Raw genomic sequence first — 61,275 nt, forward strand, 5'->3', positions numbered from 1 at the left:
TGTTGACCTCTGTGCATTTTGTGGGACTGAACGAGAGAAGGTTCTGCCTGTGTTCTTTTGGATGGCTGTACAAATGGAAAATGATGCAGTGATTGGCTTACTGCATGTATTTTAATATTATATATACACACACAATGCTTCCAATTTGTGTATTTATTTATCCCTCCATGTACCCCTTGGTATGATACGTGGGACGAGTTTTAATACTTGACCTTGGCGGATCGAATCCGGATCCGCCAAGGTGACACTGAGCAAAGCTCCTCGAGCACCATCACTAAGGGTGATGGTTAAAAGCAGACAAGAGGACACATTTGATTGTGTCACAGTGTGCTGTGCTGCAGTGTTTCACAATGACAATCACTTCTCTAATATAAAAAAAAAAAAAAAGCACGCAGTCCCATTGCAACAGAGACGACACTGAATCCTGCAGAAGCGGCTCGGTGGTCTGGCAATTTTATTCGAGTTACAGTGAATTTGTGTATTTGTGCGTATGTAACTTTCAACAATAGGTGACATTTACATTTATATTCCAGGTATCCAGTCCATGTGACACGTGACATAAACGAAAGACTCATCCATTTCATCTGAATACGGCAGATCGCAACAGAACGGCCCTTGTAATACTCGGATACAATCAGTAACGTGCCATTCTTGTGATGTTCGGCGTCACCTTGGCACATCCAGTCCTGTTCAGAGTGGCGCTGCAAGGCTGTGACTGTGCAGGAAACCTTGGACTGTACAGATAACAGCACAATAAAGCATCCAACAGACAACATGCGAGAGGGAAGACACACACACACACACACACAAATGCCTAAATACACGTGTCTTCATCATGAACGCGCTGAACAGGAGTGTCAGATCGAGCCCTGGACGATTACCCAGAACGCAGAGCGTCCTTCATTTCTGGCGCGTCCTCACGTCCAACATCGGTCATGGTGACGGACGTGGACCCGGGGAGAGACGAGGCTCAAGCTCGTCTGTGACTGGCCGAACGTTCCCATGGGGAAGAGTTTAGGCGTTGCGCATGGCCAGGGCCAGTTCCAGTTCTTGTCTTCTCTGCTGAACCTGGAACGAAAGCAAGAAGCATATATACATATAAAATATATATAAAAGGGACATTTCATTACTAATATAGTGTTCAAATAAATTATAACTTAATATATCACTTTAAAAAATTTCATGGATACAGTCAGATCAATAAATATTGTGACATTGACACAATTCTAATCTTTTTGCCGCTATACATTAGCACAATGGATTTGAATCAGACAGAACCGACGGGGAAATGCCCCCGCACAAAAAAGTATAAAAAAGTAAAACGTATGAACATAAATACCGTCAAATTAAAAATTGTGCATTTTAAATTCATTGTGGTGGTGTATAGACACAAAAAGATTCGAATTGTGTCGACGTCCCAATATTTATGGACCTGACTGTATATCCTGCAATATTCATAAAAATGTTTTTTTTTTTTTTTTTGTTAAAACCGTGTCCCTTGGCTTTGAGGTCACTTCCACCACGCAGTATAAAACAGTATTCTAGTAAAGCTGTTTTCAGATGTGTATACTTAGTAACCATAGCGACAGCTGGAGAATACACGTAAAAATGACTTGTGTGAGTGTTAATTGGGTGTCACATTTCATTTTTTCTATTTATTGTATTTTGGGTGTAAAAGTGTGTAAATTAGCACACGGCTGTACACCAGCTCGGTATGAAGAGTCTGGGCTTCCTGTGGATATTTAGTAGGACACACGTTCCCTCGGAGAGGAAGGAAGACCCACCTCGCTGTAGAAGTAGCGACCGACCGCTTCCTGCAACCAGGGCTGGCAGTAAAATTCAGACCGCCGCTCCTCTTCTGGGGTCCCCACCACGTCCGTCATCAGCTGGACCCGAGAATAAAGAACACGGGCTTTACAGTTTAACACCAATAAGAGCAGCGAGGCATCAGATCTACGTTCGGTTATTTAAATGCATGTGGAAAAAACAGCATTTTCATGGAAAATGTCTGAATGTGGCTGAGGGAACAGTGGCAGGCCTCAGAAAGCGAAGCGCTGAAAGAAGGGCAGCTTCTGAGGTGAAGATGAGAGAAAAAGCTCAGATCTCGGCCCGTTTGTACCTGACAGCACGAGAGACACGACACCCAGCCGAGAAAGATTTTATTTATTTATTTATTTTTTTGTCTGTTTTTAGCCTCCAAAGCCGACTACGAGAAAGCTGCGCGTCTCTTGAGAATCAAGAACATAGATAAGAAATCAGACAGAGCGTGGGGTGTCTGATAAAACCAAATGATGGTCACAACAAAAACCATCCCATGGATCCACAAAGCAGCAAAGAACAAAAGTTGTGATAAAAAAAAAAAAAAAAAAAAAAAGTCCTATTTTCAACACGCGGCTATTACATTATTTTCTGCGAACAAGTAAAACATAAAATAATCAGGTTTGCAAAACCAGACAGAAGCAAGGATGTGCCTGCTAGTCAGTTGTCTTTTTTGTTAGAAATAATTTCAAACTGTCACCCAGAAGATTAACTTTATAGTGATGTTTTTAAAAACAAAGTTTTAAAAGGGGAGGAGCCTGTAATCATGATTGACAGCTGTCCTACTTCCTCGATCTGGGCAATTAAGCCCCTCCTGTGATTACGTGACACGCTTAGGGTGTGGTGGAGCATTCATCTCCTCCGTTAGTGACCACGCCCACTACCGACACCAACATGCAGGTTATCAGGCGCTTTAATTCCAGCGTTCTGATGGGGGAACTGGTGAATTAGTGAACATTAGTGACCACACCCACTACCAACACCAACATGCAGGTTCTCAGGCGCTTTAATTCCAGCGTTCTGATGGGGGAACTGGTGAATTAGTGAACATTAGTGACCACGCCCACTACCAACACCAACATGCAGGTTATCAGGCGCTTTAATTCCAGCGTTCTGATGGGGGAACTGGTGAATTAGTGAACATTAGTGACCACGCCCACTACCGACACCAACATGCAGGTTATCAGGTGCTTTAATTCCAGCGTTCTGATGAGGGAACTGGTGAATTAGAGAACATTAGTGACCACGCCCACTACCAACATGCAGGTTATCAGGCGCTTTAATTCCAGCGTTCTGATAGGTGAACTGGTGAATGTGACTTTATAGAACATTTTACCTTCAGGTCCCGGTTTTGGGAGAGAATCCAGTCTTCGATGTAGCCTTTAGGATCCCTGGAAAAGCTGAGCATGAAATCCCTCTGGATCTTGAGCTGGTTGATTGACTCAATTGTTTCATGGATCTGCAACAAAAGATCATCTGATCCATAAGTCAGATCTGACGGTTGAGACGTTGGTAGGATTTGGGCAGCAGTGAAGTAAAGTAGATCTCCAGAATGATCTGCAGAATTTTACAGTTTACATAATTTCTTGTTGTGTCAGCAAAACCTGGTCTTCTATTTATTGTGAGCATGTGCACCAATGGTGAATATTAGGCGGCAACATTCAGACAGACTGTAGAAAATTATGGAAATTCGAGACCATTGTTACCCTCCCCAGGTGTGGGTGACAATTAGAATTTGTCTGGAATTCTCACCTTATTGTCCAGAAGGACAATCTCCTGCTGATTGGCCGTTGACAGCAGGAAGCCGCTCATCTGGGCCTTTAATGGGTCGTCCACCTCCACGTCGATGTCGTAACAGGCCGTCTTCTTCTGCTCGTTTGCATCAGCGCTGTTAAGAACAACACCGTTCCTCTACACAGCGCGGAAATGCTGTTTATAAGCTGTTCAGTCACTCGCAGTGACTGTGACCAATCACGACTACCCAGCAGCCCTAATGATGCAGTGATTTCAGCCCCTTCAGGTTCAGGTTAAAAAAGCTGAGACCATTTCACTCTGGCAAGGTAATGAGGCAGGACTCAAGAAAGGCCTTTTAAGGCTTGATGGGGTCTGGTGAACTGACCTGATGATGTGGTTGATCACGATGGGATCAGGCAGCAGCAGCAGGTTGGTGAGTCGTTGAGGAACCTCAGAGAACTTCAGACGTGGGCAATCAAAAATCTGACAGACAAGAGGCCACTGTCATCGTTAGCACAGACCATGTGAACACTATGGTGTACGCGTCATTGAAGAAGCGCGTGGAACCTGAAATCCCATTAAAAATGAACAGAAGGCCCCCCTTCTCCACCAAGGCTGCTGAACCTCCAGCCAACCAAAGGACAACCTCCGGGCCAGAAAACGCAACGCAGGTCTAGAACGAAGATGCGCTTATGTGTTATCTAGCCTGGCTGATTATTGTCAAGTCTTCAGTTTGGTTCAGATCAAAGAAAGAGAAAAGATTTGCACTACAATTCTAGTTAAAAAGGGGGTCGGCCGCGTCCACGCGGTCATTCGAAATGCTGCTTACGACTGGCGTTCACACCTCCAGTTTACATGAATTAAAAAAAGAAAGAAAAAAAAAAAACATTTTAAAGGTGATTTTGGAACCCTCAATTTGATCCATTTCTCTCATGCCATCCAATGAAATCCAAAAAAAAGAGAAAGTGAAGTCGCCTGATCGTTACGCGTAAGAATTCCGACACCGGTGCTCAGTGGCGGTTTTTTATATGGGCGACATGGGCAGTTTCGGCAATTTGGGGAGAAGGCGCGCGAGGGATTCTCTGATTGGCTGGAGCGGCATCCATTAACTACCAGCTCGCTAAATAAAACAGAATAAAAATAAACCAACATTAAAGCACCCGACGTTATGATACAGACTTATCATTTGCACCAATGTGTTTTCAAAATTCGATCACACCCATGTACGCAGGAAGAGAGTGCGAGGGCCCGCTTACTGCTGCTGCTGGGGCGAAAGGGAGCGGGCGGGGCGCTTCCAAATAAGCACATTTCGAAATAAGCACATTCTGAATGCACATTGCATTCAGAATATTGTCGAGCTCATTATGTCACAATTCATTTTTCTGGGTTGTGCAAAACCGCAGGAAAACAAGACAAAAGGAATCTGCGCACTAAAGTGTCTATTAATTTACTAGTAGGTAGCCTGATGGGTAACACACTCGCCTATGAACCAGAAGACCCAGGTTCAAACCCCACTTACTACCATCATGTCCCTGAGCAAGACACTTAACCCTGAGTGTCTCCAGGGGGGGACTGTCCCTGTAACTACTGACTGTAAGGCGCTCTGGATAAGGACGTCTGGTAAATGCTGTAACTGTAAATGATTGATTGACTGATGACAAAAAAAAAGGTCAAAGCCCTGTATATGTTTATCTGGTTATATTCCATATGGTTCTGACAACAGGATTTACAATAAAAATGTGTAAATATTAATATGTTAATATGTAATATGTCTTAATATGTTTTATGTGCTTAAAGCGGTGAGTTTTTTTAGATGATTAGTTATGCCATGGCCTGAAGGTGTCTTCTCTCCACCTTTTTCCATTTTCCACAATGAGAAGGGTCCGGAAGCCTACCTGCTGGAAGTACTTGTCACAGTTGACGTACTCCTTTTCGTGGGAGTCCTGCAGCTTGTTGCTTTTGACGTACTGCCACAGCGCCTGGATGATGCAGGAGCGCGTCTGGGTGTGGATTCCCAGCAGGCGAGCCAAGCGGGGGTCCAACTTAAACTGGGGGGGCTGGGAGAGACGGTTATACACAATTAGACTTTAACGCCGGCTTGGTTACATAGAACAAAACATTTCAAACAGCATAAACATATTCAAAAAGAGCACAAAATGCAGAGCAAAATATTTAGCTGCACAATACACTGGGTTTATCTTAAAGTGAAAGTGAAGTGATTGTGAAACACTGCAGCACAGCACACGGTGCACACAGTGAAATGTGTCCTCTGCATTTAACCATCGCCCTTGGTGAGCAGTGGGCACCATGACAGGCGCCCGGGGAGCAGTGTGTGGAGACGGTTTCACCACATGAAGGACACCTGAGGGAGATGCTCCTGCTCTTATTATTGGTTTATGGAAGCAAAGTACTGCAGGTGGGGCAGTGGTGCCCTAGCGGTTAAGGAAGCGGCCCCGTAATCAGAAGGTTCCCAATCCGCCGAGGCGCCACTGAGGTGCCACTGAGCAAAGCACCGTCCCCACACACTGCTCCCGGGGCACCTGTCATGGTGCCCACTGCTCACTCAGGGTGATGGTTAAATGCAGAGGACGCATTTCACTGTGTGCACTGTGTACTGTGCTGCTGTGTATCACAAGTGACAATCACTTCACTTTATTTTTTTTTATTTAGACACAACTCTCTTATTGTTCAGTTTAGCCGTGTCTTCTGTGGATAGGACTGGGAGCCTCACCTGATGGTCCAACTTGAGGAGCAGGGTGCAGTGGACGTCCACCTCTCCCGGCCTCTTCACCTGGAAGCCGTCTGTCTCCTGCGCGCTGGGGGTCCGATGCCACTGCGTGAGGAAGGTGGGAGTCGCACCATCATCACAGAAATCGCAGCCCAAGGTCTGGTTCCTCATCAGCACTAATCACGGAGAACGTGCACGCGCCGGCGCCTGTCACGCCACCAAACCCTGGCACGTCTCCTGAAGGCCCCTGTCATTCGACAGCCACAATGCAAATTGCTCGTTACGCATCTCCTCTGCCGTACTTGACATTGGACGCGCCGGGAACAATGCGTGAAACTGCTCAGTCCTCTTCCCTTCCTCCCAAAAAACGCGCGGCCGCCAAGGACACGTCGATACGAGACGAGGGAGGGACGGCACGCCGCGGAACGCACGGTTCTTCAGCTTTTGTCGCCAGTCAATGGCACAACAGTGAGGTGCAACAGGCAAGGACTCTCGCCATACAGGCGCCTGCGTCAGGCGGCTCGCGCTCCTCTCGGGACTGCTGTGTCAGGGTCAGAGTCGGCGTTGCCATGGGAACCCGGCGGCGTCACTTCATCCGCGTTGTCGCGTCTGTGATTGGTGGTGGGTTTTTTTTTTTTTTTTTTGTTAGAAGCTGAGCGCATGTCCACAGAGAGAACGTGAACGTGGTCCATGAGCTCGGGGTGCTTCTTAACATAAATATCTTTCCTTTCTCCTCCTTACATTTTTCAAATCTATCACTAGGCACACGTCACAATTGATATCAAACTATGAGGGTGGGGCTTAGAGGGTGGGGCTTTAAATGTACATTTAAAGCATTTCATAAACGCTCTTATCCAGGGTGGCTTGCATGAGTGTTTTAAGGGTGTGTAGGGTGGTAGTAGCCTAGTGCGTAAGACCCAGGTTCAAATCCCACTTACTACCATTGTGTCCCTGAGCAGGACACTTAACCCTGAGTGTCTCCAGGGGGGGGCTGTCCCTGTAACTACTGATTGTAAGTCGCTCTGGATAAGGGCGTCTTGTAAATGTTTTAAAATGTTGAAATCCCTCATTTGGTTCACTAGGACCTGTAAATTCCACTAGTTTAATAACTCAACCGTTTTTAAATAAATCTACATAATAAGTATACATACATGGGAGATCTGAGGTAGGGGGGTGTGACCCTTCCTTGGCTTTGTAGGCCAGCATCAGTATTTTAAATCTGATGCAGCAGTGGAGCAGTGTGGGAGAATTTGAGAAGGTTCTGGATCAGCTGGAGAGGTGGAGGAAGACCAGCCAGGAGTGAGTTACAGAAGACCCAGTTTGGAGATGACCAGAGGTTGGACAAGTATCTGAGTAGCCTGTGTTTAGAAGGATTCGTCCATTATTAAAATGTTGCAGAGCAGAAATCGACATGAGCCAGAGAGTTTGGAAACGAGTGAGACGAGTACGAGAGGGAACTGCAGGTTGAAACTCCATTAACGCTGGTTTCGTTGCTCCAGCGGAGCCTTGTTCCTGCAACTAGTGGCTTAAAGTTGCTATACGTCATGTAAGGAGTAACTGAGAGCCACAATAAGGCCAGGAGGAGGTCAAGAAGCCCAGCGCAGCTCGCACTGGCGTTCCAAGCCTTCCTACGCGTGTGCTGTAAATGCATGGTGCGCTTTAAACTCGGCGCCACGTCGAGTCCATCTTGTATGACGGTGAACTCACCTCCACCAGGTGATTGTCGGGGCCGTAGAGATTCTTGTCCAACTCAATGACCAGGCTTTTGAAGAACGATGAAAACTTCCGTTTCTGCTTTCCAGGCTGGGATGCACGGGGATGCATGAGACATAAAAAGACAAACTTTCTGTTACAATGAGAATGGAGGACACTGCAGCCCAGAGCTCTACACCGTACAACACCGCGCCAAGCACGTTACACAGAACTGCTGAGCAGTTAACATTCCTGCCATCACTCAAGTATCAAAGGAAAAAATTGGTACAAAAATGCAAGGTCACATTCTACATTTTGGACAATAAATTGCACAGTTCTGATGATTTTTGTGATTAACAGCATTAAACGTTAAACAGCAACAGGCGTCAAGCAAACGCCAGTGAGACGCTAATCAAATGCAGCTACAAAGCTCAGTGCGAACTGCGACCCGGAGCTGTCGAAGAACTGTACTCAGATCAGGCCGCCACGGTCACTACTGGCACTACTTTCCCCGAGCAACGTCATTATGAAATGATCCATCACGTTCTGCACTGCGTCCATGCAGAATAGTCCATGTGACTATGACATTCATTTCAACACCCCTTGTACTTACATTATTAGTAAATGCCCAGGAGATTCTTCTGTATTTGCATACATCTATTTTATGCATTTTAATAGTGTACATTAAGACCTATGAACCTATTCATAGGTCTATTTTTTCCCGATTTACTACAGATAATAATTCGCACCACATAACGTAATGAAAGAAATACCAGAAAAGCGCACTGCAAATAAGGAAAATTCACTGAGACGACGGATCAGCAGGAGCTCAAGCAGGAGTCTAGAATATCAGCAGAATCCGAGGCGTGCTGGTCCTGCAAGCATCTCATTGCCTTACATCATCCATCAGCTTTCCCTCCACCCGGAGCTCCCACGATGCAATGCTTCCCTCTGTGTCTTCAGCTTCGGGCTTGGCGGGGTTGAACGTGTTCGAGATGTACAGCCTCAGCTTGCGTTTTTGCTGTGGACGCATCAGATGGACCATCAGAGTATGGACCATCACAACTTCAGCAAATACAACACCTCAGTTAGAACATAACCAGGTAGAAGAAAGACAACCATTTATATTCATTTATATCCATTATAAGACTGCAGTGCAGCCAGAACATTCTTCAATGGTGAGCAGGACATTACGTCAACTATCAGACGCCCTTATCCAGAGCGCCTTACAATCATTACAACTCAGAAGCGAAGCATTGTGGGTTCAAATCCCAAACGGCCAAGGTGCTCCTGAGGTCCCCACATGCTGCCTGTCATGGTGCCCACTGCTCACCAAGGGTGACAGTTAAATACAGAGGACACGTTTCACCATGTCACCACTTGAGTGTCTTGCTCAGGGACAACCTGTGACTTTGTGGTCTTCTGGTTCTCTAGGCTACTACCAAGATCAGGCCATAATAATTCAGGTGGAGGGTTGATGTTCTCTGAATGAAATGGAGGATCTACCTTCATTGGTCTTTTAAGGACTTCCTGAATGTCCACCCTTTTTCTCATGATGGTCTGGTCCAGTTTGCGCTCAAAGGCCAGGAGGTCCATGTAGGCCTGTGACTCTGGGACTAGCTCACGTATCTGAGGAGGGTGGAGAAGAAGTGAGATGGCCTACTGAGCAAAGGCACTTGAAAAAAAAAGGGGTTAAAACACCGTAAGGACGTATTAAACTCTCCGAGCCCGGCGGCTGAGAGACAGAAGCAGCGTTTTCACAGAGTTGCATCACTTCGATCATCTGCAGCACTTAAAGGGACATTCCTGAATTTCTCCATCTGCCCGTCTCTCAGAAAAGAACAGGAAACCCTCTTCTTTAATACAACACGAGTGTTTTAGTGGAAACATAATTCATGCTTTTGAGGGTTGTAAATAGTAACTAAGCTGCACGTTCAACTTGTTGATTTTGGGGTGACGAGAAGACCCGGACCCCCGGACCCCTCACCTTGCCGTGAGCGCACCACATAAATACGCAGAGCAGGGGACTCACCCGCTGAGGGAGAACCTTGTCTGCCATTCTCCTCCTCTTGGTACTGAGGATGGGGAGAACCGAAGAGAGAGGGAGAGAGAGAGAATGCACGTTACTATGGTGACTGACAGGCCACCTGTCCAGACGTTACTCCAGCTGTGTGTGGAAGGGCGTGAGATAGGGGTTCTGACCTCCACCCTCCCCACAGCTGTGGGTAAAACATTGTGCCCTCTGGGACCCGGGCAGGGGCTATGAGAGATGCTTCAGAAGTCTACTCACTTCTATTCCAGGTGCCTCACCTGGAGTGTCATAGAGGAGACGTAGAAGATCATGCACAGCTCCAGGAGGTTCATGTACATGGTGGGAGATGATTACAACAGGATCTTAAAGGAACATGCCTACTCTGGCTGGGCTTCTCTCTGTCTTGTGGGATTCCCAATGGCTTCCTACAAGTTGAAGTAGGGACTTGAAGTAGCTCCAATTAGATATTGGAAATCACACCACAAGGTCAGGACGTGATTTATAGGATCCCAGTTGTGCTTTCGGGACACTACCCAGAATGCCCCAGTGGTCCAGCATCCACTGACGGACATAAATCTGCTGCTCGTGGCTCTCAGCCCAGACTCGTCGCGACCTTCCTCTGTCAGCCTCCGGTGGGTGGCATACAGCAGCGGTGCCAATGCCCACCGCGGATCTGGCAAAAGTCTGGGACCCCGGGGAGAAGGGTGCGCTCGGTCACCAGTAGAGGGCGTTTTTTTGGAAGGTGTTAAAAGGAGCACATGGCAGCAGATGTTAATGACGGAAGTGACCTATTGAGAAGGTTGGCCAAGTAAGCGTCCTTTCAGAAAGGAGGGAGGACTTTGGCAGAAGTTTCGCAAATGACCCCCCCAACCTTCCCCATTTTTCCATCAGTAATATCCAGAGATCACAAGAAGTATATAAACATGACCTGGTCACACGATTCATCTAGCAGTGTGTGGGGACGGTGCTTTGCTCAGTGGCGGATCGGGATTCGAACCGGCAACCTTCTGATTACAGGGCCGCTATATATATATTTGAAAAAGCCCACAGCATGAGTAGCAGCAGCAGCAGGAATCTTTAGAGAAACGAACGAGGGTATTACGGACAGCCCAGCAGAATAAAATGTCCATCGGTAAACCGGTGCTGGTGTCGGCACTGACATTGCTGCCAGATAAGACAGACTGGCACGCCTTGCTCATAAATATGGTACAGTAAGAAGTCACATTAAATACTTATCAGGCTGTCATATATGATCCATTCGTATACTTGATATGTACTTTTAAACACATATTTTTGTATTTTTCTGTATATAAGATTTTGATTAAATTGTTATATACTGTTGTGTTTGACAGATATCATCGACTGGAAATCAAATTCTTTGCATGAGTTTCACTCAGATACTTGACCAATAAACATAATTCTGATTCTATTTGATTCAGTGGTTATTGACCAAAATTAATAAATTATTTAATAATTTACATTTGCAAAAATAAAAAATGTACATTATACTTTTACTTGAATACTTTTTAAACAACAGTACTCCTTTGAACTGAGTATTATTTTGGAGGCGTAACAGTAAAAGTATTTAAACAGCGGTACTTCTCCTCGGAACTGAGTACAATTTTGGAGGCGTAACAGTAAAAGAATTTTAAACAGCGGCACGTCTATTCGGAACAGAGTATTATTTTGGAGGCGTAACAGTAAAAGTATTTTAAACAGCGGTACTTCTCCTCGGAACTGAGTATTATTTTGGAGGCGTAACAGTAAAAGTATTTTAAACAGCGGTACTTCTCCTCGGAACTGAGTATTATTTTGGAGGCGTAACAGTAAAAGTATTTAAACAGCAGCACTTCTCCTCGGAACTGAGTACTATTTTGGAGGCGTAACAGTAAAAGTATTTAAACAGCGGCACTTCTCCTCGGAACTGAGTACTATTTTGGAGGCGTAACAGTAAAAGTATTTAAACAGCGGCACTTCTCCTCGGAACTGAGTACTATTTTGGAGGCGTAACAGTAAAAGTATTTAAACAGCGGTACTTCTCCTTGGAACTGAGTATTATTTTGGAGGCGTAACAGTAAAAGTATTTAAACAGCGGCACTTCTACTCGGAACTGAGTATTATTTTGGAGGCGTAACAGTAAAAGTATTTAAACAGCGGCACTTCTACTCGGAACTGAGTATTATTTTGGAGGCGTAACAGTAAAAGTATTTTAAACAGCGGCGCTTCTACTCAGAACTGAGTATTATTTTTGAGGCGTAACAGTAAAAGTATTTTAAACAGCGGTACTTCTCCTTGGAACTGAGTATTATTTTGGAGGCGTAACAGTAAAAGTATTTAAACAGCGGCACTTCTACTCGGAACTGAGTATTATTTTTGAGGCGTAACAGTAAAAGTATTTAAACAGCGGCACTTCTACTCGGAACTGAGTATTATTTTTGAGGCGTAACAGTAAAAGTATTTTAAACAGCGGTACTTCTCCTTGGAACTGAGTATTATTTTGGAGGCGTAGCAGTAAAAGTATTTAAACAGCGGCACTTCTACTCGGAACTGAGTATTATTTTGGAGGCGTAACAGTAAAAGTATTTAAACAGTGGCACTTCTACTCGGAACTGAGTATTATTTTTGAGGCGTAACAGTAAAAGTATTTAAACAGCGGCACTTCTACTCAGAACTGAGTATTATTTTTGAGGCGTAACAGTAAAAGTATTTTAAACAGCGGTACTTCTACTCGGAACTGAGTATTATTTTGGAGGCGTAACAGTAAAAGTATTTTAAACAGCGGCACGTCTACTCGGAACTGAGTATTATTTTGGAGGCGTAACAGTAAAAGTATTTTAAACAACGGCACTTCTACTCGGAACTGAGTATTATTTTGGAGGCGTAACAGTAAAAGTATTTTAAACAGCGGCACTTCTACTCGGAACTGAGTATTATTTTGGAGGCGTAACAGTAAAAGTATTTTAAACAGCGGCACGTCTACTCGGAACTGAGTATTATTTTGGAGGCGTAACAGTAAAAGTATTTTAAACAGCGGCACGTCTACTCGGAACTGAGTATTATTTTGGAGGCGTAACAGTAAAAGTATTTAAACAGCGGCACTTCTACTCGGAACTGAGTATTATTTTGGAGGCGTAACAGTAAAAGTATTTAAACAGCGGCACTTCTACTCGGAACTGAGTATTATTTTGGAGGCGTAACAGTAAAAGTATTTTAAACAGCGGCACTTCTACTCGGAACTGAGTATTATTTTGGAGGCGTAACAGTAAAAGTATTTTAAACAGCGGCACGTCTACTCGGAACTGAGTATTATTTTGGAGGCGTAACAGTAAAAGTATTTTAAACAGCGGCACGTCTACTCGGAACTGAGTATTATTTTGGAGGCGTAACAGTAAAAGTATTTAAACAGCGGCACTTCTACTCGGAACTGAGTATTATTTTGGAGGCGTAACAGTAAAAGTATTTAAACAGCGGCACTTCTACTCGGAACTGAGTATTATTTTGGAGGCGTAACAATAAAAATAAAAACGTTTCCATTTTGATTCTCACTGGAACATGTTGTCTTTTGTTTTTAGGAAATTCAAATCAGCCATCAGTCATTTTTAAAAGCAGCCATGTAAGCCTTGAAAAATGTCCCCCTGCCTACAGAATCCGATTCGAGATGCGGCATAGAAAGAGGCGGAGACTCACTTCCTGGGGCGTGGCTGCTGGATAGGCTGGGTGGGGGTGGAACGCTTTCGGCAGGGGTCCAGTGCAGAGTTGGGGATACTGGGCCGAACTGCGGCTGAGCCCCCAAACGGAGGTCCTGGTGGCCCCATCGGTGCCCCCTGGTGTGGCATCCGAGCCCCTGAAGTCATTCCAGGACGCTTTGGAGGCAAGAGACCTCTGAATTAAAACGTTTCCATGGATTAAAGAAAAAATTAAAACCTTTACAAAATAAAAAAAATGTGAATGAAGCACCATATCAGTGAAATATCTTAATGGGACTAAACTGAAAAAAGTAAACTTGAAGAAATTGAAGAATCTTTCTTTGATTTATTCATATTAATATACTGGTCACGTGATGAAAATGTGACCCCCAGGTGACCCCAGGTGACACCTGTCCGTCTCAAGGTCGCAGGGCAGCGGCGGCGGAGGAGGTGAAGGAACTTCCTCCACGTTTCCATCCACCAAGGTTCCTCGCAACTTCTCCTGGAAAACTTTCCACGCGGGTGAGACGCGTCCCCGTCATTCCTGCCTCGGATCGGATCGTTTTCTTTGGACATTTGAAAATGAAGGAGGAGACGAGGATGGAGCTGCACACACACACACACACACACACACACACACACACACACACACACACACACGCACGGGAGAAGTGTGGCACTCACCACTCCATGGACCAGGAACTCGAACAGTTTACTCTTGGTGGCTTTCCGAGCGCCTCCAGAAGAATCGTCCATCCCGTCTCCCCCCTCTCTCCAGAAGGCGTGTGGTCTTCAGTCGAACCCCTGGCAGCTCCTTCCTCCTCCTCCTCCTCCTCCTCCTCTCAGACTGGGGGTGCCGCTCTGCGGAAGGGGGGCTCCCGACGCCCGGTTACGGACGCAGAATTCATCATCCTAACATGTCACGTAAAACCAGCGACGGGCTTTACCAGCCCAGACACCCCGACACTGTGAACCCCGGCAGAACGTGTGGGTCTCCCCAGATCATCACGGTCATCACGGGAAATAGTCCGTGCGGAGGAACGTTGGTGGGAGTCTGAGACCCCCTGCGGCCCCCCGTCCCAGTCAGCCCAGAAACTGGGCGCCACCTCCCGGTACCCCATCGGAGCCCTTTAAACGTGGTGCGAAATCCATCCGAATAAAAAGGAGTCGATTATTAATAAAAAGTCAGGGAAGAGCAGCACAGGACTCTAGATAAGACTAATAAAGTGAAATGATGGTAGTGGAAGTAATTCACTCATCTTCATTTAGGGGGAGTTTGTAGTAAAATTCTGAAGTTTAAAACATTCTAATGAACTTTTACTATTTACTGGTGTATAAAGGTGGATTAGACCATGAATTACGCCCCCTTTTCAACATCAGGTGTTATTCGTATGACCTGCAGCATGGAACAGTGATGGGCTCTATACTCATCAACTACGTACGTTACTCCTTCACCTTTACAACTACAACCTGTTCTCACGTAATAAACTCTACTAAAGGAGGTGCTACACCAGGTTCTAATAAAACTACATACTATCTCCTTACTCAATCAGGTACTCAATTACAAGAGAAAGTGCAAGAAGTACTAGTGTCACGAAGGGCAGTAACGGTTGTGCAATTGAATTCTACTTTTTGTCTTTATCTTTTAATTCCATTGATCTTTGTTGGGAAAAAGAGTGAATCAGCACCAAATGTTATCTTGCTGTACTTGTGACTATAAAGACATCTAATAAACCACCACTTTACCACAAGTGGTCCAAAGATACAACAGAAACATAACATGTTCTAAAGTACTACATTTTCCAAACTAACTACAGTATATATTAAACTACACCACTTTACTACAACAGGTACTAAACTAAAACAGGTACAATTTACTACTACTTCCAAACTAACTACAGTATATATTAAACTACACCACTTTACTACAATAGGTACTAAACTAAAACAGGTAGTTTACTACTAATTCCAAACTAACTACAGAAGCTATTCAACTAAATCACTTTACTACAACAGGTACTAAACTAAAACAGGTACAATTTACTACTACTTCCAAACTAACTACAGTATATCTTAAACTACATCACTTTACTACAACAGGTACTAAACTAAAACAGGTAGTTTACTACTACTTCCAAACTAACTACAGAAGCTATTCAACTAAATCACTTTACTACAACAGGTACTAAACTAAAACAGGTACAATTTACTACTACTTCCAAACTAACTACAGTATATCTTAAACTACATCACTTTACTACAACAGGTACTAAACTAAAACAGGTAGTTTACTACTACTTCCAAACTAACTACAGAAGCTATTCAACTAAATCACTTTACTACAACAGGTACTAAACTAAAACAGGTACAATTTACTACAACTTCCAAACTAACTACAGAAGCTATTCAACTAAATCACTTTACTACAACAGGTACTAAACTAAAACAGGTACAATTTACTACTACTTCCAAACTAACTACAGTATATATTAAACTACACCACTTCACTACAACAGGTACTAAACTAAAACAGGTAGTTTACTACTACTTCCAAACTAACTACAGAAGCTATTCAACTAAATCACTTTACTACAACAGGTACTAAACTAAAACAGGTACAATTTACTACTACTTCCAAACTAACTACAGTATATATTAAACTACACCACTTTACTACAACAGGTACTAAACTAAAACAGGTAGTTTACTACTACTTCCAAACTAACTACAGAAGCTATTCAACTAAATCACTTTAGTACAACAGGTACTAAACTAAAACAGGTACAATTTACTACTACTTCCAAACTAACTACAGTGGCTATTCAACTAAATCTCTTCACTCCAACAGGTACTAAAACAGGTACAATTTACTACTACTTCCAAACTAACTACAGTATATCTTAAACTACATCACTTTACTACAACAGGTACTAAACTAAAACAGGTACAATTTACTACAACTTCCAAACTAACTACAGAAGCTATTCAACTAAATCACTTTACTACAACAGGTACTAAACTAAAACAGGTACAATTTACTACTACTTCCAAACTAACTACAGTATATATTAAACTACACCACTTCACTACAACAGGTACTAAACTAAAACAGGTAGTTTACTACTACTTCCAAACTAACTACAGAAGCTATTCAACTAAATCACTTTACTACAACAGGTACTAAACTAAAACAGGTACAATTTACTACTACTTCCAAACTAACTACAGTATATATTAAACTACACCACTTTACTACAACAGGTACTAAACTAAAACAGGTAGTTTACTACTACTTCCAAACTAACTACAGAAGCTATTCAACTAAATCACTTTAGTACAACAGGTACTAAACTAAAACAGGTACAATTTACTACTACTTCCAAACTAACTACAGTGGCTATTCAACTAAATCTCTTCACTCCAACAGGTACTAAAACAGGTACAATTTACTACTACTTCCAAACTAACTACAGTATATCTTAAACTACATCACTTTACTACAACAGGTACTAAACTAAAACAGGTACAATTTACTACTACTTCCAAACTAACTACAGTATATCTTAAACTACATCACTTTACTACAACAGGTACTAAACTAAAACAGGTAGTTTACTACTACTTCCAAACTAACTACAGAAGCTATTCAACTAAATCACTTTACTACAACAGGTACTAAACTAAAACAGGTACAATTTACTACAACTTCCAAACTAACTACAGTATATATTAAACTACACCACTTTACTACAACAGGTACTAAACTAAAACAGGTACAATTTACTACTACTTCCAAACTAACTACAGTATATATTAAACTACACCACTTCACTACAACAGGTACTAAACTAAAACAGGTAGTTTACTACTACTTCCAAACTAACTACAGAAGCTATTCAACTAAATCACTTTAGTACAACAGGTACTAAACTAAAACAGGTACAATTTACTACTACTTCCAAACTAACTACAGTGGCTATTCAACTAAATCTCTTCACTCCAACAGGTACTAAAACAGGTACAATTTACTACTACTTCCAAACTAACTACAGTATATATTAAACTACATCACTTTACTACAACAGGTACTAAACAACAGAAACAAGTACACTTCACTACTACTTCCAAACTAACTACATGGTGTACTTTACTGCCACTTGTTAAACTACACCATTGTGCTACAGCAGGTGGAGAAGGAGGTGAGTATGGACTGCAGTCTTCTCCTCCTCCTGGGGGGCGAGGCTCCTACCTTTCTCTCCCCCACCCTGGGGAGGGGCCGCAGAGTCCGGAAAGTGGACCTGGTAGATTGTACCTACTGATTGTAAGTCGCTCTGGATAAGGGCGTCTGATAAATGCTGTAAATGTGGTGGAGAGCAGGGTTTCTATACGGCCAAATTCATTCAAATGTTACTAGAAGACGGTTTTCCATGAAGCCCAGAAGCAGGGAACCAGGAGCCGGTGTGGATTCAGTGTCCTCTCTAAATCCTACTAAATCCGGTACTTATGTCGTAATAAATGTAAACAGAACTTAAAACAGAGAACAGAGGACAGCGCCGGTAAATAAAAGAATGAATTTAATAAGATCATTATCTTTGTTTCAAAAGTGGTATTTTACACAATTTTATTCTTTACCGTCCCCCACCCATGAGAGGACAACATGCCTGAAGTAGGGACAGTCACGTGACTCTGCACCACGCCCATGCCAGGTTATGGGCGAGCTCCAGATATGAGCTGGAAGTCCATGTACCAAAAGCAAGAGATGGAGGAGGATAGGCACGATGAGCATCTCTCTCTCTACGTTAAAAAAAAAAGAAAAAAGAAGAAGAGACCTAAAATGAGATGTTTCTAGAAGGATATTATGGTGCTGTCTGTGTGGAACATGGCTGCCGAGAAAAACTAAAGCAAAACGCTCGAATGGCCGAAAAGCAAGAGCTGGGCGGAGGACCCCGCTCAGCGGCGGTACACCCCGAAAGCCACGAAGCTGAAGAAGATGGTGATGCCCACGAGCGAGGCGGTGGCCGGCGCGGTGAAGAACTGCCGGTACTGGAACTGGAAGTACCAGAGGACGGAGAGCATGAGCAGAAAGAGCGGCAGCATCAGGCTCCCCACGTTCAGCGCCACGTGCACCTGGTCGGCCGGCCGCGCCCTGGCGGGCGCCGCCCGCGCGGCATGCTGGGAGATGTGGCAGTGAAGGACGCAGTTGTCCGCCAGGTGGAGCGAGGCCAGCGTCTGGGCGTCGTCCTGCAGGAGCTGGCCCTGGTAGATCAGACGCACCTGGTGCTCCTGCCCGGCAAAGTACGTCCTGCGGGTACAAAGAGGGGTGAGAAGATCAACACGTGTCACCAACATCCAACCAAACCCAGACCACTGAGGAGATGGAAGCTTCTGCAGAACATAAACCAGTTCCACTAACTGTACTTCACCTCTTGATGTAGCCAATGGTGTCTTCAGGCATAACGTGGGCGGTCCTTTCTGTGTCGTTGAGGAACTTGAGCCTCAGGACCATGTTCCTCTGGGAGTCATTGGTGGGCTCTGCAGGAGAACCCTGTGCAGCACTTGAGGCACTGGCGGGGATCTGGGCTGAGGGGGTGGAGCCGGTCACCTCCCTGTGCCTCAGACCATCTCCTCCGAGGCCGGCTTCGTCCAGTAGACTTCCATCCTGGCCGCCATCGTGGGTTGTCCGGCCCGCAGCTCCCGTCTCCAGCTGTGGCTCCGCCTTTCGGTCCTCCGCCAGAGGCTGGGCGACGTCATCTGGGGGCGGCGGGACCTCCTGGCCCTCAGCCTGTGCGGAGGGAACGTTTCCCTGGGTGGGGCTGAGGAGGTGCTCTGGGGGCTCGATGGTGTGGGTGGAGGCCCAGGCCAGGACGAGGACGAGCACCAGGAACAACACCCCGAAGAGCAGGGTCACCTCGTCCCCCACGCCCTCGATCAGAGCCATCCTGGGCTGCGTCCCTTAGTAAGGCAACGCTAGACTAGGCACCTGCAGGACAAGGAGACGTGTTTAACCCCACCATGACCTCACCAGGAGACCAGAAACGTCTTTATTTCCACAAAGCAAAACTACCAGAAAAATATATAATCGTGGATTGTGGCACGTCAGAAGAAGGGCACATGACTTTCGATTCAGAGACATATGGATAGACGCCGCATGACGCGCTGCATCGTACGTCAACGTCGCCGCCATATTGCGATAGGCTCTGCTGTGGCGTGAAGCATATACGTGTCTATAGAGAGAAGTGCATAAAAATGCCTCACTCTTGTGCTGCTTGGGGCTGTACAAACCGCTGTACGCTCCAAACCAGATCCAGGGGATTACATTTCATAGGTAAGGCTGGACAATTGGTTTGAATAAATTTGCCCATTATAAAATCCCGTTTTATAAGTCTTAACCTTAGCTAAGCTAGGCTTAGATAGTGAAGCTATGCATTCCCGTGTTCAAGTCAGCCTCCAAACAACGTTTTGGCTAAACGTAGGCATTAACTATTTAGACTGTCCTTAGCTGTTTAGTTAACTTTTCTCAAACTTTGAAGGTTTCCTAAAGAAATTCAGTTTACAAATCTTAACCTTAGCTAAGATAGCAAAGCTATGCATCCCGGTGTTCAAGTCAGCCTCCAAACAACGTTTTGGTTAAACGTAAGAACTATAATACGGGATTTTATAATGGACAAATATAATCAAAACAGTTGTTTAGCCTTACCAGGGTTTGTCGTTCGACAGTAATGTAAAGAGTTTTTTGTGATTTATTTAATTTGGTAGAATATTGTATTTTGAACTGGGCATTTTAGGTTGTTATAAGTAGTTTGTATGTTTCACTTTGAAATGAAACATTTCACTATTAGTAATTTGTATGCGACTTTTCTTTGATATACAAGCAAGTGTCCTTTATCATATCACAATCGCATATTGCAATATTGATCTCAATAATTGCAATATGCAGCCCTAATACGGACGATCAGGAACTCGGGATCACGGAACTGGGGCGCCCCGAAAAGCGCAGATAAGTATGTGCGTAGTGGAAGTATTGCTCCCCTCAAGTTAGGCCTGTGACCTGTGTAGAACATTAGACAACATTTTCTGGCTCAAAGTCCACAGCTAAAACTGGACTGAGCGGGACGCTTGTCAGCATGTTGCAACGTCCACACGTTCTGGACTTGGGTCTCAAAACGGTGCAAAAGCCTAAAGAAACGGGCAAAAACAAGAAATACCGGTCATAACACACCCACTGATGCTGTTGCATCTCCTTGCATATCGCAAAATGTCAAACCTTATAAAAGTGCATCTCAAAATCGAGGACACAGTCAATATTATTTACTTCAAAAAGCTGAAGCTTCACTAAGCTGGAATTGAATGTCTCTGCTTATTATGTCGAGTGGTGTCCAGAGTTGGACGGCCCGGCTGTACTCATTATATATTAAAGTCACCTTTGTTTTTATGTGAAGTGATTGTCACTTGTCATACACAGCAGCACAGCACGTGGTGCACACAGTGAAATTTCTCCTCTGTATTTAACCATCACCCTGAGTGAGCAGTGGGCACCATGACAGGCACCCGGGGAGCAGTGTGTGGGGACGGCGCTTTGCTCAGTGGCACCTTTGCGGCTCAGGACTCGACCAGCAACCTTCTGATCACGGGACCGCTTCTTTAACTGCTAGGCCACCACTGCCCCCTTGATAAAAGCAACTAGAAAACTAGAAATTAATTATTTCCGTTTATTAGAATATATCCACGACCAAATAAAGAAAGGACTCACATCAGAGACAAAAATGTCTAACACATCTTCATTGAGTGAAAGTGAAGCGATTGTCAACGTGACACAGTGAAACCTGTCGTCTGCATTTAACAGTCAGCCTTGGTGAACAGTGGGCAGCCAGTGTGTGGGGACGGTACCTTGGCGGCAACCTCGAACCGGCAAACTCCTGATTATGAGTCCGCTTCCTTAACCGCTAGGACACCGCTATACAGTATATTTTCAAACACGGTATTCTATATATCCTACAGATTTGATCAGACCCGTTTCAAATACAGCCTTTAATACTCTGTCCTCTGCACTACCTCCATTACAGTGCCTTTATAGGGACGGCTGTCCATCTGTCCAGGCTTCCGGATGCAGACATTTCGCATTGAGATCAATACCGTGTCTATATACTGATCTGGGTCTAACTTTTTAAATGAAATTTCCAAAACAAATGACCTTTGCTGCCATATTCCGATTCTTCCAGATGTGCGTGACATCGGCGAGACGGCAGCGAACTGTGTTCTGAGCAGCCAGCGCTGCAGGAATGAGTCTTAAAAATACCGTCAGTGTGCTTCTAACCAGACACGACGCTTCAGAACACCAGAACAGAAGTGTGATTTTCAGGTTTGGTTTTTATTCCCTGATGCTGATGGAAGGTTGCAGGCCCTCCACACACCAGGTTCTAGGCAGAGCTGCTCTGTGCAGAAAGGACTCTTTCCAGGTCGGCAAAAATCTTTCGTGCTGAAAAAAATCCAACCTTTGTACTAAGAACCAGGGAAATGCTGGATGACGATGTTCAGCGGGAACAGAGGTCACCTCCCCAACTAAAAACCACCAATCTAAAATACAGAATCCTAGTAGAATTCTACAGAAACACAAAAAGTTTATGTCTGTGCATTAATTCCTGCTAATGTTCGAAACTCAGATACGGCGTCAATATCCAAGATCGGACTAAAGACACGTCTTTACCAAAGATACCATGATGCTCGTCTCACGTCTAGGCTGTCCTAGATGGTCCACCGGGGACACGGACATCTACCATAACCACTCAGTCCCAGTTTTTCCTTGTCTGCAGAAGGGTCGAGAGTGTTGGGGTGTCAACTGTAGGGCTGCCAAAGCCCATTGAGACGTACTGTATGTGATTATGGGATATATAAGAAATAAAAGTATGACATTTTCTTTGCTGGATGTGATCGGTTCCTCGACGCTTTCTAAGGGGGCCGGTGTCAGTTTCCACTTCTCGGCGGGGAACTGACAACTAACTTCGCAGCCGCGTTTAACAGCTGACGATCCCCCGCGGTCCGGACCTGCAGAGGATCCGCCGGGATGGTGGCAAAGTCCTCCGAACTTTTGGTCTGGGAGAGGAACCTGCGCGGCAGGCTCCCCCGTCTCTTGTGGAGATCCTCGGGTCGCCTTCGCGACGGACGAGTGCGGAGCGGCGCTGAGCGGCGCTAGCCGACGCGGCTAGCAGGCTAACGCGCGATTTTCCACATGGAAATAACATGAAATGAAGACAAAAACAAGCCTTCCGGTTTATCCAAAGGGCTGAATTTCCAGGAAGGGGCGTGGGTCCTGAGAACAGGGGCAAACCGGCCTGGAATTGCAGCGTTTTCGTGAAGCACGGTCCGATGGAAAAGAAAGTGAGAAGGTTACTTACTGTTGACACATCAAACCGCATCATCGTCAATAAATTCCCACTCCGCTCCACTTTCAGCAACACTTCCTGAACGGAAGCCCTGCCGGAAGTTACGAAGGGGCCACTGGGAAATGTAGTCTTTTCCCCAAACTAGCTCGTTAGGGGTTTGGCGTTTTGGTAAGATAAAATAAGATGTGGACATTACGCAGCAAACAAATAGTATAGAGAACATGCTGAACATATAATAAAAATATACAAATAAATAGTCTGGGAAAAAAGTGGATGATTGTATTTATAGTATATGTATATACAAATGTCTGTATACATAGAATATATGTGTACATATGTACAGAGTGGATATATATACACATGTTGCACATAAGAAATGGTGTGGGATTTGTATGTTTGTGTGGTCAGCTGACAGCGGTTGGCAGGAAAGACCTTCTGAATCTCTCCGTTCCACATCGTGGTGCCACAGCCTGCCTCTGAAGGAGCTGCTCAGTGCTATCAGGGTCTCTGCATGGGATGGGAGATGTTGTCCAACATTCTCCTGTCACTCACCACCTCCACAGGGTCCAGAGGAACACATCTTAGGACAGAGATGGCCCTCTGTATGAGCTTGTTCAGTCTCTTCCTGTCCCCAGCAGACCACACTGTAAAAGATGGCTGAGGCCACCACAGAGTCATAAAAGGTCTCCAAGAGTCAACGCTTCACCCCAAAAGACCTGAGCCTCCTCAGCAGATACAGCCTATTCTGTCCTTTCCTGTAGAGGACATCAGAGTTGTGAGTCCAGTCCAGTTTATTGTTCAGATGAACACCAAGTTACCTTTAGCTCTCCACAGCCTCAACGTCCAGACCTTGGAGGACGTACCTGTGCAAGTCTACCACCAGAGGATTTCAACATTCTTTCTTTCACATATTTTCTTTTTTAAAAAATGCAGCCTCCTCTGGACAATTCCCTAAACTTCCCATTGAGATCAACAAGGTATGTAGGCATACAGACTAATGAAATACTTTAATAATAAAATTCTTCAATAATGCAGGCAAACACTTACAAAAGAATGACAAACTGGAGACGTTGTAAAGGACTGATTATCCAGTGCTTAGTGTCTCACTTTCTTAAATGGACGAATCTGCTGCCATCAACATCTGCACCAGTAAACGTGGTCACCACTGGATCCGTAACAACACTTGACATGTTTTTGGAAAAGAGGAGATCTGGTCACCCCTACTCATGGTTAATGTCTTATGCACCCAACTAAAAGTTGGGTGCATGAGAACTAGCCTGCTGTTTTCCCGTGTGAAGGGTCAAATGGCACTACTATTTTACTTTACTTTACTTTACTTTACTTTACTTTATTTAGCAGACGCTTTTATCCAAAGCGACTTACAAGAGGAAGACACCAGCAATTCTCGTTCGATTTCTATAGAATTTTGAGTTTACAAACTAAGAGCCCTGATAAGGCTCAACTTGTCAGTGAAGAGCATGCTCAGAGATTGTTAGGTGCTAGATGAAGAAGAAATTATAATGTATTTCTACATTTTTGTATTGTTTGTGCAATGTGTATGCATGTGCGTGTGTAAGTGTTAGATTTGTCTGTAATATTTTTTGAACAAGAGGGTTTTCACCTGCTTCTTAAAAGTGGTGATAGTCTCGGCTAGTCGTGTGGAGGAGGGCAGGTTGTTCCACCAGCCAGGGACAACAACGGAGAACAGAGATGATTGGAATCGGAGACCGCGTGAAGAAGGAATTTTTAGTCTCCTTTCGTTTGCTGATCTGAGAGAGCGTGTAGGAGTGTATCTAGGTAGTAGTGTGTTGATGTAGGAGGATGCAGTTCCATTTACAGCCCTGTAGGCAGCATCAAGGATTTCAACTCAATGCGAGCAGCTACCGGGAGCCGGTGGAGGGAGGTAAGAAGAGGTGTAACATGGGTGTATTTTGGCTGATTGAAAATGAGACGGGCTGCCATATTTTGGATCATCTGGAGTGATTTTTATTTATTGCCTGGACGAGGAGCTGCGTAGCCTGTTGTGAGAGAAAAGGCCGAATCTTGCGAATGTTGTAGAGAGTGAACCTGCAGGATCTGGAGATCGCAGCAACATGATGGTTCAAACTCAGTTTGTCATCTATCCAAACTCCAAGGCTTTTTGCAGACGCCGTGGGTGTTAACAGTAGCGAGCTGAGTTGAATTGAGAGGTTTTGCTGAGGGGAATTGTTGCCCGGAAAGATCAGAATCTCGGTTTTGGATAGGTTGAGTTGGAGGTGTCGCTCAGACATCCATGCCGATATGTCTGAGAGGCAGGCCGAAATTTTTGTTGCTATAGTAGCATCTTCTGGTGGGAATGACAAATAGAGCTGGGTGTCATCAGCGTAAGAGCCATGTGATTGGATGATGTGACCAAGTGAGCGAGTGTATATTGAGAATAGAAGGGGGCCAAGGACAGAGCCTTGTGGAAACCCTGTGGTTACCCTAGAGAAGACAGATGTCTCACCTCCCCATGATACCTTGAAAAACCTGTTGTGAAGATACGAGGTGAACCAATCTAGTACGGTTCCTGTAACTCCTAAATCAGAGAGTGTGGTGAGAAGAATTTCATGGTTAACTGTGTCGAAGGCAGCAGATAGATCAAGTAGGATAAGGACAGATGATCTGCAGGCAGCTCTTGCAGCACGAAGGTCATCCATCATTGCCAGGAGGGAGGTTTCAGTTGAATGCCCTTTCCTGAAACCAGACTGAAAAGGTTCGAGAAGATCATGCTCATGGAGAAATGAGGAAAGTTGAGCCAGGACTGCTCTTTCAAGAATTTTTGAAAGAAAAGGAAGGTTGGAGACTGGGCGGTAGCTATCCACTACTACAACAAATCATACGTGCCAAACTTATTTACAGCAAAGTTGTTGGGGAAAAATATTCAGAAACATGTCCTCTGCCATGACAGGTGCCCGGGGAGCAGTGTGTGGGGACAGTGTTTTACTCAGTGGCACCTTGGCGGGCCGGCATTCGAACTGGCAACCTTCTGATTATGGGGCGGCTTCCTTAACCGCTAGGCCACCGCTGAACCAACAATGTCATGCCCCTCTATAGCTTGCCTACGGCCCCATAATCAGAAGGTTCGAATCCTGATCTGCCATGGTGCCACTGAGGTGCTCTTGATGAAGGTACCATGATGAAGGTAGTTGGGTGGTAGTAGCCTAGTGGGTAACACACTCGCCTATGAACCAGAAGACCCAGGTTCAAATCCCACTTGCTACCATTGTGTCCCTGAGCAAGACACTTAACCCTAAATTGCTCCAGGGGGACTGTCCCTGTAACTACTGATTGTAAGTCGCTCTGGATAAGGGCGTCTGATAAATATTGTAAATGTAAATGTACCATCCCCACACATTGCTCTCCAGGCACCTGTCATGGCTGCCCACTAAGGGTGAAGATTAAATACAGAGGACACATTTCACAGTGTCACTGTGTGATGTGCTGAAGTGTTTCGCAATGACAATCACTTCACTTTCACTACCTGCCTTATTATGTTTTATTCTATTCTATTTATTTCTATTACTACTACTTTAAATATGCAAATTCACCGCAGAGCGGCTCAGGACGCATTTCACTGCATGTTGTACTGCTAGAACTACAGTACAGTTTGGACACCTTCTCATTCAACGTGTTCTCTTTATTTTCATGACATTTACATTGGTAGAATGAACACATGTGGAGTTCTGTACTTAACAAAAAAAGGTGAAATAACTGAAAACATGTTTTATTCTAGTTTCTTTGCTCTGGTTACTGCTTTGAACACTCTTGCCATTCTCTCGATGAGCTTCAAGAGGTCGTCACCTGAAATGCTTCTCCAACAGTCTTGAAGGAGTTCCCAGAGGTGTTTAGCACTTGTTGGTCCAGCTCACCCCAAACCATCTGGATTGGGTTCAGGTCCGGTGATTGTGGAGACCAGGTCTCCACTTTTTGTTAAGTACAGAACTCCACGTGTTCATTCATAGTTTTGATGCCTTCAGTGAGAATCTACCAATGTAAATGGTCATGAAAATAAAGAAAACACATTGAATGAGAAGGTGTCCAAACTTTTGGCCTGTACTATATACATGTGCAGTGTTGGGAAGGTTGCTTTTAAAATGTAATCCGTTACAGATTACAGAATACATGCTCCAAAATGTAGTTTGTAACATATTCCGTTAAGTTACTCAATGTGAGTAACGTATTCTGAATACTTTGGATTACTTAATGTTGCATTAATGCAACGTAGAATGTAGCAATCACAGACAATTAAAAAAGCCCTGTTTTTCCCCCTTTTTACGCGCCAATCATAGCAGTCTCTGTTCCGCGCGGCCCTCCTCAAACCCTCCGAGCTGCGAGGTTAAACCGGGTGATGGCGTGTCCCCTTACACACACTCAGTCCATGTGCACTGTAAGAGTGTTAAGATCCTGGTGTAATAGTGAATAAAATCTTATTTGTTTACAATTTCAGGGGTGGTATGGATTTATGAGCGCTGAAACAGAGCGCAAACTTGAGGGACTGCGCATGCGCAGATCCGCTAGGTAGCACAACTTGATAGGCAGCATGTTTATGCGTGGTCCGCGCAGCGTGGAATTACCAAAATTAGAGAGGAGATAGAGAGGGGATAGCCTAACAGATGAAACAGGAAAAGACCGCCGTGTAATCCATTTATTTAAAAAAAGTAACTGTATTCTGATTAATCACTCATTTAAACGGTAACTGTAACGAAATACAGTTACTCATATTTTGTATTCTAAATACGTAACGCCGATACATGTATCCCGTTACTCCCCAACACTGTACATGTGACATCTTGAATCAAACACTAACTCAGGGCGTGTATCTCACCGCACCTGGCAACCCCGCGTCAGCCGGAAAGGGGGTCCGCGTGTCCGGAAGTTGCGCTGCGACTTTGGTGCCATTTCTCCGGCTGACCCCGGCGATGCCGTGAGGCGGAACTCGCCCTGCCGCCCCGCGATGGTTCTGAAGCGGATCCTCTACTCGCTGCTGAACAGCGCGCATGTGGTGGACCGGCTGGCCGAGTCGCGGCCCATCCGGCGCGCCGCGCAGATCACCGCGTCCGCCGTGACCCGAGCGCAGCTGGCGGGACGCGACGCCGCCGCCCGCGTCCTCCGGTCCGAGACGCTGCGGCTCCTGCGCCGGGACGGCGGCCCCGGCGACGCGAGGCGGAGAGCGGGCCGCGTCCGGGACGCCTTCCTCCGGGAGCTCCGCCAGGGCATGAGGGACGCGTCCAGACAGATCCGGGACCGGGACAAATGACCGCGGGTCCTGACGATTCAGAACACTCACGAAGAGCTGGTTTAAATGTAAACAACGGAGACGCTCGAGTGACGAGCTTGAATGTGAAAAAAAATTAAATACGTTTCCGGCTTCCATTTTCAATTTGCATTTTTGCATGTGTATTTAAGTGAGGGGGCGTGGTTCCCCTACTCTTCATCCGGCATCCACAAAAACCCCAAGATGATGTCACAAGTAACAGAGTCATGTGACTAATATGCAGTAGTCATCCATGTCAATACGCCGAACCTTTATAACCCATGGGGAGTGTCGCTGAGAGCGTATTGACATGCATGACTATTGAATATTAAAGTCAAGCCACCAAGAGCTCTCTCCCCCATGACCCCGGAGATGTCGAGGGGTCCCCAATAAAGAACTGCACTGATGCAAACAGAGCAGAAATGGCTGGAGGTGACGGTCACTGCGGTTTTCTCGCTTCTACATTAGTTCTTGTTCCCAGAACCAGAAGCCGTCTGCACACCCCAGAGGAACCGGCGTTTGGGCTGAACCGAGGGCGCGTTGATGTCTGGGTCCAGGTTCAGCTGCTCTAGAACCAGTAGAGAAGCCACGCTGGGACCATATAAGAAAAGGCTTTTATTAACCATGTGAGACCCCGCCCCCAACAACCTCATGCCCCGCCCACCTGCAGCAGACTCTGGATGGACATTGGCCTGCCTATCTCGACCCAATAAAAACATAAAGGACATGAGATAAAGAAAATAGATACATATGAAATATCTTTTATCTTAAGGTCATTTACAGCGTAGAGAAAATAATTCAGAAAAGTTCCGGTAAGAGTTTTATCATAATAAAAATAGGCCGTTTATGGAGGACATTCACAGTAAGTTCAGTATTCTGGGTAGGGAAGGAACCGCAAGACGCTGCGTAAAAACGTAGAAACGGGATCGTGAAGCTGGGACATCAGCGTCTGGCATTTCCTCCTCCTCAGCCCACCCCGAAACAGGCAGCGAAGACGATGAACTGGACACACCTCCTGCTGAGAGGTAGTCTGGAGGAAAGGTCAAAGGTCGTGACCTCTAATCTTGGACATGATGAACGGGAGCGGGCCGAGTGCCAGGAAATGAGAATCAGAGTTTGTCAGTGGACAGGACCCAGATGTTTGGCCCTGACTGCTTCTCGATGATCCTCTTCACCTGATCATAGACATCGTCCAGCGTCTCACCCTGGACGACAGCTGCAAGAAGGACGAAAAAAACAAAAAACGGTCAGTAATGTAAAAAACTAAAACGATGCTGAAATGTGTGTGGAGCTTCTGACCAGTGAAGTTTTCAGTGAACTCCTGTTCCAGCTTCATGACTCGGTCAAACGCCTTGCGGGCCTGATCTTCACTCAGACGCTTATTCATCTCCCTTAAACACACACACACACACTTCAGCTCAGACTCCTCTGTCCTGGGGGGGACAAATGAACGAGCGAATCGGTCCGTACATGATGTTTTCCACTGATGTGGGTTTGATGAAGATGGCGATGGGGTGCAGCAGCGCCACCTGCAGCCTCTTGATGGCGTTTCCCGACACGTCCAGGATGCAGTGTTTCCCCTGAGAGACGTCAGAAGACATTTCAAGGCGTTTCAGCGGACACACGTGACCAGCCGTCGCTCCACATTCTCGCGCCGAGGACGCACCTTCTCAGCCACCTCTCTCACCGACTGCACACTGGTCCCATACAGGTGGCCATTGTACTGGCCCGCCTCGATGAATCGGTGCTCCAGGATGTCCTTCTCCATCTGGTCCCGGGACACAACAAAATGGTAGTCTTTGGAGTCCACCTCATAGTCTCGCTTTGGTCTGGTGGTGTCTGGACCGGGACAGAAAACAGCCAGAATTCCTCACACAGGCGGGAAGTGGCGCGCAGCACACGGTGCAGACCTCCATACTCACGAGGGACGCAGGAGCCAAACTTGTCGGGGAACTCGGATATGAGGTCATCATTCACGCGGTCCTTCGCCGGGCCCAGGACGATGACTGGACGCGTGTAGCTGACTGCGAGAAGTCGATCAATCACTGATGCGAAAATGGCCCCGCATTCAGGACACAGAACCCACGGGACAACATGGGGACTCACCCTCCTGCTGACACACCGGCTGGTACGACAACACGCAGTCCTCTTGTCTGCCTACACACACCAACACACAGAGTGTGGGACAGAAGGACAGCCGGGTCAGTGCAACGAAGCTACACCTGACTGCATTCAGATGCCCCAGACTGTGTGTGTGTTTACGGTGAACAGGACACGCGGACACACAAGTGTTACTGTTGACTGGACCAGACCGACCAGGGGACCAAGAAGGTCAGTCTTTCACTCTGATCAGTGTGTGATCTCGAAAAATCCAATAACTCTCCTGCCTCGTGTGGTGGAAATGGAACAGTCTGGAAAACTCTGACTTAAGGCATCAGTAGAGTGGACAGGTGACAGGAAGGGACACTTCAGGGCAGCGGGGCTGACTTACTCAGGCCTTTTGGGTCATCTGGAGTTGCCTGTGAGTGAAGCAAACCGCAGCAAGACAAAACAACCACAAGAGACATGTTACTGCAGCGTTCCGGCAACAACATTACTGCAACGTTTACACGGTAACGTACACAGCAGCTGGACAGTAAATGTTACTATAGCGTTCAGGCAGCAACATTACCACAACGCTTACACAGTAACGTTACAAAAGCATTTCGACAGTGACATTACCACAACGTTCAAACAGTGACATTGCCATAGCACACAAACATGAACGTAACAAGAATGGAGACAGTGACATAACGTTATTGTAGCGTCAGACTGTAACATTACGACCATAACGTGTGGTTCCATATCGTTGCTGGAGCATTTTGATGACTGAAACGTTCACACAACCATGCTTGTGGTGTTGAGGCAGTAATGTTCCTGCAGTTCTCAAACAACATTGTGGAAGCTTGCAGAGAGTAACGTTGCTACAATGTTCAGAGAGTAACGTTACTACAATGTTCAGAGAGCAGCTTCACTTTAGACGGTAAAAAAAAGTTACGGCAGCATTTTACTGCCGGATTCAATGAACTTTATGATGACATCATTACAATGATGACATCATTACAGATCAGACAGAAAGTCAGACGTTTCTGCTGGCAGTCCGGCCTCAAAATGCACACACACCTCCACACACACACAGTCTGAGGCTGTCCTCCTGCTTCCTGAACCATCACAGCAGCCTGGTGCTGGGCTCTACTTACGCTGGGCGTGGCCAGTTTGGTACTCGTGCTCACTCTTGCCCTTGTAGAATAGGAGCTTGTGGGTAAAGAGGCGGAGCTTACGCTTGTCACTGAAAGACTACTGAGGGAAAGAGGAGGGAGGAAGAGGGAGTGAAACAGGATGGTGTCATGTAAAATGGAGAAAAGAGAAAAACGATCCCAAAGTGTAGAGAACAGAACCGTACTAGAGTCAAAACAGAATTGTACACTGATCAGCCATAACATTTGGACTACAGTGAATAAAATGGATTATAGGGTTCACTACATGGCAAACTAACTAAGGGCAGAAAGCTCAGAAATAAGATTTTTTTGGACACAGGACAGCGGGCAGAAACATTAGAGGAGCCAACCTCCCAATATAAACTTGGCACAATGTCACAATGCTGCATAATAATACTCCAGCATTGTCACCGCTAAGAGGTGCCACAGAGGTCCCCTTGATGGAGGGACCGTCCCCACACACTGCTCCCCGGGCGCCTGTCATGGTGCCCACTGCTCACCAAGGGTGACGGTTAAATACAGAGGACGGTTTCACCGTGTCACCGTGTGCTGTGCTACGGTGACAACTAATCGCTTTCACCTCACAACTTTCAGGACCTATGGCATCTGCTACTGACGGCTTGGCACCAGATGTCGGTGTAGATACCTCCAGAGGTCTAGTGGACGCCTTTCCTCCAAGAAATGGAAGCTGCTCAATATTCACCTACAATGTTTTGGCTGATCGGTACGTGTGAAAAATGCAAATAAGTCACAATTATGAGTACAGAACACACACACATACACACTCTGCAACACGAAAGCAGGAGGAGAAGGGTGGAGCTTTCAGCTCATGCACGCAGACCTATCAGTGACAAGCGTCTTTTTTTTTTGCCTTGAATTTGTGCCAAACTGAGGACAGACTGTCACATGATTCCACCGTCCAGCTGAGGACCATCACCAAGCCCAGGACAGGGTGAACGTGATCCAGACCAGGCTTTGTTGGTTTGACACAGGACAGCAGATGGGGGACGAACACACAGCAGCACCAGGACGACACTCGCACACTTCCTGTCATATCAGGAAACATGTCACTCACCCCTGTGTCATGTGGCGTGGAATTGAACTTCACTGATTTTAAACGCATTCGTTCCTTCTTCTCCACCCTGGAAATGATTTAAACGTAAAGAGAAATGAAATAATCTACAGTTGAACATGATAAAGTACACGTGGGGAGTTGAGCTGTCTGTGAGGTTTTAATTCCTTCTGAACGATGACACCGTTGGGGATGGAGGCAGTTTTATACAGTTTTGAGAATGACACAAATTCTGTTTTTCACTGCTGGTGTAGATCTTTTTGTCGGTGGTTTCTGTGCTGTATTGAAGTATAATTACATGCATTTTGCAAGTTTTTTGATAATTAACCCAACATTTGCAGTGTTGGCCCTTTTTTCCAAGACCTCTGCAATTCGCCCTGACATGCTGTCAATCAACATCTGGGCTGAATCCTGACTGATGGCAACCCTATTGAGGATTGAAGGTAAAAGTTATGCTCAGTGGCACCTTTGTGGCAGTGGTGGCCTAGCGGTTAAGGAAGCAGCCCCATAATCAAAAGGTTGCCGGTTTGAATCCCGATCCGCCAAGGTGCCACTGAGCAAAGCACCGTCCCCACACACTGCTCCCCGGGCGCCTGTCATGGTGCCCACTGCTCACCAAGGGTGATGGTTAAATGCAACCTTCTGATTACGGGGCCACTTCCTTAACTACTAGGCCACCACTGCCCCCTGAGAACCAACTAAGAACCACAAGTTCTCATCTGGATGAAGGTCCAGGGAGTTTTCTGGCCTCGGACCCAAAATTTCAATGTTTTGTTCCCCATGACACTTTTGCCTTATGGCACAATCGTTCGCACATCGTTCCTCACCAAACTGTTCTTGGATGGTTGGGAGAAGTTGTTGTTGGAGGAGGTTTTGGGACCATTCATTATGGATGAGAAGCAGTCTGACACATGAATGGTCTCAGGAAGCTTTACTGTTGGAACGAGACAGGACTGATGGTAGCGTCACTTTTTCATCTCTGGACAATCGTTTTTGTAAGTGTAAGTGAAGTGATTGTCACATGTGATACACAGAAGCACAGCACACGACGCACACAGTGAAATTTGTCCTCTGCATTTAACCCATCACCCTTGGTGAGCAGTGGGCAGCCATGACAAGCGCCCGGGGTGCAGTGTGTGGGGACGGTGGCTCAGTGGCACCTCAGTGGCACCTTGGCGGATCGGGAATCGAACCGGCAACCTTCTGATTACGGGGCCGCTTCCTTAACCGCTAGGCCACCACTGCCCCTTATGAAACGGAAACGGGTTTCATCAGAGAAAATGAGTTTCCCCCAGTCCTCTGTAGTGCAATCGTCTTTAGGAGACGGTCCTGGCGCTTGCTGGACCTTCTTGGGCCTCCTGAAGCCTCCTTCACAACACTTTAACTTCTCTCCATGAGGTTTTTGATGATCTGATAAATGGTTGATTTTGGTCTTAGTAGCAGCAATATTCTTGCCTGTAAAGAACTTTAAAAACAGAAGCAGCAAACTTGTCTCATTCTCAAAACTTTTTGGACATGACTGTACACATGAGGCTTCCCACCTGATTAAACGCAGCATTAGATCCCTGACCAGGAAGTTCCACCTAGAGTTCCATAAACTTCCCATTTTCACACCTCAGGTTAAGTGATGTGCTTATAAATGAGTTTATAAATGTTATGTGATCATCCTTTATTTCAAAAAGTGATCCTCTGAGTCATCCAGAAGTTTCATTTACATTTTCAGTACCTTAAAATCAGTAGTTACAGGGACAGTCCCCCCCCCCGGAGAAACTCAGGATTAAGTGTCTTGCTCAGGAACACGATGGTCGTAAGTGGGGGTTAGAACCTGGGAATTTGTGGTCTTCTGGTTCATAGGTGAATGTATATCTCACATGGCTACTGTGTGTGCAAGAACGTGTGTGAGTGTGTATGTGTGTGTGCTAAAGCACCTCTTCTTGCTGGGGATGACTCCGATCTCCTGAGTTTCACCTTCAGGGGTCACCTGCTTCGCCTGCCACCACTCATCATCTGACGCGTTGAGGACATGCAGAATGTCCCCAAAGCGAAAGTTCAGCCCCTGGCTGGGCAGCCCAGAATCTTTTGTTCTGTCATAGTCAAAAAGTGCTCTGGAGAAAAAAAAATACATGCGGTTAACACACCTTCCAGTGTGTGACTGACCTATGACCTATAACCCCGATGAGAAGGGCAGGGAGAGATAATCCCTACAGATGGAGACGGACAGAGAAGGATTTTTAGGGACAATTCTTGTGTTATATTTATATTATTTATAAATGCTGTAAATGTAAATCTATTTCCATATGGAAACTCAAACCAAGGATTGTGTGTGTGTGTGTGAACATCAGGTTACCTGACGTGGAGCGATCTCTTCTGATTGGTTCGTAAGGATCCAGTACTGATGCTGCTGTTCATCATCTGCTCTCTCAGGTTGTGAATCTTTGCCTCAAAATGGCTGTAGTCTGCACACATAGAGTAGTGTGTCATTTTTTTGTGTGTGTTTGTGTGTGTGTGTGTGTGTGTGTGTGTGTGTGTGTCTCACCCTCTGGGCTATAGTGAGCAACAATCGTAACTGCCTGTCCCGCGTTCTTCAGCACGGTAGCAGCCTGCTCATGTGTAGCAGAACACAGATCCACCCCATTTACCTACACACACATATACGAAAATGATGGGACTATGAAATAAGCAGTGATGGGAATAACAATGTCACTGGGGAAAGAAAATTACTGTTTCCGTGGTTACAAAGCTTTTACTGTTACTGGCATTAACATGCCAGTACTCGGCAATGGCAAGTTCAAAAGCAGCGTTTTTACAGTGGAGGTACGGATGTAACTTTTAAGAATGTAAATTTTAAATGTACATTATGTCCTGGATCTTAGTTGTTATCCAAGTCGGTAACAAGCAATTCAAATCAAATGAAGCTCCACTCATCGTCTCACACTTCATTAAAACTAACGGCCAAGCAGCACAAACCCGGGTGCGGCTGGAGGCAGAGCCACGCCCTCCATATGTTTAATGTATGTAGACGTTTTTAGCTACATTTAGCTACATTAGCTACAGCTACATAACTAGTTACTTTTATATAAAGCTTTTTATAAACTTTTTTATAGTGCCCAATACTAATACATAACCTATTGGGTTACTTCCAAACAAAAAGGTTTAACATTTGAGGCTCTCCAAAGTAGTGAAACAAACCAAAATAGTGAACAAAGCAGCCATGAAGGTAAAAAGTGGCGACTCTGAAAAATAGATGAATTAAAGCACACTTTCTCCTAATACAACAAATACTAAATATGTTTCTTTCATTGGACTCTTCAAAAATGGCTCCATCTTGCGTCCAGACTATTGACTGGTGGTGTATACATTTCCTGTATTCTAGTGTGTGTGTGTGTGTGTGTGTGTGTGTGTGTGTGTGCAGACACTCACAGACATCAGTCTGTCTCCTTTCCTCAGTTCCCCACACAGGTCCGCTGGCCCCCCTGCCAGAATAAAGGAGATGAAGATTCCCTCTCCATCCTCCCCGCCCACAATGTTGAAGCCCAACCCAGTCGTCCCACGATGCAGCACAACCTTCCTGGGCCCCCTGGGGGACGTATGGAGGAATTAGTGTGGTTCTCATCAACAAACTTTTGAAGAAATATCTTTGTTAGCAGACCTTTTTAATGTGAAGAGACGCGATACAAATGCTGATAATTATAACTAAATGTATCATGTAATATTGTTGGATAAAAACGAGACTTTTTAATAAAAAATAAAAACTTTTCGCTAATGAAAACGAGACGAGGCATTATTTCCTCTCGTTTGATCGTGTTATTACATCGCGGTTTCTGTTTCCTGCGTCTCCCATCTGGTCACACAGGTGATGTCACTTCCTCAATGTGCGATAGTGGCATTAATTACATTTCAGGATACTTGTGGTGGGTTATCAGATGTCTGGGAGATAATGACAAAGCGATCTTTGGACACTTTCTTTACAATGAGGTGGAAAAGAAGGGAATTCCAGGGAACAAATCAGCGTCTTCCGTGTCTGGAATGGATATTGAGTATTCTTCAGTCTATAAACAATAATATAATAATAGGATAACCGTGTTTTAATGTTGTCTGTTCTACTGTGTACTTGTACTATATTGACTGGGTTAAATAGAAATGCATTAGTAAAAGAGACTAAAATACAATTTCATTGACTAAAACTAGACTAAAATAACCAAAAACAACTACAGTAAGAATCTAATTTTTCTGGCAATCCCTTCTTTTAGTTCATCCTACAGTTATAACTGGGCATGGACATGTTGTGGTCCAGTGGTGTCCAGAGGAGGACAGATTCCCCTTTTTTGTTTCCTCTCACTTTTGGCTTGATCACTAGGGAACTCCAAAAAACTGCCAATGAAGGTGATGAAGTATCACCCATAGATCCACCCGTACATATTTGGTTTGGGTTTTATGCAGATAGAAATCTAGCATGGTTCTAGTTTTAATCACTATGTGCACATAGAACTATGCCTTGGTGCAGAAGTACAGGAAACATGAGCAGAACAGGACACTACCTGCTGATTTCATCACCACCCAGCATGCCCTTCAGGGTCGGAGAATAGCGTCCAGAGGGGGGCGGAGGGAGCGCATGGCTCAGGTAACCTGGAGAACTGAAGTGGTTCTCCATGTGCTGAGAGTATGCTACGGAACAGATCAGAACGTTTACACCACTGACTGAACAGAACGCGACCCTGAAGAGTGAGACAGACCCATATTCATAATTCAACAGCTATTCCCACAAACACAAACACACACAGGTGGTATCAGATACCAGAGAACCCCTGCAGCGTCTCAATACAAACGCTGCAGGGGTTCCTCACCAACACAATCCTCAGACACCAGACACTTTTACTTAATGAAGCTCATTAACACAGTCCCATCATGAACACTTTAGATAACAAAAGTGTGTGCAAAGTTTAATTTTATGTCATCATAAGATTCATAAGAATAAGACTGGGGATGCAGGTTGCGGTGCATTTCTTGGTGACGGTCCAAGTCTTGGGGTAAATGGGGAGGGTTTTCGAGGGGCGCATTCAGCATGAAACTGTGAGAATAACCAGACCGACTGATCCCCTGTGGCGACCTCTAGTGGCACCTGCCAGAAAAATGAGTAAAAGCTCTGGCATCGGTTCCTGCGGTACTCACAGTTGGTGATGTCAGGGGGGGCGGAGACACTGTGGGGTTTGGCTACTTTCAGATATACAACGTCAGTTGTGTTCTTCAGCACCACCACAGCGCGTTCATGTGTTACTTCCTCTAAACCAACGCTGTTCACCTGTAAACACACACACAAGCAGACACATATAAACACACACACATTTTACATTTTTTACATTTACATTTTACATTTACAGCATTTATCAGACATTATCACACACTGTGGGTGTACACGCCAAAACACAACCAGACAAACACACACATAAAAGCAGATTTCGATAAACATACAAACACATAATGGCACATGTTTTTCGTGGCCAAAGTTTGGAGAATGAGACAAATACACAAAGTCTGCTTTTCAGTGCTCCTCTTGTTAACACCAGGCGAGAGTGTTGAGGAGCACAAGGCTGGAGATCATTCTGTCATGCTGGTTGAGTTAGAATAGCAGACTGGATGCTTTAAAATGAGGGCGATGCTTGAAATCCTTTACCCTGTTAACCACGGTCCAGTCATCATTGTGTTAAAACGTTCTTCACAGGCAAGAATACTGCTGCTACCAACATTACACCGAATTCAACCATTTATCAGATCATCAGAAAGTTCAAGGAGAGAAGGAGGCTTCGGGGTGCCCAAGGACGTCCAGCAAGGACCGTCTCCGAAAGATGATTCAGCTGCAGGATCGGGGTGACACCAGTGCAGAGCTTGCACAGGAATGGCAGCAGGCAGGTGTGAGGGCATCTGCACGCACAGTGAGGAGAAGACTTCTGGAGGACGGCCTGGTGTCAAGAAGGGCAGCAAAGAAGCCACTTCTCTCCAACAAAAAGTTTAGGGACAGAGTGATATTCTGCAGAAAGTACAGGGATTGGATGGTTGAGGACTGGAGTAAAGTCATTTTGTGGTCAGTCCTCAAGAGGCGGCTGGAAAAACAAAAACCCACAAGTTCTGACAAACTCCAAGCACCGATTATGCAGGAACGGGTCGCCGTCAGTCAGGATTTGGCCTCGAAGTCTATGGAGTCACAGGTTCAAATCCCACTTCCTACCATTGTGTCCCTGAGCAAGACACTTAACCCTAAGTTGCTCCAGGGGGGACTGTCCCTGTAACTACTGATTGTAAGTCACTCTGGATAAGGGCGTCTGATAAATGCCGTAAATGTAAATGTAAATGAATTACAGAGGTCTTGGGGGAAAAAAGTGGCAACTTCTAAAATGCTTGTAATTCTACTTCAATACAGCACAGAAACAACCGACAAAAAGATCTAAAAACACCGAAGCAGCGAACTTTGTGAAACCCAGGAATTGTGTGACTTTTTGCCATGACTATATATAAACACGCACTGGCAGATATACACACCAACACACACAAACAGACACACACGCATAGTGGAAGATCTTACAGTGAGCAGTTTGTCTCCAATCTGCAGTCGTCCATCTCGATGGGCAGCTCCGCCCTCTATGATCTTAGTGACGTAGATGCCGTTGTCTCCTGGAACATGCTGGTTCCCCACGCCGCCAGCGATACTAAAGCCCAGACCTGAAGCATCCCAACACACACCACTCCATCACACACACAAGCTGAGGAGGATCTCCCCCTGTTTCTGGTCTTGTCTGATGTAGGCCTGAAGGCTTTGCCTTCCAGGAGGTCTTCAGCTGAAGAACCTCCTGACTGGTAGAACCTTCTGGCAGTGTAGGAGATACAGAGAACAGGCAGTGACTTCTACTACCTTTGGGTCCTTTGACCAGCTTGATCTCCACAAGAGTTTCAACACCCGACCTCCTCCGCCTCACGTAGAGCTGCACCCGAGTCCCCGCCTCCTTCAGCACCTCCACCGCACGACTGTGGGTTACGCCCCTCACATCCACCGCGTTAACACGCAAGATCGCATCATTTACCCTGAGATACACAAACACATTATACACAGACAGCTACACACACACACACACACACACACACACACTCTATGTCCCTCGCTCTCTTACCGCAGGCGGCCGTCCTGCGCAGCGGCGCCCCCCGGGATGACTTTGGTAATGAAGATGCTGGCATCCTCTCCGACGTGAGGGTTGTCTGTCCCCCCGGCGATGCTGAATCCCAGACCAGAGTTTCCCTGCTTCTCAACGGAGGGACAACACATCTGTCACAACCCCTCCCCCCCTGGAGAAGCCACGCCTCCTAACTGAGTAACGTTACAATAAACCAGATCGTCATCGGTAGTGTTCTGCTGGATTTATGTTCACAGCACTGGCACGCCTGCTCAATAGTGATCCCTGTGTGCGAGTGTGTTCGTGTCTTACCCGCTCTAGTGTGATTTCTTCACACTCGCAGTCTGATTCTGTTCCGTTCACCTGCAAGAGAAAAGAAAAGTCTGAAGATGAAGACGGTGACGACGATGGGAAGTGTAAGGTGCGACTCTTACATGTGGGGCTGAATCCAGGCTGTCGGTGTTGATGACCACAGGAGGAGGGTTCGCCTGTGAGGAAAAAAGGACAACAGTGATCCTGACTTAACCAGATGGTTACTTGTTTTGGATGGTTATTCGTATTATTCGCGTTATTATCTCATTATCTCGGTCATTATCTCAGATCAACATACTTTGTCAGAATAGTCTACTGGTAGACCTAACCCTAACCCTACCCACATGTACCCTGGCATTATGTTCAGTTTCTCACCTTTTACTTCACTGGTATTACAGACGCCACCGAAACATGACCATGATTGCGGGATGCATGCGCATTACCCAAGAGTGTGCCGATCTGTTAAAACACCGGTCTGTTCACTGCACTTCATATATCCTGTGTGCACTACTCCCTGTGGCAGAAAAAAGCATGTACCCTGGAGTCACAGTGGCACTGCGCTATTTGAGAAGTGCTGCTATAAGGTAACAACAATATAATAAACGTTGTTTTAACAGTGAAATGGGTTTGGCTAAAAAGAACATTGTTTTGGTCTATTCTACTAGATACTTGTACTACAGCTGTAAATCTTTGCCCGAGGCTGGCCTGATGGGTGATCGGTAAAAGTGTTTTGCATGCTGAAAATTACTTTTATTAAATTTTCACTTTTTAAATGAAATGTTATGCAATTCTCAGCCAGCCACCATCGTCAGGTGATGCGTTTTAATTTTTGTGAGTGAGAATTGAAAATGGATGCTGAGGAGGTGAAACAGGGGCCACACTTCTACCCTTTTTATTTATTCATTTCCCCGCACATTTCCTTTCTCTCTTAGTCTAACACTCGTAGCATCCAAAGATAGTCGAGCTTTTAAAGAGCTGAACTGTAAGATTCTGTTGGACTCGAGCTGGGTCGGGCCTAAAAAGTTAGGCTTCAACTTGGCCTATATTCACAGGGTTAAATAGACTAAATATACTTTTCATTGACTTAAAATACACCAAAAAGTCATGGATAATTAAAACAAGAGTAAAATGCTCAGCATTTTAGTCAACTAAAACGTGACTAAAATGAGAATGGACGTGACTAAAACTAATAAAGACTAAAATGACAGCTTGATGCAAAGACTATAGGCTAAAACTATGCTAACAGGGCTTCAAACAGCCAGCAAATCTTCAAAAACTGCCTCCAACCACCAAAATAAGATCCACCAGGGCCTCCAACAACCAAAACCACCACCAACTACCAAACCCCCAAAATAACCTCCAACCACCAAAACGCCACCAACTACCAAACCTTGAACAGGGCCTCTAACAACCCAAACCGCCTCTAACCACCAAAATAACCCCCCATCAGGGTTTCCAACCACTGTCAGGACCTTCAACAACCAAAAGCACCACCAATTACCAAAACGCCTCCAGCTACCAAACCTCCAACAGGGTCTCTAACAACCCATACCACCTCTAACCTCCAAAATAACCTCCAACAGGTGCTCCAACCACCAAAACAGCCTCCAACCACAAAAACTGCCACCAACTACCAAACCTCCAACAGAGCCTCCAACAACCCAAACCACTTCCAACCACCAAAATATCCTCCAACAAGTGCTCCAACGACCAAAAAAACTACCCCCAACAGGTCCTCCAACCATCAAAACAACCTCCACATTTCCAATAAAGTCTCGCCTCAACCACAAAATGTCAGATTCTCTTCCTGCAGCGGTGTTTGTGTATGTGTGTGTGTTGTGGCGTGTGTTGCTCTACCCTATAATCCCAGAGATTGCTGCCATCTCACTGCGCAGACACACCCACTAATCTGTACTTAGACGCATGGTTCCACATCAATGGCATCGACATGTAAACCATTAAAAAGGTTTTAATTGGTCTAAATGAATGGAAACAGATCGTCACAGAATGAACAGCACATTAACCCCAACAGCACCACCACCCAACCACGAACACCAACCTACAAACCCAAACATGAAACCCAGCTGCCAGACCCCTATAGTGGTTCTTCTCATCCATACCTGGGCAGCTGAGGCCCAGGGGAACTCCAGCCCACCCCCTGCTGGTGGGGGTACCTTGGCCATGCTCTTTGTTGGGCTCCTCTTCACGCTGTCCCGCAGGTTGGTGAATTTGGCGCGGCTCCTCCCTGTTGGCAGGGTGCAGACACGGAACCCAGGTTGCGCAGGGAGGTTCTGGGGGTGCTGGTGGGAGAGGGAAACCCACGTGTGACGGACCCTCTCTCCGCCCTCCCCCGGGCCATAGTTGAATTCTGGGCTAGAGCTGTAGGTGGTCATGCTGAGTAGAACTCAGTCTGAGATGAGCTATGCTGCGCTTTTAGAGGACAGATGAGCTTCACACTCTGTTCAGCCCCCATCTGGAGCCCTCATTCCAACAGCCAATCATCAGGTCGAGTTCACAGACACACACATACACACAGAGCAGCTCACCCCATGCACTCATCCTGGACTTTTCTCTCTATGAACACCATGGTGAGGAAGCTGAATTATGAATGGCGATAATAAATAATCCAAAGCGTCGGCAGCCGGAGCCCCTCCCCCTCACCATGACAACCACAGAGCTAACCCCAAACCTGAACCAAGAGAGGACAACTGGAGACAAACCAGAAAAGTAACTTCATGCTACACCACTCATAGAAGAGATGCTCCACGGTAAGAAGTGAGAAAAAATAGAACCTTCCAATGGTCATTCCTCAGGGTTCCTCTGGTTCTGTAAAGTTATACCAAAGTTTTCCTCTTGGCATCATTGATACAGCAGCGCCACCCACAGGCCGTGCACTTCGGTTCACTTTAACATAACAGAACACAACACTCTGCATGATTCTAGAAGTATGATAGCAGGGTTGTGCTGAACTGATTTATGCCTTCAGGGATCACAGAGACAGATTTTTATCTTTTCCAACAGATGGAACAAATAATTTTAACAGATAATTTCGTCATCTGCTATGTTGCCAGTGTGCAAAAAAATATTTTCTACTATGTTTTGTGGTTTGTGGATCCTTGTCATTACAAGCCATATGTGAATTATTATTATTAAAATATAAGATCTCTACAAATATAGATCATATTTCCAGATTTCCCAGTGCAGAAGAGCTAGAGAAAATCCTGTCCAATGGCACAAGACATTAAACTGAAGGCAACTGTGTTCAGCCAATAGTGCTGAAAGTGGGACGGACAAAATGACAGAAATGACAACAGGCCAACCACCTGCTCCACATCTCATGGCACCTAATGTGACCTTCAGTTGATGAGGACACAGGAAACCTGGAGCTCAGTGTGGCCAACAGGGAAGCAATCAGGAAAGGGAGCAGGATGACAAAACTGGGGGAGCAGCGGTGGAGTCTCTCCATGGCAACAACCTAGCAACCAGAAAGCATCACTTTCCCAAGAGTTCACTAACCTCCCGTAGCATATATTATTATTAACCAACGTTCACTTATCTTGCATAAAATACAGTAATATTCACCAGTGTTCACTAACCTTCCCTAGCATATACTAATATTAACCAACACAGTAATATTCACCAGTGTTCACTAACCTTCCCTAGCGTATACTAATATTAACCAATGTTCACTTATCTTGCATAATATACAGTAATATTCACCAGTGTTCACTTATCTTGCATAATATACAGTAGTATTCACCAGTGTTCACTAACCTCCCCTAGCATATACTAATATTAACTAATGTTCACTTATCTTGCATAATATACAGTAATATTCACCAGTGTTCACTAACCTTCCCTAGCATATACTAATATTAACCAATGTTCACTTATCTTGCATAATATACAGTAATATTCATCAGTGTTCACTATCCTCCCGTAGCATATACTAATATTAACCAATACAGTAATATTCACCAGTGTTCACTAACATTCCCTAGCAAATACTAATATTAACCAATGTTCACTTATCTTGCATAATATACAGTAATATTCATCAGTGTTCACTATCCTCCTGTAGCATATACTAATATTAACCAATACAGTAATATTCACCAGTGTTCACTAACCTTCCCTAGTGTATACTAATATTAACCAATGTTCACTTATCTTGCATAATATACAGTAGTATTCACCAGTGTTCACTAACCTTCCTTAGCATATACTAATATTAACCAATGTTCACTTATCTTGCATAATATACAGTAATATTCACCAGTGTTCACTTATCTTGCATAATATACAGTAGTATTCACCAGTGTTCACAAACCTTCCCTAGCATATACTAATATTAACCAATGTTCACTTATCTTGCATAATATACAGTAATATTCACCAGTGTTCACTAACCTTCCCAAGCATATACTAATATTAACTAATGTTCACTTATCTTGCATAATATACAGTAGTATTCACCAGTGTTCACTAACCTTCCTTAGCATATACTAATATTAACCAATGTTCACTTATCTTGCATAATATACAGTAATATTCACCAGTGTTCACTTATCTTGCATAATATACAGTAATATTCACCAGTGTTCACTAACCTCCCCTAGCATATACTAATATTAACTAATGTTCACTTATCTTGCATAATATACAGTAATATTCACCAGTGTTCACTAACCTTCCCTAGCATATACTAATATTAACCAATGTTCACTTATCTTGCATAATATACAGTAATATTCACCAGTGTTCACTAACCTTCCCTAGCATATACTAATATTAACTAATGTTCACTTATCTTGCATAATATACAGTAGAATTCACCAGTGTTCACTAACCTTCCCTAGCATATACTAATATTAACTAATGTTCACTTATCTTCCATAAAATACAGTAATATTCACCACTGTTCACTAACCTTCCCTAGCATATACTAATATTAACCAACACAGTAATATTCACCAGTGTTCACTAACCTTCCCTAGCGTATACTAATATTAACCAATGTTCACTTATCTTGCATAATATACAGTAATATTCACCAGTGTTCACTAACCTTCCCTAGCATATACTAATATTAACTAATGTTCACTTATCTTCCATAAAATACAGTAATATTCACCAGTGTTCACTAACCTTCCATAGCATATACTAATATTAACCAATACAGTAATATTCACCAGTGTTCACTAACCTTCCATAGCATATACTAATATTAACCAATGTTCACTTATCTTGCATAATATACAGTAATATTCACCAGTGTTCACTAACCTTCCCTAGCATATACTAATATTAACTAATGTTCACTTATCTTCCATAAAATACAGTAATATTCACCAGTGTTCACTAACCTTCCATAGCATATATTAATATTAACCCATTTTGTCGCTTACCATAACAAATGTTTACTAATATTAAATAACATTAAACATGGTGAGTATGAAATGAACAGATATGTTCACAATCTATGCTGACGTTTTTGGTGTCAGAAAAGAGCAGCGGCTCGAGCCACCCACCGCCAGACCCACCGCCAGACCCACCGCCAGACCCACCGCCAGACCCACCTGTGCGGATGCTGCGGCGACGCATCGCGTGAAGGCTCCCAGGCGGGAGAGGAGTGTTTGTACATGCTGCCAACGGGTCGGTGAGACAGACGGACGGTCGTCAGATGAGCTGCGCACCGACCACTGCCTGAAACGAGGCGCTGCGGCGCTGCGGCCGGAGCTGGTGCTCCCACGGCTGCCCCTGGAGTACAGGGTGTTCCCGCCAAAAATGTAGTTCATCCCCGGACCCTGGCAGAGGGGTGGAGCTATGAAGCCTGACCACTGTCAGCATCAGCATCTCAGCTGAGCCGTTTCATTTCAGCCAAACTCAGCTCCCGGCAGCAGCGATGTGCCACAGGTGTCGTTTCAGTCGGCGGATTTTGTCACAAGCCTGGTCTCCCGCGGGAACCACCGCCATGGCAACTGCTCTCACATCAAACAGGCAGCAGGACTTCCTGCCTGGCCTTTACTGCATCATAGGCCGTCCCCGCAAACACACACACAATTTCTCTGCAGACATCTTTAATACACTATAACTACTTATAGACATGAAAATATATTTGTTCTAACTGGTGAGCCATTTTACTGAAATCTTTTCAACTGTAAGGTCTTCAGCCTGATCAATAATGCAGCGCCAATCTCACAACTGGAACTGGTGGAAGGATAGGGGTGTGTGACACACACACACACACACACACACACACACACAATAAGTTGAGGTACTGGGCTGGGCTGGGCTGGTCAGTGGTTTGAGAGTTCCGCACACAGATGAAGAAACACTGGCAACGAGTGTGTGTGCGTGTGTGTGTGTGTAAATGACACAGTTACTACTGCACAAACACAACATCTCATAAAAGAAGACAGTGGCCGGCAGTTACCGTGGATACACCCCACACATCAACACATCAGTCGCTTGCAGTGATGCAGTCTGCTCTCACTGTGCACGTTCAAGATGAACAACACACACAAAGTCGCATACACCACGTTTTCTCACAGGAAAATGTGTGTGTGTGTGTGTGAGTGTCTGTGTGTCTCACCAACAGGTGCAGACGCCGTTGTTTGGTTCGCCTTAGGGTGCCCATGATGCGCTGCCCCACCTTCTTGGCATAACACATTGATCTGAGCATCATCTCTTTTTCACACACACTGCTTTGCCTCAAATACCAACACTTGCACACACCCACAAACACATATACACATACACTGCAGTAGAGAAGAAAAACACCTCGACTGACAGCATGAGACAGGAGAGAAACAAGGGACAGGGAGGGAGGGAGACTGCAGCGGTACGAAGAGGGGGGGGGGGGCTCTGCATCCCCACTGATCCAATCAGGATGAAGCACAGTGCTGGATGCTGATTGGGCATATACATGCATGTGTGTGCATGTTCAGTAGGTTGAGGTGATGTGTGTAGTGTGTGTGTGTTCAGTAGGTTGAAGTGATGTGTGTAGTGTGTGTGTGTTCAGTAGGTTGAAGTGATGTGTGTAATGTGTGTGTGTATGTTCAGTAGGTAAATGTGATGTGTGTGTGTGTGTGTGTGTATGTTCAGTAGGTTTATATGTGCATGTTACGATGAGGGGTGTGTGTGTGTGTGTTCAGTAGGTTGAAGTGATGTGTGTGAGTGTTCAGTAGGTTATAGTGATGTGTGCGTGTGTGTGTGTGTGTATGTTCAGTAGGTTTATATGTGCATGTTACGATGAGAGGTGTGTGTGTGTGTGTTCAGTAGGTTATAGTGATGTGTGTGTGTGTTCAGTAGGTTGAAGTGATGTGTGTAGTGTGTTCAGTAGGTTGAAGTGATGTGTGTGTGTGTTCAGTAGATTGAAGTGATGTGTGTGTGAGTTCAGTAGGTTGAAGTGATGTGTGTAGTGTGTTCAGTAGGTTATAGTGATGTGTGTGTGTGTTCAGTAGGTTGAAGTGATGTGTGAAGTGTGTGATGATACCAGGTGTTATAGTCCAATACATGCGGTAGAACAAATAAGCAGTAAATGTGTGAAGAATTATTAACGTAAATCAGAACCAAATCTACACAAGTGGAAACACGACACAGTTACAGTAACAGTTAAAGTGTCGTACATCCTGTGTGTCATGTGTCTGTCATGCAGGCTAATCACAGAAACATTTTTATTAATGTCACCATTTAAAACCATTAAATCATTTATAGTAAATTAATGAGGTGGTCCATGTTGTTTAATGTCCTGTTATTCAAACAATATTTTGAGACAATATTTGTGTTGTACAGTCCGAATTTGAAGCCAAAAGCAGCCAATGCTGGACCTTAAAAGGTAAATTCGTTTCAAAAGCTTCTGCATGTTCACCTTCACAGATAATTTTTTCAAAAGAGTGATTATGTTTATTTTGATTTGCATTTATTTATTTATTTACATTTATTTATGGCATTTATCAGACGCTCTTATCCAGAGCGACTTACAATCAGTAGTTACAGGGACAGTCCCCCCCCTGGAGCAACTTAGGGTTAAGTGTCTTGCTCAGGGACACAATGGTAGCAAGTGGGATTTGAACCTGTGACTCCGTAGTCTTCTGGTTCATAGGCAAGTGTGTTACCCACTAGGCTACTACCATCCCAAAATTCGGATCAGGTGTAAATGTTTCTTTTTGTTATTTACATTTACATTTACAGCATTTATCAGACGCCCTTATCCAGAGCGACTTACAATCAGTAGTTACAGGGACAGTCTCCCTGGAGCAATTTAGGGTTAAGTGTCTTGCTCAGGGACACAATGGTAGTAAGTGGGATTCGAACCCGGGTCTTCTGGTTCATAGGCGAGTGTGTTACCCACTAGGCTACTACCACCCTATTTGAATCATTTTTATTTATTAGTAGAGTCGACTGCAGCTGTACTGACTTACAGTTATTCTTTATTCAGTATCGCTCATAAATGCTTTTATAGATCTGAGCCATGACTTGAAAACTGTGATACATACTCTGTGTGTGAGTGTGTGTGTGTTGACCTGCTTGTACCTTCACGGGGGAGATGTGTGTGTGTGTGACGTAGCCGTGGACATTTTCGATCTGAGACAGGTTCTTCTCAGCCACCTGCACCAGCGCCGGAGCCGCCGTCTCCTCTGTCAGCGGCGGGGAACTCTGGTCGTGGACGGAGCTGTCGTCCTCGCGCTGTCTGAACTTCTGCAGAGACAGGACAAGAAGAGCTGAATGCTCCTGTTCCGTAACCACCAGACAGCACTAGGACAAGCGGAAGAACCCTGAGGACACGAGGGCATTGCCAGGTTCCTGTAGACTTTCACTTCCATCTCCCACTGTTCAACCTCAGCACGTCCAGGAAAACGCAGAAAGTGGCAGGGAAGATGGTGGTTCCTGTAAGTGGAGGTTCACACGCCTCATATGGTTCATTTCAGGCCTTCGTTTTTGGCCTCGTGACGTTTGGTGAAAATCAAGTCTGTCCACAAATCTGCAGGTACAAACGGTAACCACAAGACGCCACCTCAACCCGCCTCACTATGCCACAAACAAAGAGGATTATTTATTGCAGTGATGATCATCATATCGCTCATATCACACTTTCATATCACTGAAAGTGGTTGTCCTTGTGAAACACTGCAGCGCAGCACATGGTGACACAGTGAAATGTGTCCTCTGTATTTAAGTCACCCTTCGTGAGCAGTGGGCACCATGACAGGCGCCTGGGGAGCAGCGTGTGGGGACGGCGCCTTGGCGGGATTCGAACCCACAACCTTACATGTCTGTTTCCTTGCCGGCTGTGTGTTAATGGGGAGAAGTTGTGGTGTTATGGGGAGTCGTGTCACATGTGTACGTCCATTCAGCCAGAGGTCTGGAGAATGCGGTTTTACACACATTTCACGTCCATTTTATATTACATTTAACGCATTTACCACACGTCCTTATCCAGAGCGACTTACATTCAGTAGTTACAGGGACAGTCCCCCCCTGGAGACACTCAGGGTTAAGTGTCTTGCTCAGTCACACGAAGGTAGTAAGTGGGATTTGAACCTGGGTCTTCTGGTTTATAGGCGAGTGTGTTACCCACTAGGCTACTGGCACCCATCACCACATCCATCCTTCTTACACACGTAAGACGGGAGATTCCACGTTTCATATGTTAACAACGACCCGACTTCCTCTCCAAGCTGTGGCCTCCCCTCACAAGCAAGGACCATCACCTAGTGGCCATAAAGACGGGGGGTGACCACTGTATTCCTGCATTTGGTGAAAGTGAAGTGATTGTCATCGTGAAACACTGCAGCACAGCACACGGTGAGGCGGTGAAACATGTCCTCTGTATTTAACCATCACCCTTGGTGAGCAGTGGGCACCATGACAGGCGCCCGGGGAGCAGTGTGTGGGGACGGGACCTTCATCAAGAGGACCTCAGTGGCAGCTTCCTTAACCGCTAGGCCACCACCGCCCCAGCAGTGTAGCAACGTCCAGTATAAAGGAGGCATTCAGACCTTCATCTGCTGTGGGTGTTTTCTACTACTCTTCTTCTACAGGTTCCCTCTCCAGAGTTTGTAACATTGGTTCTATTTTGCATACAATATTTCCACGTAACAGCAATAATAATCCACCTGTGTTAATAAATGAGAAACTGTTCCATCCTGAAACTTCCATTCTGCCTCAGTATGTCCAGCTAACATCAGATGAGTTTCAATACATCGCTAACGTAATCTGTGATGTCCACCCTTCACCGCGTTACAGTATAACAGCACGCATCATAAACACAACATCACACTTACAGCAGCAACAGACACATGCACACACACTCACACACACACACACACACACATCTGCAGCTGCACCCACCTTGCAGCCAAACATGAGTGAGATGGTGCTGTTGCTGCAGGCCACTTTACAGTGGCACAACATGGGGGAGAAGCAGCCCAGTTCCCGTGCGCCGGGGGGGGGCGTGCTCTCCGAGCCGGCGGGCGAGCTGGAGACACGGCCGCGTCCCCTCCGGTGGCCCCCCACCCCCTCTCTGCTGGTGGCGCGAACCATCCCCCGTCCTCAGTCGCGGCGCTCCATCACGCGCCGCTTTCAGGCCGGCCCATCGCGCCGCAGCCGCGTCTGTCTGCACTCGGCGCGGTGAGGACGGAGGAGAGGAGGGGAGACCGTGCAGCGTGGAGCCGGTCACATGACACACTCACGAAAAACAGAGAATGGAGGGGAGACACACCCAGGCTTCTGATTGGACAGCTCGGGGTTGACCTCCTGACATCCTCTGACTGGTGATGGACGTGAAGCGTCACAAGCAAGGCAGGCAACAGTTCTAACTCCAGCGTCCACAAAACCATGAATGTTCATAAATATTCATGATCACAGATCACAGTGGGATTCTCCGCAGCTTCATTGTTCCGTGCCATAACTTTCTTTTAGCAGGACACGTTTATCCAGAGTGACTGACAGATGATGAATACGATTCAAGGTTCATGGCGGTGGGAAGTCTGAGCCTAGGTGGTGTTTACCACATTTCTTGGACCCAGTAGTCAGCCCTGATGCACCCCAAAGGTGAGTTGGAGATACCAGAATGTAAAGTAAGAATGGAATCATGGTTCCATTATCATTCATACCTATGAAATGTTATGTTTTGTCACTGGACAAGATCTTAGCCTCAGAAAGAACATGAAGAATGAGTCCTGAGACACCATTTCCAAGAAAAAGAAGGAATAAATGACAAGTGTGAAGTTAACCACAAGTTACATATACAGCACATGACATCAAAAGTGCTGTTACGGCTTGACGATACTGTTTCCACCTTTGTTTGTGTGTGTCTGTCTCTTTTACGTTGCTGTAGTGGGAGGAGCTTCCTGCCTACCGGCTCCCCCTGCTGCCGTATGATTGGCTGCCACAAGATTTAAAAGGAGACCTCAGGCCCTGAATTGAGTTGCCGTATAGAATTCGTTGACTGTGATTGGTTGATAGTTGTCCCCTAATGCTGCTCACCCCTTGTAAGGCATCAGTATTGTATGTTTATATTTACGGTTACTTGTCGGTTACTCGTATATAGCGTCACTGTAAATAAATGCATTTCCGTGCCATTTGTTAGCGTTCGTGTGTCTCTACCCCTCTCCCAAACCCGTCCTGGTCATGTTCCGCTACATCCCTAGACGAGGACAGGACGGTACACTCACGATCATGCAGGTGTCACATGGAGACGTGGCCTCTTCTCAGCTCTTCATGAGATGGTGAGTAAATGTTGGATTGGTAGAGACGGTATTAACACTAATCAGCCACAACATGGTGACCACTGCCAGGTGAAATGAAGGTCACTGATAATCTGAGCATTTTATTAGGCAACATTTTGTCAGATAAGATGATCCTTTATTTTTTCATTTACATTGTCATGGCAGAAAGACGACGGTACAAGATAAGAGCAGCAGAAATATTTTTGATTATGTACACACACACACACACACACACACACACACACACACACACACACACAAAAGAAAAACAGAAAAGCTGTACTGGATTTGTAGGTTTTTCAGCTGTTGTAGAGCCTGACAGCGGTTGGCAGGAAAGACCTTCTGAATCTCTCCGACCCACATCGCTAATGCTGCAGCCAGACACTGAAGGAGCTGCTCAGTCCTGTCAGGGTCTCCTGCGTGGGAGGGGAGATGTTGTCCAACATTCTCCCGTCACTCACCACCTCCACTGGGTCCAGAGGACATCCTAAGACAGAGCTGGCCTCTTCCTGTCCCCAGCAGACCACACCGTAAAAGATGGCCACCACAGAGACATAAAAGGTTTTCAAGAGTGGACCCTTCACTGATTCCAATCCAGTTTATTGTTCAGATGAACACTGAGGTACCTGTAGTGTTCCACATGTTGGACATCTACTACCAGCTCCTTGGTCTTTCCGGTGTGCATCTGGAGGTAGTTCTGTTGGCACCAGTCCACAAAGTCCTGGGTCAGTTCTCTCTACTCCTTGTCGTCCACATTTGTGATGAGGTTGACCATTGCAGGGTTTAAGTTGTGTTGAATGCAGAAATGTGTAAGGAACTGAGATGTCTGGGTCATAGCACATCTTTTGTCAGATGTTCCTGGTCTGAAGAAGTCAGGACATAATAAAAGTGGTCCAAAGAAATAAAACCGGTGAACCAGTGACGGGGTCATGGGCTGCAAATACTCAGTGATGAAATAAAGTCATCACAACTCAACATGTTAAACTCAACAATACACTTCCCGCATGATGCACCTTTTGCAATTGCACACTAAATCTGATCATATTGCATATTAACATTTTGCACATGTTGGTCTTGGTTGAAATACCCCATACACGTGCACCAGTCCACTGCACAAAAGCACAGCCACTTTGAGCATCTTACATGTTGCTGTCCTTGTTTAGTGCACAGAAAGTCTTATAGTCTGTACAGGTATTTAAGTTTTAGTTTAATTTCAGTGCCATTTTTTCTTAAATTCATGTGTAATATTTATATTTAGGATTTATTAAAATGCAGCAAGACCCGCTACAGACTGGCCGACAAGGAATTAAGCAATTCTGCATCATTTGGAGGAGTTTACCTGCTGGTTATATTCTATCAGGACACGCCCATGTTAACTTGTGTCGGTCACATCTAACCGTGATCCGTTGACTGGATTCATTTAAGAGTGGACAATGGGCAGATTGGAACGGATATATAAACGGATTTTCAGCATGAGAAGTGAAGGAGTGGTGTGAAAGCGTAGGAGGGCGGTCAGGTGCGTGCGTTGTCCTGCTGGCAGCTCCACCCACTTACATTTACATGCGGCATTTAGCTGCCGCTCTATGTACGGTTCTACGGTCCTGCTTTGTGACACGTGCATATCCAACATCACTAGGGCTGAAGAATTTTAGGGAAATATTTTAAGATATTGCAATTTGAATTGCTGATTCTGTTCAATATTCATGTAAGTGTACATTGAAATATGAGCCATGAGTTGATTGTTGATTAAACGGGTGTGGCCTTGACTCGGGACAGCCCAGAATCAATGACTCCAGATTGGGGGAGACCTCTTTCTGAAACACGGCCACTCAGTATTGGTCCCAGCTGCTCTGCTGCTGATGAAACTGCCAGTGATCTGGTCAGCACAACCTGGAGCTGAAAAAGCTGTAGCCTGTAGAGATGACAGTGGACTTCAGGAGATGTGTCCCTCAACACATCAGACAGACCGGTGTCTTCTGAGGAGACCTTCAAGTTCCTGCGTAGCACCTGGGACCTGAAGTGGGAGGCCAACATCTCCATCCTCAAAAAGACCCAGCAGAGGATGTACTTCCTGAGGCATCTGAAGAAGTCTTCCACAGGAGCTACTGAGTCAGTTGTACGCTGCAGTCATTGAGTCCGTCCTGTGCTCCTCCATCACAGTCTGTATGGAGCAGCCACTCAACAAAAAAAAAAAAAAAAAAACACAAGCAATAGCCTGAAAAGGACTGTACAGATGGCAGAAAAGATCATTGGTGTCCCTCTGCCCACAATCCAGGACCTGTCCCTCTCAAGAAGCAGAAAGAGGGGCAGGGAAGATCATCACAGATTCCTCACATCCTGGACACAGATCCTGGTCTTTTTGATCTGCTGCCCTCTGGCAGACGATCTAGAGGCCTGCAGACCAGGACCAGCAGACAGAGTTTCTTTCCCCTCGCAGTCACCCTCCAAAACAACTGCTAAGCACCTACAGCATTGCAACAGCGCTTGATCTACACTTGGATTACTTCTGTAATACATTGTTGATTCTACTGTTGGCTTGAGAGGCACCATTGACCAGGATCTAATTCATTTACATTTACAGCATTTACCAGATGCCCTTATCCAAAGCGCCTTACAATCAGTAGTTACAGGGACAGTCCCCCCGTGGAGACACTCAGGGTTAAGTGTCCTGCTCAGGGACACGATGGTAGTAAGTGGGATCCAATACAATTCCTTGTATGTGTTCGCTCATGGCCTAGAAACGTGATTCTATTTCCAGAAATGGGTTGATCCATCTTGTACGAGGCACGGACAGTTAGGATGGACAGAACACTTTTCCTGACAGACAGAGAAAAACACCAGTCACAGACGTGCAATTTACATATTTCCCAGTGACCGACCAACTCAATCTGTGATCTGTTACCTGTTACCAGATCACCAGCCTTGGCTCTGTGGGTCGACCAAACTTCCTTTATTCCAGGCACATGAGCACGAGGCTGATAACCAACAGTGATATTATTTTTCCCAACAGAGAAATCCTGTTTTAACGGCCTAAATTAGACCTGTAATCAGGCCTAAAAAGTTAGGCCCGACCCGGCCCAAGCCCAAACCCAACAAGTAAGGCTTTTAAAAGCTCGGCTTAATTTGCACGCGCTGTGATCACGATCACTGGACTAAGAGGGAAGGGAAACGAGCGGGGTTAATACATAATCGCCAGAGTCTAGCCTCCGTTTCACCTCCTCGGCATCCATTTTCTCATCCTGCTCACCATAATTACAATTCCTCACCTGACGACGGTGACAGAGATTCGCAAATCAAATGAACATTTCATTTAGAAATGTACACTTAAGAAAACCAATTTACCACCTGCGGAAAAATGTACCAGCAGCCAATCATACGTAAAGGACAGGTACTATAGACCGGTTCGTGGTTGCTGAGGATCATATATGATAGAAATTGAGCCCGAACCCGTTTCACGGCTCTACTAACAACCCATTTCTGGAATGGTCGAAATCTCCTGAAGCTTGGAAGACTCGCAGACTTGGTGAAAATGTTTGTGTTTAACCCCCCTGTGCACGAGTGGGTTGAATGAAAGTTGACAGGCTCATGTAACAGGCGGTAAGACGCATGTTAAGTCGCAGCAGGAATTCAGCCATTCTGAATTCAAGGTAACATTATGGTGCATTTTTGCCTTTTGTATGCATTGTCCTTTGAGAGAATTCATCAGATCATTTTTTCAGATCATCTTCAGGCCATGGTGAACCTTATTTGTGGCTGAGCGTTCTTTCTTTTCTTTTTTTAATAATTTGCCATGATAAGGAAGTCTTTTGCAAACACGACATCCAATCGGCAACAAACTTTACGTGATTTAGTCCCGGACTCGCAAACTGTAACTTTTAAGAACAGTCAAAGCAATTAAAGCACCGTCCCCACACGCTGCTCCCTGGGCCCCTGTCATGGCTGCCCACTGCTCACCAAGGGTGATGGGTAAATACAGGGGACACGTTTCACCGTGTGCTGTGCTGCAGTGTCTCACAATGACAATCACTTCACTTTCACCACCGATTTACAGTCGGGTGCGTAATTCCTAGCCAGTTGCCAGTGTTCCATGAAGAAAATCAAGACATGTGGTTGCAGTAAGCAGCTTTAATCACAGCTTGGTTACTAAACAGAATGTAAATGAAGTGCGGAAATGGACTGAAACCCACATAGAGCACCATTCCAGAGTATCCCAGGTGCCGCAGGACTCACCTCAATGCTGGTGCTGAGGCTGGTGGGGCTGTGTAGACTGGAAATGTCCCAGAGATTGACACGGGGTGTGGCCTCCAACACCCATATGGACTCTACACTTCTCTGATGATCCAGTAAGGTCACTTCATAAAATTCCTGGATATCTGTGAAAACAAATAAAAGAACATCGTTGGAGATTTTTGGAGAATTTTTTAAAACCGAGTATCCCTGTACTCATCATTAGGGATTAATTAGGAGTTTGGATTGACGACAAACTGAGTTTGAACCATCATGTTGCTATGATCTTCAGATCCTGCAGGTTCACTCTCTACAACATTCGCAAGATTCTGCATTTTCTTCCACAACAGGCTACGCAGCTCCTCGTCCAGGCAACGGTCATCTCCAAACTGGACTATTGTAACTCTCTCCTGGCTGGAGCTTCTGCAGTCACCATAAAACCTCCAGATGGTCCAAAATATGGCAGCCCGCCTCATCTTCAACCAGCCAAAATACACCCACATCCCGCCTCTTCTCACCTCTCTCCACCGGCTCCTGGTAGCTGCTCGCATCGAGTTTAAATCCTTGATGCTGCCTACAGGGCTGTAAATGGAAGTTCTCCCTCTTACACCAACACACTACTAGCCAGATACACTCCTGCACGCACTCTCAGATCTGCACACGAAACGAGACTAAAAAGTCCCTCTTCATGGGGTCTCCAATCCCAATCGACTCTGTTCTCCTTTATTGTCCCCGGTTGCCCTGCTCCATTCACCCATCTGGGACTACTACCACCTTTAAGAAGCAGCTGAAAACCCACTTGTTCAAAAAGTATTTCAGACGAATCCAACACACACACACACACACAAAAAAAAAAAAACCTTAACAATTCCCGAGCATGTTCTATTCCTGACAAGTTGGGCCTTATCAGGGCTCTTAGTTTTGTAAACTCAAAATCTATAGAAACCGAATGAGAATTGCTGGTGTCCTCTTGTAAGTCTCTTTGGATAAAAGCGTCTGCTAAATAAAGTAAAGTAAAGTAAAGTAGAGTAGAGACACACTGCACTCATGTTCTGAACCACACTGGACAAACCAGAAGAGTTTTCCGGCCACCACACCACACAGGACGTGATGTTCATGTCACGGACCGGCCACTGTGGCACAGGACCACGTGCACAGTGTGATGTTTGTCAAGGCTGAGCCAAGTGCAGCCATGTTGACCCACAACTCCATTTTTAATCTCATCTCACTAAAAACCTGGCAGCCAGCAGATGGGTTACATCTGCAGCAAATCTGGCTGCAGCCAAATCCGTGCCGAGTTGTGGCAAAGTGATGAATTTCAAGAAGGGACAGTGGAGGCGTTGCAACTATGGGTCACATGGGGTTGGAGATGACAGAATAAAGTAATGTAGAATTAGAGCAGAGCAACTAGAACATTTGGTCTGTAAGGTGCTGCTCAAGCCGGAACAAGAAGAGAACAATGATGAATGTCGACAAAACATCAAACAGGGGTGATACGGCTGAAACAGAAGAGTTCAAACCCCACTTACTACCATCGTGTCCCTAAGCAGGACACTTAACCCTGAGTGTCTCCAGGGGGGGACCCCTCCCTGTCACTACCACATACACAGAATACACACCCCAGCTCTGAGGTACAAAAGCTCTTTAATGTGACAAAACTGCGGTGGAGCCACCAAAGGTACCTGAATGATGCTGAAGTGATACAGACTGTGGTAATTAATTGATTACGCTGTGATGGTGACTCTGGTAATTAATTGATTATGCTGTGACGGTGACTCTGGTGAAGAAGTGATTGTGCTGTGATGGGGAATATGGTATTGAACTGATGGTGCTGTGATGGTGACTCTGGTATTGAAGTGATTGTGCTGTGATGGTGACTTTGGTGATGAAGTGATTGTGCTGTGATGGGGAATATGGTATTGAAGTGATTGTGCTGTGATGGTGACTCTGGTGATGAAGTGATTGTGCTGTGATGGTGACACTGGTGATGAAGTGATTGTGCTGTGATGGGGAATATGGTATTGAACTGATGGTGCTGTGATGGGGAATATGGTATTGAAGTGATTGTGCTGTGATGGTGACTCTGGTGATGAAGTGATGGTGCTGTGATGGTGACTCTGGTGATGAAGTGATGGTGCTGTGATGGTGACTCTGGTGATGAAGTGATGGTGCTGTGATGGTGACTCTGGTGATGAAGTGATTGTGCTGTGATGGTGACTCTGGTATTGAAGTGATTGTGCTGTGATGGCGACTCTGGTGATGAAGTGATTGTGCTGTGATGGTGACTCTGCTATTGAAGTGATTGTGCTGTGATGGTGACTCTGGTGATGAAGTGATTGTGCTGTGATGGCGACTCTGGTGATAAATTGATTATGCTGTAATTGTGACTCTGGTGATTTTGGTGATTGTGCTATGATGGTGACTCTGGTATTGAACTGATGGTGCTGTGATGGTGACTCTTGTATTGAACCGATGGTGCTGTGATGGTGACTCTGGTGATGAAGTGATTGTGCTGTGATGGTGACTCTGGTGATGAAGTGATTGTGCTGTGATGGTGACTCTGGTATTGAACTGATGGTGCTGTGATGGTGACTATTGTATTGAAGTGATTGTGCTGTGATGGTGACTATTGTATTGAAGTGATTGTGCTGTGATGGTGACTATTATATTGAAGTGATGGTGCTGTGATGGTGACTCTGGTGATGAAGTGATGGTGCTGTGATGGTGACTGGTGATTAAGTGATTGTGCTGTGATGGTGACTCTGGTATTGAACTGATGGTGCTGTGATGGTGACTATTGTATTGAAGTGATTGTGCTGTGATGGTGACTCTGGTGATGAACTGATGGGGCTGTGGGGTTCGTCTGCCGTACCAATCAGTGCCTGGAACAGGGTGCTGTGAAAGATTTCAACGACCCTCTGGATGGACACCATCAGATGCTGCTCTCCACTCTTCAGTTTGGTTTGATAACCTTCCAGGATGAGGAGAGCACGCTGCGCGTCTGATAGAAGGAGAGGGAGGGAGGGAGGGAGAGAGAAATAAATAAAGAGAAAGAAAGCAAGAAAAAGAAAGAAAGAGAAGGGGCAGATCTTTTATGACTGTATTTTATAATGTTAAAATTTTTTACTGCACTTCATGTCAGAAGGACAGACAGACAGGCTGCTCACCTTTCCTCCGGACCGGCATATTGCGGCTGTCAGCAGGTGGCCGGATTCCGTCTCTGCGACTCCCATCCGGATCCGCAGCCTGCAGCGGCCGGATCTCCTCCTCCTCACGCTGCCTCAGGGCCCCGCTTTCTAATCCGATGTCCACTCCCCGTGTCGGAGCGGATTCGCGCTGCTTCCCCACCCCACAAACTTCTCCGCCTCCTTCCCTCCTTCCCTCCTCCCTCACACTCACACCAGGCAAACTTTCCTCCAAAATGGCGGCCCGGCGCTGAAGGAGCGTCACGTGGTGTAAAACCCAGCCCTGGTCGGCCAATCAGCGGCGGACATTCTTCAACTCATTTTTCCTCCTCATTCAATCAACGCTGCTTCAGGACGCTCTGATTCGAGTTCCCCTCAAACTCCTCCCCTTTTCTTCTAAACCTCCAATCACAGAACGTGTTCATCGAACACAAATAACAATAAACGCCTGTAATAAAACACCGTTTAATCCAACAGTTTATGTAATGGAATTTATATGCATATTATAAATTATATTATACGCAACAAAGTAAATACCGTAAATTCAATAACTGGGTGAAAATACATAATTTTTAGATCTTGATTGTCTCAGCTCTTCTGGTGGTTCTGAGCAGGATGATGAATTAATGAATGGTCTATAAGTTGTGTAGAAGTATTCTGAATACTTTTAATGCATTCAGAAGTTTATTTAATTTCTTATATGACAGCATTCTGGAGGTCAACTGTGTATTAAATGGTAACGTGCACGACTTTCGTATTCTGAATACGTAATGTGTGAAAAGTCATGGAGGTGGTGCAGGTCGGGTGTATTTTTATTTATGTGGGCCATGTTAAATAAAGACGGATTAGAGGGTTAATCCCGCAGTTCAAGTCGTTTAAAGTTCAGATTATGTAACAGCATGGTGGATTCTGTGGTACATCTGTACTGTGTGTGTTTTACACCGATCTCTTGGGTGTTGGAGCAGTGAAAGGAACGTACAGCCTATAATCTGTGCTCTATTTCTGATTCCCTGAAGTCTCCCGTAACAGATGGAGACGAGGAGCGTTTGCTGACGTCTGGGAACTGCAAGGTGATTAGAAACCCTCATGAATCACAAAGATATTATTTTATGTAACGGCAAGATGCAGAAACAGCGTAATACCACATCATAATTCGTGATTGAGCAGCAAAAAATGTGCCCAAGCTGTGAGAAGGCAGATGGTGTCCAGCAGGCCATCGGTCCAGACCCTCACATTTAGAAGGTCGTGCTGGACAAGGGGGGCTGTCACACACCACAGGGATATGGAAAACACACACACACACACATAATTCTAGTTTTATAACAGTGGCTGTAGGAACTCAGAAGCTCTGAGTACAGTGGAACAGTTTGCTGTAGGTTCTTTGACTTGGTTATCTTTGCTCCAGGGGCCACATGGTCTGCGTTGAAGATCTTGCGTGATTCTACAGCAGGTAACGTGGGCTTACTCCGTAGCCACGCAGCGTCTGGAGAGGCCACCCGCGTGTCACCGTAAGATGATTATGCTTCATGCCCAGAATAGACTTCGATCTCGGCCCGTTGTCACGTCGTCCTGCGTGTGGAAACACTGAGCAGCATCAGATGAAGCCAGACGTGGTCCTGCTGGTTCCACAGTCCACATTCTTCACAACCCAGTCTCAGCTTTACACAAAATTGACCACAAAAGCATGTCTTTTGGGGGGATATAGAATTTATTCATATTTTGTACAGTTGTTGAACTAGGACAGAAGCAGTGAAAATAAAGTAGGAAATAAGACACAAAAGTCTTCGGGGACATTAAAGGGAAAAAATGAAACAAGTATATTTGAATGAAAATGACAATATTCTTATGTGTCAACCAGAGAATCGGGCTGCATAAGAATGAAAGTGTTTTTTCAAGCGATTCTTACTCTGAGAAACAAGAATCCAGAGGATACAAAATCCAGATGAAATAAGCAGAGGTGGATCTCTCCAGATGAAGAGCTT

The 61,275-nt window shown here is 45.4% G+C and overlaps 4 protein-coding genes across 8 annotated transcripts; 1 reads left to right on the plus strand and 3 right to left on the minus strand.

Moving 5' to 3' along the window:
• Positions 1–437: 437 nt before the first annotated feature.
• Positions 438–18,126, minus strand: smarcd3a (SWI/SNF related BAF chromatin remodeling complex subunit D3a). Of its 3 annotated transcripts, XR_003749428.1 has the most exons (14): positions 14,375–18,126; positions 13,692–13,867; positions 10,005–10,047; positions 9,479–9,601; positions 8,871–8,993; positions 7,988–8,083; positions 6,284–6,385; positions 5,448–5,609; positions 3,938–4,035; positions 3,571–3,706; positions 3,155–3,277; positions 1,785–1,886; positions 882–1,068; positions 438–734 (listed from the first exon to the last, which is right to left on the minus strand). XR_003749428.1 is itself a non-coding variant. In XM_028975339.1 (13 exons), exons 1-13 carry the CDS (start codon positions 14,444–14,446, stop codon positions 1,015–1,017), a joined length of 1,410 nt encoding a protein of 469 aa, XP_028831172.1. In that variant the 5' UTR covers positions 14,447–18,126; the 3' UTR covers positions 438–1,014. The 3 variants fall into 3 exon arrangements, 2 of the variants coding, with proteins under 2 accessions (XP_028831172.1, XP_028831173.1); XM_028975339.1 differs by having other exon boundaries at positions 438–1,068; XM_028975340.1 differs by lacking the exon at positions 10,005–10,047 and having other exon boundaries at positions 438–1,068; positions 13,692–14,256.
• Positions 18,127–18,247: 121 nt separating this feature from the next.
• tmub1 (transmembrane and ubiquitin-like domain containing 1) lies at positions 18,248–23,198 on the minus strand. Of its 2 annotated transcripts, XM_028975377.1 has the most exons (4): positions 23,083–23,198; positions 19,114–19,670; positions 18,750–18,992; positions 18,248–18,482 (listed from the first exon to the last, which is right to left on the minus strand). In XM_028975377.1, coding segments are annotated over exons 2-4 (759 nt in total). In that variant the 5' UTR covers positions 19,629–19,670; positions 23,083–23,198; the 3' UTR covers positions 18,248–18,481. The 2 variants fall into 2 exon arrangements, with proteins under 2 accessions (XP_028831210.1, XP_028831209.1); XM_028975376.1 differs by lacking the exon at positions 18,248–18,482 and having other exon boundaries at positions 18,498–18,992.
• A 4,747-nt stretch (positions 23,199–27,945) lies between these two features.
• On the plus strand, positions 27,946–28,471 carry ncbp2as2 (uncharacterized protein NCBP2-AS2). Its single transcript, XM_028975397.1, has one exon. The coding sequence runs from the start codon at positions 28,046–28,048 to the stop codon at positions 28,346–28,348; it is 303 nt and encodes a 100-aa protein (XP_028831230.1). The 5' UTR covers positions 27,946–28,045; the 3' UTR covers positions 28,349–28,471.
• A 533-nt stretch (positions 28,472–29,004) lies between these two features.
• On the minus strand, positions 29,005–59,485 carry LOC114787610 (disks large homolog 1-like). 2 transcript variants are annotated; one of them, XM_028975303.1, is made up of 23 exons: positions 59,276–59,485; positions 58,981–59,109; positions 56,112–56,254; positions 48,685–48,849; positions 40,269–40,322; positions 40,147–40,197; positions 39,835–39,962; positions 39,579–39,748; positions 39,252–39,388; positions 37,844–37,973; positions 37,213–37,339; positions 36,095–36,251; positions 35,211–35,313; positions 35,022–35,130; positions 34,603–34,779; positions 32,678–32,744; positions 30,837–30,864; positions 30,452–30,502; positions 30,268–30,369; positions 30,012–30,184; positions 29,816–29,925; positions 29,645–29,736; positions 29,007–29,561 (listed from the first exon to the last, which is right to left on the minus strand). In XM_028975303.1, the coding sequence occupies exons 1-23, from the start codon at positions 59,292–59,294 to the stop codon at positions 29,455–29,457; spliced, it is 2,529 nt and encodes an 842-aa protein (XP_028831136.1). In that variant the 5' UTR covers positions 59,295–59,485; the 3' UTR covers positions 29,007–29,454. The 2 variants fall into 2 exon arrangements, with proteins under 2 accessions (XP_028831137.1, XP_028831136.1); XM_028975304.1 differs by lacking the exons at positions 30,837–30,864; positions 48,685–48,849; positions 56,112–56,254; positions 58,981–59,109; positions 59,276–59,485 and adding exons at positions 31,585–31,681; positions 45,726–46,069 and having other exon boundaries at positions 29,005–29,561.
• Positions 59,486–61,275: the final 1,790 nt, after the last annotated feature.

Source organism: Denticeps clupeoides, chromosome 4 (assembly GCF_900700375.1).
Source record: "Denticeps clupeoides chromosome 4, fDenClu1.1, whole genome shotgun sequence".
In the NCBI taxonomy this organism is placed as follows: domain Eukaryota; kingdom Metazoa; phylum Chordata; class Actinopteri; order Clupeiformes; family Denticipitidae; genus Denticeps; species Denticeps clupeoides.

Coding starts and splice junctions, on each gene's coding strand:
- smarcd3a (XM_028975339.1), bottom strand. CDS start 14,446: ATGGACGATTCTTCTGGAGGCGCTCGGAAAGCCACCAAGAGTAAACTG. Junction 13,868..14,374: donor AGTTCCTGGTCCATGGAGTG/GTGAGTGCCACA, acceptor TTGCCTCCAAAG/CGTCCTGGAATGACTTCAGG. Junction 6,386..7,987: donor CCGACAATCACCTGGTGGAG/GTGAGTTCACCG, acceptor TTCCTCACGCAG/TGGCATCGGACCCCCAGCGC.
- tmub1 (XM_028975376.1), bottom strand. CDS start 19,628: ATGGCTCTGATCGAGGGCGTGGGGGACGAGGTGACCCTGCTCTTCGGG. Junction 18,993..19,113: donor ACCATTGGCTACATCAAGAG/GTGAAGTACAGT, acceptor TTGTACCCGCAG/GACGTACTTTGCCGGGCAGG.
- ncbp2as2 (XM_028975397.1), top strand. CDS start 28,046: ATGGTTCTGAAGCGGATCCTCTACTCGCTGCTGAACAGCGCGCATGTG.
- LOC114787610 (XM_028975303.1), bottom strand. Junction 39,749..39,834: donor GCGCAGGACGGCCGCCTGCG/GTAAGAGAGCGA, acceptor TGTGTATCTCAG/GGTAAATGATGCGATCTTGC. Junction 37,340..37,843: donor CCCCCCTGACATCACCAACT/GTGAGTACCGCA, acceptor TCTGTTCCGTAG/CATACTCTCAGCACATGGAG.